The sequence below is a fragment of the Ornithorhynchus anatinus genome, chromosome X2, assembly GCF_004115215.2.
Source record: "Ornithorhynchus anatinus isolate Pmale09 chromosome X2, mOrnAna1.pri.v4, whole genome shotgun sequence".
Lineage (NCBI taxonomy): Eukaryota > Metazoa > Chordata > Mammalia > Monotremata > Ornithorhynchidae > Ornithorhynchus > Ornithorhynchus anatinus.
The window spans coordinates 28,445,885-28,517,973 of record NC_041750.1 but is presented as its reverse complement, the minus strand read 5'-3'; the positions used below and the strand labels follow the sequence as shown (position 1 = coordinate 28,517,973).

The 72,089-nt window shown below is 49.8% G+C and overlaps 1 long non-coding RNA gene across 1 annotated transcript; it reads left to right on the top strand.

The window, feature by feature from the left end:
- Positions 1 to 36,224: 36,224 nt before the first annotated feature.
- LOC114807462 lies at positions 36,225 to 39,120 on the top strand. The gene is made up of 3 exons (XR_003755520.2): positions 36,225 to 36,338; positions 37,305 to 37,507; positions 38,672 to 39,120. It is a non-coding gene; the product is annotated as an uncharacterized LOC114807462 (long non-coding RNA).
- The last annotated feature ends 32,969 nt before the right edge of the window (positions 39,121 to 72,089 follow it).

Here is a 72,089-nt window from a genome sequence, read left to right as displayed (position 1 = left end):
GGCCCCTGACAGAGGTCTCTTGAATCACGGAGGAACTTTGTGCTGGCCACCCTTGCGGATACCGTCTCAGACAAGGAAAGGTCCTAGGTGGTTTTACGAGTCCTCCGTTTCGTGTGACGGGCTCTCCGTTAAAATGAGACACCGGAAACAAGTGGAAAGTAGGTATAGATGCCCCGGGGTGGACCCTCTGCTCAGATGAGTAAGTTGAGGGCCAAGAGGCCAAGTGACTCTCCCAGGGCCCGCAGTAAATGCTTCTCGCCTGGACATCAGCAAAACTTGGGGTGCGGACAGTCATCACTATTTTTGAGCACCCCCTTATGTGCAGAGCACTGTACTGAATGTCTACCGGGTACAGACCATTGTATTTGGTTCCTGCTGTGAGCACAGCACTGTCTTGGGCAGAGCACCGTAGGGGGAATCTACTGTGAGTCAAGCACTGTACAGTTTGCTTGGTAGTGTAAAATAAAAGAAGATGACAAGCTCCCTGCCCTCCGTTACATCTGGTAACAATAGAAGTAAATAAACAGTGAACCAAAAAAAGTTGAATAAATGGAATGGAGAAAATTATATCCCCAAGAGATTATGGGGTGTCAGTGGAGATGACGTGACCAGGGAGGTGAGATCAGCCAGGGAAGACCTATTGGAGGAGGAGGCTGGGGGTGACGAACCCAGGGAGGTGGGGTCGGGCAAGAGAGGCCTCGTGGTGGAGGAGGTGGCGGGTTTTAGGAGGATATGCAGGTGAGAAGAGGCAGATGGATCTCCAGCCTCTTGCGCCCCTAGTTCTCCACCCCGGGCCCAAAACTGCGACCCGTGGAACGATGCTAGCCCTGGGCAGCCCAGGCGGGCCTGGGGAAAGAGAGCAGAGTTTGCATAAGCTGTGGAGAAGGAAGACAGCGGGTGCTTCCTCAGCAACCAGAAGACCATGAAAGCGAGCTTTCCCCCACTCCCGGCCCCGGATCTTAATAATAATTATAATAATAGGGGTATTTGTTAAGTCCTTGCTGTGTACCAGTAACTGTATAAGTGCTGGGGAGGATACAGCAAATTGGGTCGGACACAGTCCCTGTCCCACATGGGGTTCTCGGTCTCAATCCTTACTTTATAGATGAGGTAACGGGCAGAGAGAAGCGAAGTGACTTGCCTGAGGTCACACGGCAGACCAGTAGCAGAGCCGGGATTGAAACGCAGGTCCTTCAGACTCGCAGGACCGTGCTCTATCCACTAGGCCACACTGCTCCGGGGGTCCCGCCGCAACAGGTACAGGATCTGGTCTCAATTTGAGGTGCTGCCAGCTGACTCACCCTCGAAACAGGATATTCTCTAAACAAAAGAACTCTGTCAATCAACTGTGCCAGGGGTCCTGTAGGAAGAGACCAGTCCAGGTCCTCACTCACGGGGGCCCGGGGGGGGGGGGAGTGCTTAACTCTTTGTGGGCCAGGGCCGGCCCACCAGAAATGCCAGGGCTTCCGCCCCTCCTCCCTCAAGGCAAACAACAAGAGACGTCTGCTGGAACTTTCTGCCATCGATCATTCATGCAATCAGTAGTGTATACCAAGCACTCCCTGTGTGCTCCGCCTTGGCAGAGATCTCTGGAGTAGCAGACATGACCCCTGTCCTCAAGGAACTTATTTGTGCAGAGCACTGGGCTGAGCGCGTGGGAGAGGACAATAATGCAGGTAGACAGAATCCCCGCCCTTGAGAAGCTTCCAGTCTACTTGGTACACAGCACTGTACTAAGTGCCGGAAGAGTACGACAGAGTCAGTAGACGTGCCTGCCAGGAGCTTTCAGTCTATTACGGTCAGAGCACTGTACTATGTGTCTGGCACATAGTAAGCACTTAACAAACCCCATAATTACTAAGTGTGGCTCCTTCTCTTACCGGCTACTTCATGGTTTTCCTTCTGTCCCCGCTTCTGGTAAACAGTTTATTCCCATTAGATTTGAGCTCCTTCGGGATCTTGCTGGGTATTCAATTTCTGTTTTACTCCCCCAATTGATTGGTATAATACTCTGCCCAGAGTAGGCACCCGATCCAGGGCTCTGCCAAAAGGAAACTCCCTGTCTAGTACTCTGCCTTCAGTAGTGACCAAGGACAGTGCTCTGCCCACAGGAGGTGTCCAGTAATTACCAGGTTGATATCATCTCCGGCGGAATAAAAAGCAAAATCATGTGAAATGGAACTGCTAGAACTTGGCAAGCTTGACCCTGATCGAAGTCTGGACCCTGGAGGACACTCAGACAGACCCCTGCCCTAGAGAACACCACAGTCCTCTGGGAGAGCCACGAGCCACAAACCGATAAATAAGCCCTAGTTCAAAGAGCGTGAGAATAGATGTAATAATAAGCACAAATGGATAAATAAATCAATAACAAATAAATCAACAATATCAACAGCAGTCGTGAGCACGCGTAAACACACACATACAAACTCACACTTTCACGTGTGCGCGTGCTCTTTTTGTTCTTCCTTCCTTGTAACAAAACCAGGAAAGGGAAAACTCTAATAGGGCCAGGATTCACCTGTGCCCTTAAGAGGGGAATCGCAGTAGTAGCAAAGATACTTATTAAACGTCTACTGGGAGCAGTGCTCTGTACTGTGTGCCTCGGGGGGTATAGCAGAATCCAGAGATACTCTTCCTGCCTTCCCAGCCGTGAGCCAAGTGGTGGGATTTCACCTAGCTGCCCCATCTCAGAATGCGCTGCTGAGATCTAAAATTCAGAGCAGCCAATCTACCCCAGTTTTTAAATGCCTAGTTGCCCCGGGCAAAATGATTTTTTCAGTACCCATGAGGCTGGTGTAAGCCTCAGAGGGATTGACTCTGACAAACTGAGGACCCTGAGAGGTTTGTGAGGCTCATCCCTCAGTAGTGATAGTAATAATAATGGTATTGACTGTGCACTCACTGCAGGCAAAACACTGTGCCAAACACATGGGAAAAAATGAAAGAGCACAAAACATGACCCCTGTCCACAAGGAGCTTCCTCTCTAACGTGTTTCCAGCCTGGTGGACTTACTGTTCTCCAGAACCCCAGAACCCCACTCAGTCATTCCCCGGTGATACTTCTCCTGAGGCCCATTCACACTGGAGGTGTCTCTTTTTTATGATGTGCCCTTGATGTGCTAGAAGGAGCGCTTAGGAGAAGCAGTGTGGCCTAGTAGATAGAGCCCAGGCCAGGTACTCAGAAGGACCTGGGTTCCAATCCCAGCTTTGCCATTTCAGTCAGTCAGTCGTATTTATTGAGTGTGCAGATCACTGTACTAAGCACTTGGGAGGGTACACTGTAACAGATACATTCCCAGCCCACGATGAGCTTACAGTCTTGCTTGCCTTGGACAAATCACTGAACTTCTCTGGGCCTCAGTTACCTCATCTGTAAAATGGGGATTAAGACCGTGAATCCCCTGTGAGACAGGGACTGTGTCCAACCTGATTAGATTGTATCTACCCCAGCAGTTAGTACGGGGCCTGCCACGGAGTAAGTCCTTTGAAAATACCTTAAAGAAAAAAAGTGCTGGGAGGAAGCCGCGGTGCTTGCCGTAAAACGGAATGTGGCCGTGTCCTCTAATAATCCGGGCAGTTCCATGGCTGTCCCATAGGGCTGGCCCTGGCCACAGATCTGAAGCCACTCGGTTGCCACCGAAGACAGGTTCGTGTCCTTTGGAAGAGTGACGTCACCCTGAGGCGAAGGCAGCAAACCTTCATTCAGCGTACCCACATCTATATAAATGAAAGTCACCTTCAGCGAGTGGCATCTTTGAGAGTGGAGGACAGCCGGATCTATTCACCGGCCAGCTGAAGACCCAGAGACAAGCCCAAGGCCCGGTCCTGGCCTGCCTTCCCTATAGCACCCCTGGGCCCTGACAGACAGCCAAGTCGAGCTTCCGTATCCTGAAGCGGACCACGGACCGTCCAAGACAACGACCCTTTCTCTGTTTGACTTTTCGCCTCTTCCTCCATCATCTCCTTCAGCTGGCTGGACGGCCCCCAAAGTCCTCTGTCCATCTTTGGGCATCAGGACCATTTAAAAAGGCAGACACCTCCCACTGAGTCTCAGGGTATCGATGAAGGGGCCCGCATTCCCAGGCCTCCCAGCTTCCCTAGCTACGAAAGACCCAACGCTTAGGATGGGGTGCAGTGTGTATGTGAATGTGCAGCCGTGTTTGTTTGATGGTACTTGTTAAGCGCTTACTATGCGTCAAACGTGTTACTATGTGCTAGAGAAGCAGCGTGGCTCAGTGGTAAGAGCACGGGCTGGGGAATCAGAGATCAAGAGTGCTAATCCTGTTTCCTCCACTTGTCAGCTGAGTGACTTTGAGCAAGTCACTTAACTTCCCTGTGCCTCAGTTCCCTCCTCTGTAAAATGGGGATTAAGAGTGTGAGCCCCAAGTGGGACAACCTGATTACCTTGTATCCCCCCCCAGTACTTAGAACAGTGCTTGGCGTATAGTAAGTGCTTCACAAATACCATTATTATTATTATTATCATTACTATTAAACACTGTTGTAAGCACTGGAGTAAGTACAAGTCAATCAAGCCAGATACAGTCCCTGTCCCACATGGGGCTCACTGTCTTAAGTAGGAGGGAGAACAGGTTTTGAATCCTCATTTTACAGCTGAGGAAACCGAGGCACAGAGAAGGGAAGTGACTCGCCCAGGTTCGCACAGCAGGCAAAATACAGAACCAGGATTAGAACCCAGGCCCTCCGCCTCCGAGGTCCGCGCTCTTTGCACGAGGCCGTGCGCGTCAGGGGCAGCGTGGAAACAGGAGACCCCAGGACGCCTCGTTAAGAGCAGCCAGCGGCACATGGGAGCGTTTAGGAGACCGAGACCATAACGACCGGCCCGAAAGGAAAGAATGAACGTAATATTTAGGAAGTTTACTTCCACCCAAGTGAAAACAGGCCACTCTGCCTCAGCTTCTACCTGCTGCGGCCCAGCTGGCTTTCGTTAGGGGCCTCGGACCACACAGTCGAACCACGGGGGTGCACGGTGGCTCGACCCCAGAGCTGGCCCTCGGACCACCGACCCAACAGCTGAGGAGCGGGCTGGGCCCCGGGCAGGGGGACCAGCGGTGCCCGACGGAAAGAGCACGGGCCTGGGAGTCAGATGCCTTGGGTTCTAATCCTGGCTGCGCCGCTTGTCTGCCGTGTAAGCTTGGAGAAATCACTCCACTTGGTGCCTCTGTCAGCTCAGTTACTTAGCCTGTGAGTCTCATATGGGACAGGAACTCTGCTCCACCTGACTTGTACAGTGCTTGGCACGTATGCAGCGGTAGCCTAGGGGATAGAGCGCAGGCTCGGGAGTCACAAGGTCATGGGTTCCACCGTCGGCTCTGCCACCTGTCTGCCGTGTGACCCTGGGCAAGCCGCTTCACTTACTCTGGCGCCTCAGGCACCTCATCTGTAAAATGGGGATTGAGACTGTGAGCCCCGTATGGGACTGGGACTCTGTCCAACCCGATTTGCTTGTATCTACCCCAGTGCTTAGCACAGTGCCTGGTACATAGCAAGAGCTTAACAAATACCATTATCATTATTATCATTATTATTACATGAGCCTGGTTATGCATGGCCATAACCCCAGAGAGGGGGAGGGTCAAGATGGGAGGGGCTTGGGGGGGACTGTGGAGAGGAGTCCTTTTACAGATTTTATAATTTAGGTCCTGACCCTCGCTTTTCACTTCCTCTACTCAAGTCCTCATGGCCCTGAGGAAAGGTCCCAATTTGCCCAGCCTCACCTCAGGGACCATCCTGAAGCTGGGAGCTCCACCTTCTTCCCCTGGGGACAATCTATTTATTGAGTGCTTACTGGGTCCAGACCACTGTAATAATAAGCAGCGTGGCTCAGTGGAAAGAGGCCGGGCTTGGGAGTCAGAGGTCACGGGTTCTAATCCCGGCTCTGTCACTCGTCAGCTCTGTGACTGTGGGCGAGTCACTTCACTTCTCTGGGCCTCAGTTCCCTCATCTGGAAAATGGGGATTAACTGTGAGCCTCACGTGGGACAACCCGATTACCCTGCATCTCCCCCAGCGCTTAGAACAGTGCTCTGCATACAGTAAAACGCTTAACAAATACCAACATTATTATAATAATAATAATGGTATTTGTTAAGCACTTACTATGTACCAGACACTGTACTAAGTGTTGGAGTAGATATAAGGTAATTAGATTGGACCCAGCCCCTGTCCCACACGGGACTCACAGTCTAAGTGGGAGGGAAAACAGGCATTGAATTCCCATTTTACAGATGAGGAAACTGAGACTCAAAGAACTTACGTGACTCGCCTCATATCACACGGCAGGCAACAAGCCGAGCGGCGCTTAGAACCCAGGTCCTCTGACTCCCAGGCCTGTGCTGTTTCTATTCGGCCACATTGATCCTCAAGGACAAATTATAAGAGGGCCTGGGTTCTAATCCTTGGCTCCACCACTTATCTGCTGTATGACTCTGGGCAAGACGCTTCACTTCTCTGTGCCTCAGTTCCCTCATATACTGAATACAGCCGTAACGGGCACAGACATAAATTAGAAGCCCAGTGAAGAGCTGTTTACTGCTCTGTGATTCTAGTATGCTCACATCATGGGACACATCCCACGTCCTTTCCGAGAGCAGTCACAGCCTGCTCTACCGCCGTTCACGTGAGAGCTCCAGAGATCTTTAGCACGGGTCAATCTATTAATTTCATCCAGTCATACTTAGTGAGCACTTACCGTGGACAGACCGCTGTACTAAGCGGGTGGGAGAGTACAGTGTAACCGAGTCAGTACACACATCCCTTGCTCGCAACGCACTTTCGGTCTAGAGGGGGACTGCACAAAATGCAAATCTGAACAAATGGAATGAAGTGAGGCTCCCCAAGACTGCCGCTTCCCAGTTCAGCCAGAAGTAGAACTACGAAAATAGAACAAAATGTGTGTTTTGTCTTTGTTCCCTGGCACTTGCATACTACACAAAAACCCTTGGAGGAATTTCAAGTAGGATCAGTGGAAATCACTTGGTTTAAAATGCGCGAGGTGGTGCAGGCCTTTGGCCTACCAGGAAACAGAACGTTCTCACTCCGTTTTAGCAGCCATCATCATTTCAAGACCAGCAACTTTTCCATTAAGTGGCACCAGGCGGAGTTTGGAGGAGGCTTAGAGAGATAAGTTGGCTCCCTCTGAAAAGGTCAGGTGAGAAACTGCTTATTATGTACTAAACACTGGGGAAGAAGCAGATCCTCTGGACTGGGCAGAGAAATTGTCTACCAATCCGTTATATCGTACTGTCCCAGGTTCTTAGTACGGTGCTCTGCACATAGTAAGCACTCGATAAATACGATCGATTGATGACTGGGGAAGATTTCTCACTCGGTGTTTGAAAGGAAATGAAGTGAGGTTTCTGAGGGCCCACAGAGAAGGCAAGAAGGGCTTTGCCTCTCCCCTCAGGCGGCACCGACCAAGTGTAACCGGCGGTGACGTCGGAGGAGCCCAAAGAACTTCCAGCCGCATTCGGAGGCCCCTGGGGGATCTGAAACCTCACTGCTTCCTGTCTGCCCTCCCGTGAGGTGTGGCTCAGGGGATCTAACCTCCCTCTCTGCCGGGGGTGGACACAGGCCAGCTCAACGGGTGAAGCCAGGGTATTTGTGCGTGCACGCGCGTGCATGGGTGAGTGTACCACCGCGAGCCTGAGGGTAAACAGGGACGTTGTCAATGGGTGTGTGAAGAGCGTATGCAACAAAAAGTCAAGGCAAGTGCAGAAGTGTGTATTGTGTACCCCTGTGTGTGCCTAAGTCTGCAAGTGTGGACCAGGGCGTGTACATCACCAATTTCTACCCAGAGCAGAAATTGATCCTCTGCACTCAATGTCCCTGAGACTCGACCCCGCGCTATATTCCCTGTCCACCTTCCGGATGCCCGGCCCGGGTCAGCGTTGAGTTCTGCAGCTCCAGGTGCTGGCCCCGGCTCTTTTCTGATGTGGACGGAACACCAAGAGGAGGATGGCCAGGTGAGGGATGGAGATGACCAAAGAGGGACTTTTGTTTGCAAATCCCTTCCTCATCCCTCAGCCGCTCCCTCTAGGCTTTTCCTCAGTGGAAGAGAACAGCGCAACGCACTTCCCCCCGCCCCCGCCCCACACCCTGGAGAAAAATTGTCCTTCCTAGCAACACGTTTGCAACGACAACTGCCGGATATGGCTGATGAATCTGACCGTCCAAAGCTAAAGTGAATTAGCTGTAGCAGATGTTTTGGCCCTGGGAACCACCAGACCTTTCTCGCCGCTCATTTACCCGTCAAGGGGATAAAACTCTGCTCCCCCATTATGTGTTGTCATTGGAGCATTACACAACTTTATCAAACTTTTTATTCTGGAAACTGAATTAATTTTCTGCAAGGGGGTTTTTGTGTGGTTCTTTAATCACATTTACGGGCAAACATGTGTACTGTAAAGTTGAAGAGCTGATTACGGCTCAGAGAAAGGCCACTTTGAAAAGGGTACTGCCCTCCCCCCACCCCCCCGAGACCTCCATTCGAAGGGCCATGGGTTTTGTGAAGAGGAAAAAATTAATTACTATTTTAATAACGAAGCCAAGCCTGCTGAAAATCCTCTTAGAGAGGAGCAGGATGATGTCATGGCAAAGGCTGGGGAGGGAGAGGGAAGGATGGAAGGAGGGAGGGAAGAGGGGGGTGGGATTGACACACGTTCGGCCCCGGGCTTGAGGAACAGGACCCCGGGGCTGGGGATATGGGACGGAACTAGAGAGATCACCCCAGCTGCTGGATTGGGCAGAAGGAGGAGAGACACAGGGAACGGTGCCTATCGGACAAGTCTCACCCGTCACCTCAGAGGGTCCTCGGGGTGGAATGCCCAAATCTGGGGCTCTGGGAAATCTGCAGAGTTCCCGGCTTGGGCTACCTACTGGCTTTGGAGAAGTGCAGGGTGTCTTATTCCAATCGATGCATCGATGTTATTGATTGAGCACTTACTGTATGCAGAGCACTGAACTGAGCGCTTGGGAGAGCGTGTTGCAATCGAGTTGGCAGGCACGATCCCAGCTGGGGACCACCCCAAGGATACTCCTGGGATACTGGGGGCTTGGGGAGCGCGGCGTGGCCTGGGACAGCAGAGGTTTCTGGGAGCTGCGGTCAGCTCTTGCTCTAGTCGTTCACCCCTCCTCAGGCACAGCTTGTTTCAGATATTTCAGATTTTGCAGGGCCTACTGCAAAAAGCCCAGGGTTGGGACCGGGATGGCTCTGGCCTAGTCCGCTGTGTAATCTGGGGCAAGTTGCTTAATCTCTCTGGGCCTCGGTTTCCTCCTTCGTACGGCGAGGATGAGAACGCTGCTCTCCTTCCCTCTTAGGCTGTGAGCCCCGGGTGGGTCAGGAACCATGTCCAATCTGATTATCTGGTTCTACTCCAGAGCTTAAGACACGGTGAGTGTTCAGTATAATAATACGGTCACAATGTATATCCACTTATCTTCCTCATTAGATTTTAAGCTCCTTGAGTGCACGGGCTAGGGCTTTGACTTTACTTTTGTTTCCAAACTCCTGGTACAGCATTCTGCACACAAGACAGTGTTCTGCAGTATAGGGAGAACATCTGATATAATGTACTCTCCCAGGCATTATGTACAGTGCTCTGCACAGAGTAAGTGCTCAAAAAATACCGATGATGATGGAGTAGGTGCTCAATAAATATGATTGATTTAGAAAAACAGAAGGCAAGGGAGACAGAGGAAATATTTGGAGGATGCATGGTCCCAGACAGTGAGGAATGTAGTCGTGAGGGGTAGAAGGCTATTGAAGTGGACAGTGTGGCTCTTGGTGAGCAGTACGTTAGGGACAGAGGGTCCCTTTTGGTCATTCTCGTTCTAACTCCTGCGTTAGCATGCAAGCTCCCTGTGGGCAAAGAAAGCATCACTTCTTTAGTCCAAATCTCCCAAGCACTTATTACAGTACACTGCAACAAGTGGGTGCTCAATAAACGCTACTGTTGAATCTACTTCCCTTGGTTGGACTGCCACCTCTGAAAGCAGGACCCGTTCCTTAACTTTGTCGTCGTTTGGACTGGAACCTCTTTGTCGTTAGGCAACACATCTACTAGATCTGTTGTACTGCACTCTCCCAAGCTCTTAGTACGGTGCTTTGCACACAATAAGTACTCAGTAAAGACCGGCGATTGATCTATTGGTTGCCTATACATAGAGCAAAGGGACCTCTGCCCTGGAAAGATGGTGGCCTGGATCTCTGGGACCACTAATCAATCATATTTATTGAAGGCTGTGTGCACAGCACTGTTCTAAATGCTTGGGAGAGTACAACGTAACATTTCAGACCCATTCCCACAGCGAGCGTACAGACTAGAGCGCGAAGGCAACAGGCCTGTGCCTCAAGGAGCTAAAATACTGTGGAAAGGGAAAGGAGAAATTTGACAGAGGTGGAGAAACTGCATTGAGCTGCTTCTAACCTATATTTTTAAGATTACTATAGATCATGTAAAATGATGTGTCACACTGATGTGAGATTATGAATTCTGTGACAGCACAACTGCTTCGATATCAATATGTTTTTCAGGAATTGCAGAGAAAAGCAGGTGTATAAAAATAAAACTCGCATAAAATATAAATTGCCACTGTGCATGTTAATGTTATACCCTTAGGATACAATCGCGCCCGAATTTTCTATTTGCCAAAGTGTCTTGGAGTTACTTTTTCAGGATTTATTTATTTACTGAACATTTTTGTTCCCCGGGGACTTTAGTCATGGAGGGATTGAACGAATGAGCAAAAGGGGCAGAGTTCATATCCCTCTCCAAGAGGGAGAGAGCAGTGGGGGATGAGACAGGTTTTCTTTGTGCAGATCTGGTCACTCGACATCTCGGCGTGGTCAGAGAGATGGGAACGACCCACCCTGAAGTGAGATCCGTAGCACGGCGAGAGCCGACTGGTCCAATTAGTAACACGACAGAGACTGCAGTTTATGCTTTCAGTCGCGGTGGATAATCATAGCGAAGTAGAAGCTCCCGATGGGCAGGGAACTTGTCCTGGGCATCTCTCATAACCCCCAAGTGCTTAGTACAGGGCAGTAAAGCCCTTAGTAGGTGGTCGGTAAATACCATTTCTATTCTCCACTTCCCAGAGAGTTGGGGATGGAGAGAGAAGAATCAAGGATGTTTGATGGTCCGAGCTGGGTCACAGGGGGAGAGTCAGGGGTGGAGAGAGAAGTCAGGGATTTTGGATGGTCCATACTGGGTCACTGGGGGAGAGTCGGGGTGTTGGGTGGTCCATGCTGGACCACTGGGGGACAATTAGGGATAGAGAGGGACAGGTGGATGGTCTGTGTTCGGTCATCGGGGGAAAGTCGGGGAAGGAGAAGACAGAGTCGGGATGATGTCCACAGTCCTGTGATCTAGATTCTTGGACATGTCTAAGGGTAGTCAGGAAGCCAATTGCCCAAGATCACGGCAGGGAAGTAACACCTACGAGGGACAAATTAGTAATCCCCAGAACCAGCTTCTGGAAATCCTCTTCACCACATGTAACCTGGTTCTTTCCAAACTTTCCACATGATGGCATAGATCCTAAGGGACACCCTCAATTTCTTGGGAAGCGCACATGCTCACTCCCCCCTTACCTCCTCCCTCTCCCCCTCCCCTGGGCAAATGCAGGCACTGAACATGTAATTAGTTCCACCTGTCTCCTGAAAAATCGGTCGAGAGCCAACAGGCTTCGGTCTGGCCCCGGCTGAAGATCGGAGAGGGAGGGGAATGGAGAAGAAATGTCATTACAATTTTCTATGCATTGTTTTACATACTCTACTATTTGTGCTTTTCTTATTTGTAAATTATTTTGGGTCTGTCTCCCCTGCTAGACTATAAGCTCCTGGAGGGCAGAGCTTGTTTTTTTGGTGGATTTGTTTTTTTAAAAAATGGCATTTGTTAAGCGCTCACTATGCACCAAGCACTTTACTGAGAGCTGGGGGAGGTTCGAGCTAATCTGGTTGGATACAGTCCATGTCCCACATGGGGTTCACAGTCTTAATCCCCATTTTACAGATGAAGGAACTGAGGCCCAGTGAAGTAACCCCAAGGTCACAGAGCAGATAAGTGGTGGAGCTGAGACTAGAACCCAGGTCCTTCTGACCCCCAGGTCTGTACTATATCCACTAGGCCATGCTGCTTCTCAGGTTTCTCTGTTTATTCTATTGTACCCTCACAGGAGGTCAACACAGAGCTCTGTACATGGTAGATAAAGCTCCTTGAGGGCAGGGATAGTGTCTACTAACTCTGTTGTACTCTCCCAAAGCTCGGTACCACGCTTGCACATCACAAGGCACTCAATAAGTACCACTGATTGACTGAATGTTATCTGCAGATCCCATCCAGCCATAGAGTTCTTCACCACTCCTTTCTACTTTGCCTTCTCCACAACGGTGCACTGGGGCAAAGGCGAGGGCAAGGGTGGCCTCCGCACAGCCGCCGAACTCTGTGCCCAGAGGTAATCACTGCGAACCGTCACACCAGCAGACACATTTTGGTTGAAAATGGGGCTGTTAAAATGTCGGTTCGGTCATCACCCCGACGCTTACCTGGAAGAGACATGATTTAGTGGATAGAGCACGGGCCTTGGAGTCAAAAGGACTTAGGTTCTAATCCCGGCGCGGCCACTTGTCTGCTGTGTGATCTTGTGCAAGCCATTTCGTTCAGTAGTATTTATTGAGCACTTATTGCGTGCAGAGCACTGTACTAAGCTCTTGGAAAGTACAATATAGGACAGTACACTTTCCTGTGCCTCAGTTACCTCATCTGTAAAATGGGGATTAAGAGTGTGAGCCCCTTGTGGGACAGGGACTGCATCCAACCTGAAATAACTTATATTTACCCCAGTGCTTAGAACAGTGCTTGGCACATAGTAAGCATTTAACAAGAACCATAATTATAATCGTTATTTTAATTTGAAAACTGTCATTTGGAGGGGAGAGGTGGGAGCGAGAGGGGTTAAACCTGCCATCGCTGGAGGCTGGGGGTTGGAGGAAGTCAGAGGAGAGAGGAGGAAGGAAGCCAGGAATATTGAGGGAAAGGATGGAAGGGAGGGTGCACTGAACAAAGGAGGAAGGCCTTCCACTGGCACAGAATGCCCCACCTACGGGACGGGGGGGAATCGGGCCAGCCAGCCGGGACCCCCAGGCCGGGGGTGAAGGAGCTTGGCCCTGGGAATCGGGAGCCCCGGGTTCTAGTCCCAAATATACCTGCTGAATCAGTGCCCCCCAGAATGAAGGGTCTCGACTGAAGAACTGCCCCCCAACCCCAGAACGCTTATGTACGTATGTCTAAATTACATTACAGATTATTCATTTATTCAAATCTGTCTCCCCCTCTAGACTGTAAGCTCCTTTTTTATGGTATCTGTTAACTGCTTACTATGTGTCAAGTGTTATTCTAAGTGCTGGGGTAGATACAAGATAACCAGGTTGGACACTGTCCCGGTCCCGCAAGGGGCTCACTGTCTTAGCAGGAAGGAGAACGGGAGAACTGAGGCACAGAGACGTGAGGTGACTTGCCCAAAGTAGCAGAGCAAGCTTGACAGAACCGGGGTTAGAACCCAGGTCCTCTGACATGCAGGTCAGTGCTCTTTCCACTAGGCCATGCCGTTTCTTGTGGTCAGGGAATATGTCAGCTGATTTTGTTGATTCTCCCAACGCCGTAGTCCAGTGCTCTGCAAACAGTAAATGCTTAATAATAAATACCACTGATTGATCGGACAGGCCAAAGCAGGAATCCTGGAAACAGCTTGGTCTGGGAGGACAGTCAATCAATCGTATTTATTGAGCTCTTACTGTGTGCAGAGCACTGTACTACTTGGGAAAGTATGATATAATAATATACAGACATTCCCTGCCCACAATGAGCTGACAGTGTAGAAGGGAAGACAGACATTAATATAAATAAAGTTAGAGATATGTACAGAAGCGCTGTGGGACTGGAATGGGGACAAATGAAGGGAGGGTCTCCTCAGCCTCCCCCGCCCCCCACCCCAGTCCCTGGCAGGTCCCAAGGTCCGGGTGCCAGAGTAGCAATGGCTCAGGGCCACCTTCCCAGCTGCTGACTTGAGCACAGGTCCTGCCACCGATGGGTGGGCCCTAAACAAAGCCACCCCCCTCAACCCCTGGTTCATACCAAGAAGGTCCAGACTGGCGCTCACTGGGCCCCATCCCCAAGCCCACAGTCCGATCGTCATCCCAAATGTCAGTAGGACAACGCTGTTATAAAACCACAACCAGCGCCATCCTGGCTCAGACCCCAGAATCAGATTTCAGTCCAAGACTCTGCTCATGCAGGAAGCCTGGAGGAAACGTGTGCTGATTGCCGACCTGGACACCCGTTGCCATGGTTAGGGATGGACCACCCGACACCCTTGGTTCTCTCTGCCCATAACTCTCCCCACTGATGACTCAACATGGACCCCTTTCCCTCCCCTCTCCATCCCTGACTCTCCCCCAGTGACCCAGCACAGACCATCCAACACCCCGACTCTGCCCTCTCCCCTAAGCCTTCCCCACCCTGTCTGACCACAATAGATGCTAAGCATGAAAGCCCCAAAGGAGGAAAGGCAGTTTGGAACCAGAGATGAGCCTGGATCCGGGGAGTAGTCTGGAAGCCTTCCTCCGATCTGTATAATGTTGTTATCTGGAATGGTTGGTTTTGTCTGGACCCGTGGCTTTGTTTTCCACCAGCACCATCCCACGGGCCCTTTCTCCCAATTAGATTGAGACCCCAGCATGGAGCTGTGATTGTCTGACATGTTTGCCTCGCACCATCAACTCTCTCTTAACACGGCTTGCACTAAATTTTGTCTAAAGCTCAGTTAGGGAATTAGGTTTGTACACTGTAAACTCCCCCTCTAGATTATAAACTCTTCATGGGCGGGGATCATATCTATCAAATCTTTTGCACTGTACTCTTCCAAGCACTTAGTACTATGCTCTGCACACAGTAAGTGCTCAATAAACACCCTTATTTGATTATTTATCCTATTATGCCCACCGGTCAGAAGAATCAGTTGTGCACCTTATGGGGTGTCAGCTCAAGGGCATGTACCAGATCTTGACTTTTCTAACTTGGAGCTCACCAAGAACATAACCCCCTCTTTATAGGAGAAAAGAGAACTCCGTGGAATTACCCCAGCCTTTAGCCCAGAGTAACTGCTGAATAAACACCATTATCACGTCTACTACGTTAGCACTTTGCTGTCAGTACGCAGCACTCCGCACACAGTAGAAACTCAATAAGTGACTTACTGACCGCACATCTCATCTCCAAGAGGCCTTCCCTGATAAGCCTTCATTTCTTCTTCTCCCCCTCCCATCTGTGCCATCCTTTGGGATTTGCCCCCCCTTTATTCACCTCTCCCTCAGCCCCACAGCACTTATGTCCATATCCATAATTCATTTAAATGAATGCCTATCTCTCCCCCGAGACTGCAAGCTCACTGTGGGCAGGGAACATGTCTACCAAGTCTCTTATATTGTACTCTCCCAGGCATTTAGTACAGTGCTCTGCACACAATAAATGCTCCGTAAATTCAATTGATTGATTGATGGACAGAGTCACACAGATAGCTGCTCTCCCCTCCTTTGGGCCCCCTTGAGAGAGGCCAAGGTCAGAGTTCCAGTTCCGAAAGGACAAGGATAACCCATGATGACAAAAAATTTTGAGGCGGTCACACGTGTCATCTTGGATTTCCGCTCCCCTCACCGTTCATGGATGGGGTGACTCACCACCCTCTATTCAGATTTTTTGCTGTGTCAATAGGGTTTAATGGCATCATCTGAGAGAAATCTTCCCTACCTCCCCAATCCCACAGACATTTACTTGGATTTAGAAAGAGCTACGAGAAATTCGAAAATGAGAAACTGTGAATTATATCTGTGAGGAAGCCAAATGACTTAGTGAAAGAGAGGGGGAGAAACAGGGAGGGCTCTTGTTGGTTACACTGGAGCCCAGGGCCACTTTGATAGCATTGAGGGATTTCCCACAGTGAAACCTACTTGCTATTTCAGAGCCAACAGCCAAAGCCAGGATTAAAACACAGCCTGAATCACTTCAAAAAAACCCAGCGCACAAGTTCTGCCTTCTCCCTTACAAAGTTTCACTCAGAGGGTTTGGGTAAACAGCACGCTGTCTCTTTAACTGATTTTCTTTTCTTTTTTTTTTTTAGTTTAAAGATTACATTTAATATCTATTTCCCAGCAGTGTACAAACTGACATCATCTACTCATAAAAGCGGAATGCTTTGCTTTTTTAAGCTTCAAGCTGAATAACAAATTGCCACAGATGACAGCATGAAGAATAACAGAATGGAATCAAAAGAAAATTCATTGTCAACAGGAGCCCCCTGCTGAGGAATTTCAATTTCATATATCTAATTATCCCTGTCAGTTGGAAGAAGTGACAAAAAGCATTCTTTGTTCTCCCTTTCTGCCTCCTGCATCTCACTCTCAATTAATTCCGGCATACAAATATGACTAATTGTCTTTGCACTGCTCAAGAGCTCTGTATATAAATGTACATGAACTGAAAATGATTCGGGGGGTATTCAAGCATGGGTTTATGATATTTGAACACAATAGGCATGCATAATTCAGGTGACCATGTTAGCACCTTCACAACCCCCCATTTCAGAGATTAGCCAGGATTCTCTCTTCACATCCTTTTCCATCTCTGCTTTGTGACAAGAACTCACTTTGCAACTATTAAAAGAGGAAGCAGTCTATGACTGCAGTGTTCGGTGAAATGAACACGAACAAGATGATCAGCTTTTAAATAACATACAGGGGGAGGAGGGGCAGGCAGGAACAGGAAAGTGTTTGGTACTTGGAAAAGCACAACAAAATCATTCAACTAAAGTTAAAGTTTTTTCCTCTTTTCCTCTCTGACACTATCAATTCAGAAAGCTTTTCTACTGATGAAGCATCGGCCGGCCTGTCTCAGTAGAACACATACGGAAGGCTGGATTCACATTCGGCTCTGTCTTGACTGAAACTCCCGAGAACTTCTGCCCTTCTACAGTTTCCAGGGAACTAAAAAGAAAATGCATGTAGGCCGGCAACTGACAGTGAAAGGAGGAAATGTCACTGACAGAGATAGCTTCCCTTCATAGAGAAGCAGCGTGGTCTAGTGGATAAGCACAGATCTGGGAGTCAGAAAGATCTGGGTTCTAATCCCTACTCTGCCACTTGCCTGACGTGTGACTTTGGGCAAGACACTTAACTTCTCTGTGCCGCAGTTACCTCATCTGTAAAATGGGGATTCATTCTGTGAGTTCCATGTGGGACAGGGTCTGTGTCCAACCCAATTACCTTATATCTACCCCGGCACTTAGAACAGTGCCTGGCACACAGTAAGCACTTCACAAAAATCACAATTATTATTCTTCATGCTGAAAGCAAGCAGCCCTCTGCCTTCGCGCACAGTAGCTTTGGGAAACGAACTTTAGGCAAACATTTCCAAGACAAACTCTTCATTTTCCATTCTATCCGGGGGGGGGGGTGTGCGGCGGGGGGCGGGAGGCTGCCTCTGGGGGCCAGGCCCCAGCACCACCAGACTCTTAGGCTTAGGTACTTCAATGCCCCTGCCCAGATTTTCAGATCTCTTAAGACGAGCCTGTGCTTCCTAAACCCCAGTCCACGAAGAACCGAGGGCCTGCCTTCGTTCTAGCTGAATGCTCTCTTTAAAGTTGGGGAAATGAGACTTGCTCTCACAAGGAGACATTTTTGGGAGGCTGATCATATCGTCACGGTTACTAATAAAGTGCTTATATGACATTCCACAGAGCTCAAAGATGAGGACAAAGAGAGATGGTTTGGGAACGGTGAAAAGTGGAGGGGGCGGGAGAGTCCGTTTCCAGCAGCTGCTAAAGGGTTTCCAAGTGGGAGTTTAAAAGAGTGTCGTTGCTGGGGGTTTCTGGAGGTGTAGCGCGAGTTGAGGAGAGAGCGCTCGCCCGAACTGCCTTACAGGGCTGTTTACCTGTGAGAGCCCAGCCTCCATCACAGCTGACATTTTCTGCTCTCATGCAAAATTAGGTTAAATCCAGCCATGCAGAGCGGCACAAAACAATCCCTCCTCCCCCGGCCCCCCCAGGAAGGTCTGTTTTGACTTTGTTGCTCTTACCCATTTCCCTGTGTTTATTTCCGTGCACTCATTCACACAAGGGCTGGAGCCAGGAAATGCAGAGCAAGGCACTCTGGGCTAAACCCAAGGCGGAAGAAACACGGCTGCGGATTTGGAGAGGGGATTCAGGAGACTGGGAACCTGGTACTTCCCGTCCCCACGAATGGACACTCCACCTGCCCACCAGAGCAGGCTGGCCTAGTGGATAGAGCTTGGGCCTGGGAGTCAGAAGGAGCTGGGTTCTAATCCCAGCTCTTCCACTTGTCTGCTAAGCAACCTTGGGCAAGTCACTGAACTTTTTGTGACTCAGTTACCTCATCTGTAAAATGGGGTTTAAGACTTTGAGTCCCAAGTGGAACATGGACTGTGTCCGACCTGATTAGCTAGTATCTATCTCAGCGCTTAGGATAGTGCCTGGAACATAGCAAGTGCTTAACAGATATCATTTACACAGCGTGAAAGTTCTGGGGAAACAAATCTCTAAGGGGCTGGGAGGTCATGGAAACAAATCCTCAGAAGTGGCATGGAAGACGAGTTCCTAGGGAATGCCCCTGGCCTCCAGCGGGATAGATGGGGGGAAGTCTGTGAAGGTGGTGCAGGAGGAAGAGGCAGAAGCTTTGGTGGCTGTAATAACCCTGCACCTGGCTCATTCCCCACCTCCAGTGAGGGAGGAGGCTGACCCACACGAGCGGCAGTTCAAGAAAAAGAGAAGCAGTGTGGCCTGGTGAATACAGCATTGGCCTGGAAGTCAGAAGGACCTGGGTTCTAATCCCAGCTCCTCCACTTTCTCTCCCCTCTTACCAAGCCTTATTGAAGGCACATGTTGATTTGCTCCCTTTATTCCCCCCATTGCTCAGCCCCACAGCATTTATGTACATATCCATAATTTATTTATTTATGTTAATGTCCATCTCCCCCTTTAGACTGCAAGCTTGTTGTGGGCAGGGATTGGGTCTGTTATATTGTACTCTCCCAAGCACTTGGTACAGTGTTCTGCAAGTGGTAAGCACTCAATATAAGAGATTAAGGAGAATGGTCACCAGCAGTTGCTCCATGGTGAGGGAAAGTGAAGGGATTCTAGTGAACAGAATAATGACGTTTACTCAGCACTTACTGTGTACCAAGCCTTAGGATAAACAGATCAGAATGCAATCCTCATCCCACTCAGGGCCCACAGTCTAAGGAGGGGAGTAAAGCAGGTATCTTATCTCCATTTTCTAGATGAGGAAGCCAGCCCAGAGAAGGTAAGTGACTTGCCCAAGACTGCACAGCAGATACACACACACACACACCCCTACCAACACACTCTGAGCCCAGGGACAGGAAGGACCCCTCCAGGGTGCAGAGAGAAAGCAGAGTCCATCTGCCTCCACCAACACCACCCCCAGGCCCCAGTGACCAGACCAGAAGAGTCTTATAACTCCTTCCTTGACTGCCCCAAGCCTTGTCCTCTCTGGACACGGGGGCTCAAGGAGAACACATTTCTTGGAGTCCCTGGGGCAAAGAGTCTGGAATCCTGACTCAGCCCGACATTCTCTGGGATGAATGTCTATTTTAGATGCAGCCCTGGAGAGCATAGGCTTGTGAGTAGGCCAAAGGAGGACCCGGCTCACCAAGATTCAGGACTCAAGATTTCTTCTGAATTGTGATGGGGCTGGGAGAACGCTTGGGCGTACATGCCGGGGAAATAGAAATGATTCATATTGATGTCTGTCTCCCTCTCTAGACAGTAAATTATTATGGGCAGAGAACATATCTGCTAATTCCGTTGTCTTGCACTCTCCCAAGTTTAGTACAGTGTTCTGCATATAATAAGGGCTCAACAAATACCAATGATTGATTGGTGATGGTGTTAAAACTGGAATCATTACAAGGAAAACATTAGATAGCGTCTCAGCGTCTCCGTCCCACTGATGGGGATACACAGACCAACAGGAGGGAAGAAACAGTGGAAACTCAAACTACATGGAATTTCCAAACCAACAATGCAAGATAGCAATGTAAAACAGAGTAGCTCAACAAGGTCTCGGAGGGCAAGACCTCATCCCCTTCAGGGCTCCAGGCCAACTCAATTGTATACTGCAGAGACCACAGCTGGGGATGGGAAGTGTGCGGAGGTTGGGGGGTGGGGAAAGACGGAGACAGAGAGCTACAGAGGTGTGCTTGCAGAGGGAGACAGAGCAACAGGGGTAAACTGCCTCCCTTCAAAGATCTGGCCCAGCCCGAGGGAAATCTCTCCCTTTGGAATTGTTGCCCTTTGCAAGCACTTAATAATTGTGGTTTCTGTTTAGCATTTACAACGGGTCAGTCACCTTGCTAAATTTTGATGTAGCTAGTCAGGTCGAACAGTCCCTGCCCCACTTGGCATTCACAGCCCAGTGGGAAGGGAGAACAGGGATTTACTCCCCTATTTTACAGATGCAGACATTGAGGCTCCGAAGTTAAGTGACTTGCCCAAGGTTGCGCAGCAGGCAAGTGGCAGCCCTGAGATTAGAACCCCGGCCCATGCTCCTTCCATGGTTTCCCCCAAGTGTCCAAGACGGTCCTTATCTTCCCTTCCAAACCCTGTCCTCTCCCTGACTTTCCCATCACTGTGGGCTGCACAACCATCCTTCCCGTCTCACAAGCCTGCAAGCCTTGGTGTCATCTTTGACTCCGCTTTCTCATTCACCCCACACATACAATCCGTCTCCAAATCCTGCCCGTCTCACCTTCGCAACGGTGCCAAGATGTGCCCTTTTCTCTCTATCCAAATCGCTACTATATTAGTATAATCACTCACCCTATCCTGACTGGATTATTGCATCAGCCTCCTCTCTGACCTCCGAACCTCCTGCCTCTCCCCACTTCAGGCCAGACTTCACTCCGCTACCCAGATTATCTTTCTATAGAAACGTACAGGGCTTGTCACCCCCCCTCCTCAAAAATCTTCAGTGGTTGCCTATCAACCTCGATTTCGAACTAAAATTCCTCGCTATTGACTTCAAAGCTCTCCATCACCTTGCCCCTTCTTACCTCACCTCCTTTCTCTCCTTCTACATCCCACCCCACACACTCCGCTCCGCTGGTGCTAACCTTTTCACTGTGCCTTCATCTCACCTGTTTCGCCGCCAACCCCTGGTCCACATCCTACCTCTGGCCTGGAACGCCCTCCCTCCTCAAATGCGCCAAAGAATCACTCTTCCCCCCTTCAAAGCCCTGCGGAAGGTGCGCCTCCTGCAAGAGGCCGTCCCAGACTAAGCCCCCTCTTCTTCAGCTCCCCCTCCCTTCCACTTCACATTAACTTGCTCCCTTTGCTCTCCCCGCAACCCCACCGTATTTACATGCATATGTATATATCTATAATTCTATATATTGACGCCTATTGACTTGTTTTGATGTCTCTCTCCCCTTCTCTAGACTGTAAACCCATTGTGAGCAGGGATTGTCTCTCTTTATTGCTGTATTGTACTTTCCAAGAGCTTAGTACAGTGCTTTGCACACAGTAAGCGCTCGATAAATATGACTGAATGAATGAATAAATGAATGACTTCACTTCTTTGCCCCTCAGTTCCCTCATCAGCAAAATGGGGATTCAATAGCAGTTCTCAAACTTACACTGGGAGTCCCATGCGGGGCCTGATTATCTTGTATGTACCTCAGCGCTTAGTACAGTGCTTCAACACATAGTAAGCGCTTACCAAATACCACTATTATTATCATCCTCACTCCCTCTGGTGGAAGCGCTCTTCTGTTCTCAACCAAGTCAGTCAACTGATCGCCTTCGCCAGCCAGGATTCCTCAGCCTCGAGAGATCGGGGCAGACCCTCAGGGAGGACCATCAGGGCCCCTCCCGGGGCAGAAGAACAGACTGGACGAGTGGTGCGGCTAAGCCCAGGATTGCCGCTCGGGCCTTGGACAGCAGGCAGTTGCGGGGATAAAACTGCCACGAGAGAAGACACAAAGAGAAATATTGCTATTTCTCATTCTTCCCAGGAGCTGTTTGCTAGGTTGCCATGACACAGGCACTGAGATTTCATAATTTTCCCCTGCCTGCCATGTGCACCAGCAACAATGTGAAGTTAATCAGTCCAGACAGTCGGTTGAGTTTTTGTCCATGTGAGTGGAATAAAACTTTTCTCACCAGCTAAACCCACAAAGTATCTAAAAGCCATAAATAATCAGTAACTCCTAGGCCTTGCACCTGCTCACTTTATTTGATCAAAGACCGGGGATGCAGACGGGCTCTCCGCGCCGGCGCTCGACATTGTTCCCGGCGTCTGAGCGGACCGGTCTTGGGGCCGGAGGGACGGTCAGAGAGGGCCAGGAGGGACGCTCCGACCACAATCTGACCCGCTCTCTGGCCCGAAGGAGAGGCGGGGCTGGCAGAGAAGCCAAGGACTGGAAGGAGGAAATGGAAGTCCGAACTCTGCCCGAGAGCCGGATACTTCGGCGGATTGGGTTTGAGATGGACGTGGTACTGGCTAAGGGCAGAGCCCTCATCACTGCCGCCCTGGAAAAGGCATGCGCACGCACTCGAGCACATCTGTACACCCTGCACCCTGGCTCCGCCCAAAACGGCGCTTCTCCATCCACTCGCAAATCCTGGGTTTACAGGCCGAAGAAGCGTCTGGGAGACTGGATTCGCTGAGAAGAACCGACCGAGTCTGTGTGTGCCTGGGCCAGGCAGTTGGGACAGATCCTGGGACGGGCCCAAGTGGTGAGAAAATCCGCCCTCTGCACTGTGCTGACACTAAAGGAACAGAAAGGAGTGGATTCAGGGCGATCCCCTCTCCCAGTGGAAATCACCAAACCGTGACTCGGGCCCTGGCACTCCTCCACTCCAAGTGAGTGAATAGAGGATTCTCCATCACCACCCCACCCTGACTCATCTTGCTCCCTACTGAGCACCCACTGTGTACAGAGCACTGTACTAAATGATTGGCAGAGTATATTAAAATCAGAAGACGTTACCTGGGACTACAACCCAGGTCCTTTGACTGCCAGGGCCATGATCTCTACACTATGGCACACTGCCTTCCCAGAACAAAATTAGATGCATTCTCTTGTTTCTTCATTCAATCATGTTTATTGAGCACTTACTGTGTGCAAAGCACTGTACTAAACACTTGGGAAAGTACAATACAACAATAAAGAGTGATATTCCCTGACCACGATGAGCTTACAGTTGTTACCCTCATGGAATCCTTGTGAGGTAAGAAGGGGTGGGAATTATTGCCTCCATTTTCCAGATGAGGGAACTGAGGTCCAGAGAGTATGTGGCATTCTCTGATTAATTTCCACTTTCCCCAGTTTATATCCCAATTGCCAATTCAGTCCTTCTGCACTACCTCAGCACTGAAGTACACCTCTCCTGCCATTATCTACCTCTGTCATTTCAGCACTGACTCCTATTTTTTCTTCTCCTTTCCATTTGTCATTGATTTTACTACAGTCAATCAAATTTACTGAGCACTTAAGGTGTGCAGAGCACTGTACTAAGTATGAATATGATTGAATGAATTCTTGGAGGAGTACAATTTAACAGATTTGGCAGACGTGTTCCCTACCCACAATGAGCTTACAGTCCAGAGGGGGAGACAGACTAATAAAAATTATGGATATGTACCTAAGTGCTGTGGGGCAGAGGGAGAGGTGAATAAAGGGAGCAAGGGCTACGCAGAAGGGAGTGGGAGAAGAGGAAATGAGGACTGAATCAGACAAGACCTCTCAGAAATGTGCCTTCGATAAGGATCCCTAACCGTCTGCCTCCCGCGGTAGAGTGTTAGCCTTTGAGGGTAAGGATTGCCTCTGCCAAGTGCTTGATACAGTGCTCTGCAGACAGTAGATGGTAAGTTCTCGGAGGACAGGAATCACGGTTACTCTCTTGGCCAATGGCAGAGCTGGGAACAGAACTCCTGATTCCCCTTTCTCTAACGGCCACCCTGACGTCCCAAGCTTCAAGTGAGTTCATGAGTCCCCCGGCCTTCGTGTTTGGATGAGAAGATTTCCACCTTCAGGATTTTAAGGACCAAAATCACAGAGCCCCGAGTGGCCTCCTCACTGCAGGAGAAAACTGTCTGTATTTACTGATTGCTTACCGAGTATAAGGGCTGTACTGGGCACCTAGAAGCATACAGGGGAAGAAGATGACCCAGTCCCTCCCTCCAAGGGGCTTACGATCTGAATTGCGGCAGTCAGGCAGGACCGAATCCAATCAAAGCAAAGGGAACAAGTGGGAAAACCTAAACTGAACTGGTAACAACTTGTCTGCAAAAAAATAACCAATAAGCGACTAAACAAAAGGAATGCATAAACCAATATTCCCAAGTACGCTGAAGGTGGCTGAGGGGGAGGCGGAGTTTAATCCAGGAAGACCTCCTGGAGGAAGTGGCTGAGGGAATGACACAACCAGGGAGATGGGAGTTAGCTAGGGAAAGCCTCCCGGAGGGGGTGGCTTTTCAGGAGGGGAGGGATGTGATCTGGTGGATGTAAGGGGGAGGGATTTCCAGGCAGCAGCCTGTCTACAGACTAAGATCAAGGATCAGGAGACTCAGCCCCGAATTCTACCCCACCTGGGGACTGAGGTTGGATTCCCGGAGGGGGCACGCTCAATTTGGAGAGGGCAGCGGGGGAGTCAGCAAGTCTTCCCGTTGAGGGGGAGTGGGGGGAGTCTCTATCCTTCCAGACCCCATCATCTCCCAGCCCATTTCATTAACAGGCTCTCAGTCCCACAGGCCAAAGGCAGAACCCCATTCATTCATGTACCAGCGATTCCCTGTCAGATGTTAAATAGTTTGCCAAGAGAATAGATATGCTTTACATTTTATGCATAACCAGTTCCGAGACCGGGGCTATAAAAGTTTTCTATTAACATGTAAGCACTAAGAGAAGTTTTTTTTTTTAAACTTGATAAATATACATAACTCTTTTACAATGGGGCTCTTGTGGTGCTAATGGGGAGTTATATTTCCAGGATTATATCTTTATTCAGTTGCAAATGATTTTTGAGGGGAGGGGGGCGGCCGGGGGGGGCTAATGCTTTGCTTCACTCGATGAATATAATAGTATCATTTGAATGCAGCCGGACACCTGGTGGAGGGGGGGACTCTAAGGAGCTGCAGGCTGACCTGGTACCCCTGCCAACTTTGGCTTTTCCCAAGCCTCCCCTCTCCGCCCCGTTCAGCATCTGATTTCATTCTCCCTGAGCAAAACGCTAGACACTTGTAACTTTATTCTCCCTGGGCAAACACTTGTTCTCTCGTGAAGGAGGGAGGGGGCAGGAAGAAATCTTAGAGAGAGAGAGAGAAAAAAAAATTCATCTTATCAATCTCGTCTTCTTCAGAGTCTGGTAATTTGACGGCTGGCTAGAGTTTCAGGAAAAACCTTCCAATTAAATACTGTAAAAAGATAAAATAACAGTGGACTTGCTCCTGCCCAATAGCTGTATTGAAGCCCTCTTTTGTTGATTTATTGTACATTAGCCACTGAGTCGTGCATGGAACATTACGTTTCAGAAAGCGCTATTTGTATGCGGTCTGCATACACTCTAAAAACAATTGGGTCCTGTATTGCATTTTGCAAATTTATACCAGGATGTTGGTTTAGAGTGTTTCCCTGAAAAGTTTTTCAAGTAAGTGTCTGCTTTCATAGGCAGAAGTGATTGAGGCACACACAAACAAACCTTTGTTTCAAAACTCACAGATGTATGGCTGGAGCTGAGCTTTGTTTCCCGCTTTAAGAAGTATTTTCAGATTTTTGTTTTGAGCACAACACAGGATTGTAAACCCCCCCTCCCAACCCCCTGAAAAAAAAAGAAAAAAAAATCAGCTTGTGGATGAATGTCTCGTATAATCTCAGGCTTTCCCAGATTTTCCCAGGATGAAATTTTCTCCTTCAAACTGTGTGTGAGCATGTGAATTCCGGCCACCAAGAAAGGATGTTCTGCTGCCTATTTAGGAAACTTCGTTTCAAAGCTATATGGTGGTTTCCAGCCCCCCACAGAACGAGTTCAGTCTTGCTCTCCTTTCACCCGCAGGGACCAAGAGGTGATCCTTGAGCTGTGGCAAGATCGGAGTTGAGCAGGAATGCTTCCGACTCCGTCCCGGACCCTGCCGTCCTAGGCCTCTCCGTGTGTGTCGGAAGAGACTCCGAGGACCAGTGGTCTTGCCCAGGGCTACCCTCCGATCCAAGAAGCCTGGCATCCTCGAGGATCTTCCTTTCACATCCTTTAGATGTTCTACCTCTAGCTCCCGTCATTTACCGATGATTCGAATCGCTTCTGTCTATTCCGTTAGATTGGAAGCCCCAAGAGGGCAGGGACGGCATGCCTTTCGCTTTTGGCTTTCGCCGCTGAGAGCTTGGCATGATGGACGCAGATGGCGCCCAATAAATACCGCTGATGATGAGGGGTCTCCTCCACTTGGAGACAGCACTGAGAGCAAAGAAGAGGTCTGAAGACCATTAATCCTAGAGAGCTGAAGTGTTTGAGCTTTGCGCTAGGCGTCTCACCTGTCCTGCCCAATAGAGGTTTCCAGTTAAATGAGGGAGACTTAAAAGAAGGAACAGAGAATGAACCTTGGCAGTGGGACCCGTTCTCTCCCTGTGGAATTGACACGGGTTCAGGTCCTCTCACAGGGAAATTGCCAAGGGCTAAAACATTTAGCTCAGTTCATTCTCAAGTGAGGATGTGAGAAGTGGTGATGATGATTATTAATAATAATATTAATAAGAGAAGACTTGGGTTCTAATCCCGGCTCTGCCGCTTGGCTGCTGCGTGACCTTGGGCAAGTAACTTGAATTATCTGGGCCTCAGTTACCTCATCTGCAAAATGAGGATAAAATATCTGTTCTCCCCACCTCTTAGACTGTGAACTCCATGTGGTGCCAGGACTACGTCAATCAGGTTGCACTGTATCTACAGTCCTTGGCAGGTACTAAATGCTTAAAAAATACTGGTATTACTAGCCAGTGTCTTTCTAGACTGGCTACTTACTGAGGAACATCACCGACCAAACGTTCCCGGAATCACAATGTAGCTTCAGATCACACACAAAATCTACCCCCTATTACCGAAGCTCTGATGTGCCAACTTCTAAATATTTAGGTACATTCACCTCATCCCCCAGCACTTCTGTCCACATTCGTACGTTGGGTTGCTTCCCCTGTCTGTAATACATTCTAATGTCTGTCTCTCAAACTAGAATGTAGGCTCCTCAAGGGCAAGGATTGTCTCTACTTACTCTATTGTACTCTCCCATCCACTGTCCCAAGCGCTTAGTACAGTGCGCCACACACAATAAACTTTTAATACCCCTGATTGATTGGGCGGGAGGGGAATAAGAGACAGCAGAATACCCAAACAGCTGCTATATGGCGAGCCGAAATTAGGAAACTGAAAGCAGAGAGGGCAGAAGAAAGCCCTCAAGGATATGGTAAAGCAAAGCCTCGGACCTACCGCATCCCAGCTGAATGCCCGGAGACAATGGAAGCTGACAGACCAGCCTGGCGCATTGTGGTCTGGAGTGGAGCGGTTCTTCTTGAGCGGGAACCCCGAGAGGATCATGGGACAAAGAGGTAAGAGGGAAAATAGTGCCAGACGCTGCAGAAAGTAAACATGACAACACAGCAGGGGGGCCAATCTGTGTTTGTGTATGTGTGTGCGGGGCGGGGGGGGGGGTTCGCGTGGCCGGTGTGGCCCAGACCGTGGCACCAACACGGGTCTTTTCATCTCCACCGATGCGGTTCAGGGCAGCCACGTCAGTGGCGACCTCTTCGAGTACAAGGACAGATGGACATTCACCGGGCGCTTTCGACGGTGTTTGGTGCTCGCCTCTTCCCCTTCGAAAATGACATACTCGGTCCCTTTCTCAAACAAGAAAAACCATTCAGGCGTCTTGGAGCTCATTGGGATTAGGCTAATTTGGGCTCTCAGTCACCGCACTCGGCTTTCATTATTTAAAGACCGTGACTAAATTGTACTGTACTAAATTATACTGTAGCTTGAAAATAAGCAACTGCTTTGTTATTTCAACACCAGCTTCATCGTCATAAGCTAAATAGCGCTCGTTTTAGAGGAGAAGTTTCAAACACGTTTCTGAAGTGTTAACCGGAACAAGATCGCAAACCTGTAGCCGAAAAATCTCGGGCTCGTAGTCCCGTATCTCTCCCGTCCTCCAGTAACAACTTCCAAAGGTCAAACGAGCGGAGGGAGGGGGGCAATTGCTCTAAAGACTCAACAGGGTGAGCTCTGGGGGTCGGGAAAGGCGAGATGAAGTCTCCAGGAGGAAGCACCATAGTTCTCCGCTCTGAAAGAATGGCTTCCAGGACAGTCTCAAGGGGGGATCGTTCAAGCTGGCCTCCAACAGGCGGTCCAGAAGCAGAGATCCTGTGGGAGGCAGTGGGGCTTAGTTGGAAAAAGCGTGGACTTGGGCATTAGAGGACCTGGGTTCTTATCCCCAATTCACCACTTGCCTACTGTGTGACCTTGGACAAGTCAACTAACTTTTTATTATGGTATTTCTCAAGTGCTCACTATGTGCCATGCACTGTTCTAAGCACTGGGATAGAAACAAAATAACTGGTTGGACACAGACGCTGTCCCCCATGGGGCTCACAATCTTAACCCCCATTTAAGGGATTGTCGATCATGAATTGGTCATGCCTACTGACCCCTCCTCATAGTGATGCCCTCTTCCCACCCTAGGACAGACAACTTCCTTTCCAGATGTGTCTAAGAGAGCCCAGGATGTGTGTGTGTGTGAGAGTGCGTGCGTGTGTGCACGCACCCATAACGCATCATGTATTCAAGGGAGAGCCTTTAGACTGGGAATAAAGTCAACTCTCGAACGTATTCTGATGTTGGATTCATTTCTTTCTCCGCACACTCTCTCATTCATTATGCATAAGTACTTTGCTAGGTGCTATAGCTGGGAGCGCTGAGAAACTCAGCCTCTTAATTCTACTTTCTGTACTATTCCGCCTCATACTTAAATCTCAAACTCGCATCTCTCCCCCAGACTAGTAATTCAATCAAATGGTTATCTCTCCAGCCTATCATTATCATCTCATACTAAGTTTCAGTTATCACAATATTATCCAGCAAGCTAATTTGTCAAACATGATCCTCTCACAATCACGCAGCCTCCCAGGAACGCCGGCCCAGGGACGCCCACAGAACTGGAGGAGCCGCCGTGCCAAGCTGCCACGGGGCGAGGAGCCCCCGGATGGAGAGGCGGTTCCCGGTCAGCAGAAGCCTGGACAGATCATTCTCCCCTTTCTACCTCACCTCACTCATCTCCCACTATGACCCTGACAGCACACTTGGCTCCTCCAAAGCCAACCTGCTCTCTGTACCTTAATCTCCTCTATCCCGCCACCAGCTCGATCAACTGTATTTACTGAGCAGTTACTGTGTGCACGGCAGCGTGGCGCAGTGGAAAGAGCCCGGGCTTCGGAGTCAGAGGTCATGGGTTCGACGCCCGGCTCTGCCACTTGTCAGCTGTGTGACTGTGGGCGAGTCACTTCACTTCTCTGTGCCTCAGTTACCTGGTCTGTAAAATGGGGATTAAGACTGTGAGCCTCACGCGGGACAACCTGATTACCCTGTATCTACCCCAGCGCTTAGAACAGTGCTCTGCACATAGTAAGCGCTTAACAAATACCAACATTATTATTATTCCAATATAGCCAAATTGGTAGATACGTTCCCTATCCACAAGGAGCTTCTAGTCTAGAGGGGGAGATGGACACTGATATGAATAAATACCGGATGTGGACGTAAGTGCTTTGGGGCTGAGGGAGGGGTGCAATAAAGCGTGCAGATCCAAGTGACAAGGGCAGTGCAGTGAGAGAAGAGAAAATGAGGGCCTCGTCGGGAAGGCTTCTTGGAGGAGACGTGCCTTCATTAAGGCTTTGAAGATAGGGAGAGTGACTTTGCTCCGTGTCCTTCCTCTGGCCTGGAACTCCCTCCTCCATCTTGTATGACAGTCCACCACCCTCCCCATCTTCAAAGCCCAACTAAAATCATGAATAAAATAAAAGAAAATAAAATCCCTCCAAGAGGCCGTCCCTAAATAAACCCTCAATTCCCTAATTCTTCCCTCTCCCTTCTGCATCAGCTCTTTTTTAATGGTATTTGTTAGGCGTTTATTTTGTGTCAAGCACTGTTCTAAGCACTTTAAGACTCACCCTCCGCCTGCACTTACAGGCTTACCTTTATTTAAATGCCTGTCTCCCCACCTAGACCTTAAGCTCCTTGAGAGGAGGAATCGATCAAGTCTAAATGGGAATTAAGACTGTGAGCCCCAAGTGGGACGACCTGATCACCTTGTATCACCCCCCCCCCCCCCGTACTTACAACAATGTTTCGCACATAGTAATCGCTTAACAAATGCTACCATTATTATTACCAACTTTATTGTACTGTACTCTTCCAAGTGCTTAGTGCAGTGCTCTGAGCAGAGTAAGGTCTCAATAAATATCACTGATTTGTCTTCTCATGCTTCCCTATTGGCTTCAAAGTTCTCCAGCACCTTGCCCCTTCTTACCTCACCTCCCTTCTGTCCTACATCCCAGCACACACACTCCCACACTCTGCCTCCTTCTAGCCTGTCGTCGACCCCTGGCCCATGTCCTATCTCTGGCCTGGATTGCCCTCCCTCCTCAAATCCGCCAAACTAGCACACTTCCCCACTTCAAAGCCCTACTAAAAGCTCACCTCCTCCAGGAGGCCTTTCCAGATTAAGCCCTCCTTTTCCTCTGCTCCCCCTCCCCTCCCCATCACCCCGACTGGCTCCCTTTTCTCTCCCCCCTCCCCTCTCCACAGCACTTGTGTATATATGTATATATTTAAAATTATAATTATATTTATTTTTATTAATGATGTGTAGATATTTACAATTCTATTTCTTTATAGTGATGCTACTGAAGCCTGTTTACTTGTTTTGATGTCTGTCTCTTCACTTCTAGACCGTGAGCCCGTTGTGCATAGGGATTGTCTCTGTTGCTGAATTGTACTTCCTAAGTGCTTAGTGCAGTGCTATGATTGTCTCTGTTGCTGAATTGTACTTCTCAAGTGCTTAGTACAGTGCTCTGCACACAGTAAGCGCTCAATAAATACGAGTGAATGAATGAATGAATGAATGAATGAATGAAAGTGGGACAGGGACTGTGTCTAACTTGATTATCTTGGTATCTACCCCAAGGCCTAATACAGTGCTTGACACCTAATTAGCACTTAACAAGTATCACAATTATTATTACCAGCTGAGTTCTGACCCTCTTAGGCATCTGCTAATGGCACCGAGGGGTCTGAAATCAGGTGGGGAATTAATTCTCTTCAATGAATTCCCAACACCCCAAGGCACATCAACTTAACAGTCCCCTTTAGCACTTTTTTTTTTTAAAGGCATTTGTTACGTGTTTACTATGGAACAGGCACTGTTCTAGGCACTGGGGTAGTTACAAGGTAATCGGGTTGGACACAGTCCCTGTCCCATGTGGGGCTCATAGCCTTAATCCCCATTTTACAGATGAGGTAACTGAGGCACAGAGGAAGTGAAGTGACTGGCCCAAGGTCACACAGCAGAAAAGTGATGGAACTGGGAGTAGAACCCAGGTCCTCTGACTCCCAGGCCTGTGCTCTATCATTTTTATTACCCTATTTATTTTGTTAATGAGATGTACATCACCTTGATTCTTGATTAGTCTGTAAGCCCGTCAAACGGCAGGGACCGTCTCTATCTGTTGCCGACTTGTTCATCCCAAGCGCTTAGTACAGTGCTCTGCACATAGTGAGCGCTCAATAAATACTATTGAATGAATGAATGATTCTATTTATCGCTATTGTTTTCGTCTGTCTGTCTCCCCCGATTAGACTGTAAGGCCGTCAATGGGCAGGGACTGTCTCTATCTGTTGCCGATTTGTCCATTCCAAGCGCTTAGTACAGTGCTCTGCACACAGTAAGCGCTCAGTAAATACTATTGAATGAATTAGGCCACGTTATGGGCCGCTCCTCTGGTGTTGGAGGGTGAGAGGGGAGGTGGCCACCCCACGGGTCTTCCCTGGGCTCCTTGTCTGTCCAAAGGTCTCTGTGCAGAACGGAGAGGCTTCCATCAGGGCTGAGAGCATTGCAACACAATAGCACGAGGAGGCAGTGTGGCCTGGTGGAAAGAGTCAGGGCCAACTTGGGGGCAGAGCCCTGTACTGAATACCCAACTTGAGAGGAGCCTATATTGAATGAACTGTGCTAAAAGCCCATTGGGGGCAGGAACCTGCTGGGCACCAAATGGGGGTAGAGTGCTGTGCTGGACTCTCGTTAGGGACAGGGTGCTGTACTGGACATCAGCTGGGAGCAGGGCACTGTGCTAGACACCAGCGATACAGGCAGGGCACTGTACTAGACATCAGCTGTGGGAAGGATGCTGAGAGGGAAACCAGCTTCTGGACACCCGTAGTGGCAGGTACTGTGCTGGACACCAGCTGTGGGAGGGGGCCTGGTTTGGACTCCAATACGAAGTAGGGAAGAGAAACAGCATGGCACAGTGGATAGAGCATGGGTCAGGGAGTCAGAAGGTTGTGGGTTCTAATCCCCGGTCCACCACCTGTCTGCTGTCTGACCTCGGACAAGTCATCTCACTCTCTGTCCCTCAGTTACCTCATATGTAAATTGAGGAATGAAACTGTGTTACATTTGGGACAGTGACTGTGTTCGACCTAATTTGCTTGTATCCACCCAGCGGTTAGTACGGTGCCTGTCACACAGTAAGTGCTTAACAAATACTACAGTTACTCAATTGTTACTAGGGAACCGGAGCAAGAGCACGCCATGTGGGCGGACGATTGGGAGGAGATGAGTTATGATCCGTCACCTGATTTACAGCACCAGGAGTCATCTCGGCCCTTCTTCCCTTCAGACCAGCCCTGCTGATGTGGCCTAAGGTGAAGCGGTGGCAAGGGAGGGCACCTGGGGGGCCCCGGGTGTGTGTACCACTACTCTCTGCTCGTCCTCCCTTCCCTCTAGGCGAGCAGGACGGGCACCTCTTGCACGGTGTCCACTCAGCTTAATCCAGGCTCTAGGGAGGTACATCAATATGTTGACCTATTGGCATTGCAGTTATCGAATGACAGTACGATAAGGGCCAGCCGTAGCCGAGAGCGGGTCTTGCCCGGCATCAGCGGGGTGTCAGCTCTGCCCGGCGGTGGGGGGGCCGGTCTGGGATATTAAAAGCTTAGGGCGGACATAATGGGATCATAGTCTCCTAGAGAACCCCTAGAACAATGCATATTTTCTCACTCAAATCCCTAAGAACTCCCCGCGGCAAAGCCAGGAGGCCTCTAGGGGATTCAGATTACCGGGCAGGGCCGGGTTTTGTGGTCATGACCTCTCGACCTTCCAGGCCATCCTTTGACCCAGGCGGGCTCTCACTGGGGGTGGGGAGGTGGCGGTTCTTCAGGAAGAGCATCCTTAGGAGGCGGGGTCTCCCCGGACGCTGCGTTCAGAGACTCGCACGTTCCCATTCCCGAGACCGTGGCAGCCTCCAGACGGTCCGCAGATCCGGCGAACTCTCTGGTCCCTTCACCCCGCTGCCGTTGTAGACCCGGACGTTGTCCAGTCAGGTCCAGGACAGAGTAGCGGTCCCAGCGGTATTACTAGTAGTAGTTTTCGTAGCATTTAATGAGCATCCACTTGGTGCACTTCACTGCACTGAGTGCTTGGAAAGTCCAGGATAGAGAAGTGTTGTGATCTCTACCCACAAGGGCCTTCCTTTCTAAAAGGGGAATTAAACATAAAAATGAGGGCGGGGATCCCATCTACTAACTCTATTGTCTTCTCTCCCTTTTTATTGTTGAATTGTACTTTCCCAAATGCTTATCACAGTGCTCAGCACACAGTAAGCGCTTACTAAATACGATTGAGCGAATGAATGAATGAATGAAAGTGTTTAGTAGTGCCCTGTACACAGTAGACTGGGTCTCTTGGATTCTCCAAACAGCTTAGCCCAGAGCTCTGCACATAGCGGGACTGAAAGGTCTCTGAGGTCAGGGATCAGGTCTGTTAACTCTATCGTACCCGCTGAAGCGCTCAGTACAGTGATCTGTACGCAGTGGGCTGTGAGCACCGTTAAGGGCAGGGATCATACCTAATTCTTCTGTACTTTCCCAAGTGCTTAATCCAGTGCTCAGCACGGACTAAGTGCTCAATAAATGTCATTGATTGATTGATATTTATAACACAGTTGATCAAGAAAAATGATTGAGCAGACATCAATATAGTTGTATTGTACTCTATCAAGAGCTTAGTACAGTGCTCTGCACACAGTAAGCACTCAATAAATATGATTGAATGAATGAACATCTCAAGCATCCAGCAGGACCTCCTGCCCATTGGCCTCTCAGCTTGCTCGCTCCACTCTCGCCAAGCTCTCCAAGCTCTCCCTCTTCGGATTCTTTGCTCACACCCTTCCCCTGGCCAGAAATTCCCTCTCTTCCTCTATCTCTCCCTCCCTCCCTTCGTCCCTCCCTCCCGAATCCACCAGAACACAGTCATCCCATCTTCAAAGCCCTCCTCAAATCCCACCCCTCTCAGGAGCCTTCCCTGCAGGGACTCCCAACTGCCCACTTCAGGTCTCTGGGAGTGCTCATGGAGCACGGGCTTTGGAGTCAGAGGTCACAGGTTCGAATCCAGGCTCGGCCACTTGTCAGCTGTGTGACTTTGGGCAAGTCACTTAACTTCTCGCTGCCTCAGTTACCTCATCTGTAAAATGGGGATTAAGACTGGGAGCCCCACGCGGGACAACCTGATTCCCCTGTGTCTACCCCAGCGCTTATTATTACGTTATTCATTACTGCCACTGTATATAAGCGGAATGGTCAGGCCTGGGACTGTGAGGCGGAAAAACTACAGAAGGGGGTGGGACCAGGGGCTGAGACAGAAGGAGTCCTCTTTCCCGGAACTGGGACGGCCACTCCCGCAACTCAACTCCGTTGACCGGGGTGTACCATTTGTGTCCATCCTGCGCGTTAGACGGGTAACCCAAGTGTCCAGGATGGCATCCCATGCAACATTCTGTAGGCGTTTGCCAAATCCATCCCAACTTCGAGAGTGTCACCGAGGGACCCTTCCCCTCTTCCCCACCAAGTCCTCGTGAACACGGACACCGCTTCTGAGCCACAGATCTCTGGCAGAAGCAGCAGGTGAGGGAGGCTGGATGTGACTATAGAAACGGCAGGCAGAGAGGCATCAGGGGCTGCGTCCGTACCGGCCAGGGGACAGACCTCCTGGACATGGTATGTACGGTCGCCCCAGCTGTAACCAGCAAGTCTGGACCTGAGGAGTCAGGACACAGAGAAGGGGTATCGCCACGGGGAAAAAAGGGAAGAGGGCCAAACCGTCCTCTCCACCTGCATCTGGAAAATTCTGCTAAATTGGGGAGGATTATTGGGAAAACGGTGTAATGAAACATGATGGTTTTTCCCGGGCAGGCCGAGGAAATTTGAAAAAAAACTGGCTGCATGGCTGATGTATAGGATATGAGCTTAATAAATATTACCTGAAATTGATTATACTATGAATCCACCGGGCAAACAGGAGAATAACTGTTAATGCATTATTAGCTACTGGCAAAATACTATATTTCAGATTTTACGGGCCAGATTATCCATGCGGCCACCCTGGCTGAGAATGTGATGTCCCACCTCCCGTGAGAGTTAAATTGCTAAGCTGAGGACGGCCAGCTCGGATGCACCAAGCCAAGCGTGGGGTGGTTGATCATGGATGATTCCAGGTATTTCAGGTTTCTGGGCAGCGTCAGGCCTGGAGCCGCAGTTAGCGACCAAAATGGGTGGGGTGAGAAGAGCAGTCAATCTGTCAGTCAGCCAATCATATTTATTGAGTGCTTACTGTATGAGGAGCAGTGTCCTAAGTGCTTGGGATAGTACATTACAACAATAAACAGAAACATTCCCTGCCCTCTGTGAGCTTACAATGAGCTGAGGTTCAGAATAGTTAAGGGACTGGGCTGAGGTCACAAAGTGGGTCCAGGGGCAGAGCTGGACTAGAACTCAGATCTCTTGATTCTCAGTCCTGTCCTCTTTCCACTGGTCCCCACTGGACCCGAAGGGCAGAATACACTTGGAAATGGAGTGACGAGACATGGCGTGGATCCTATTGGCTGGAGTCGACCTGATTGATAGCTGCAGCTCAGGGTAATAACCCTCACTCCTCTGATAGGGATTTACAATTTGAATCAGTCAATTTAATAAATCAGTCAATTTATTGAGCACTCATTCTGAATTTGGGAGAGTACAACATAGTTGAGAGACCTGATTCCCGCTCTCATAACCTCTCCTCCCCACTGTTCCCCAAACTCCCAACAACTGCTTCAGCGGGAAATGGAGAAGGGGCAATTTCTCTTCCTTGTGCTGTGATTTTTTTTATGTTGTTTGCTAAGCACTTACTATGTGTCAAGCACTGTTCTAAGTGCTGGGGTAGATACAAATTTATGAGGTTGAACAGACTCCCCGTCCTTCATGGGTCTGATGATCTAAGTAGGAGGGAATAGAAACAATGTGGCTCAGTGGAAAGAGCCCGGGCTTGGGAGTCAGAGCTCATGGGTTCTAATCCCAGCTCTGCCGCTTGTCAGCTGTGTGACTTTGGACAAGTCACTTCACTTTTCTGTGCCTCAGTTACCTCGTCTGTAAAATAGGAATTGAGACTGTGAGCCCCATGTGAGACAACCTGATCACCTTGTATCCCTCCCCCCGGTGCTTAGGACAGTACTTTGCACATAGTAAACGCTTAACAAATACCATTATTATAACTATTTAATCTCCATTTTACCCTTGAGGAAACTGAAGCACGGGGCAGTTAAACGACTTGCCCAAGGTCACACAGCAAGCCACTGGGGGAGCCGGGATTAGAACCCAGGTCCTCCGAGTCCCAAGCCCTTGCTCTCCCTCTAGGCCATGCTGCTTCCTGTGATAGCTCTGCGCAGACATGGGTCGTTTCTAATGTTAACAAAGTTAGGAACAACCCACTCTCTCTGTGAACAACCCACTCTCTCTGTGACCCTACCCCCCCATCCTGCTCCGGAGTGAACCATGCTGTCCTATTGCAGGGAGGTTCCATCCTCAGGCCTTTCTCGCTTTCATCTGTAATTAATTCCGTCCCAGGCTGCGCAGATAACCTGCTTCTGGTGGTGCTGCTTTGGCTTGCGGTTATCTGCATGGAGGCACCCGTCTGCCCCACCCTCGTGGGGGCCGGGAGGGACATCTTCAATCTCCCGCACCTTCCAGACCCTTCCGGAGCTCCTGGCACTGCTGCTGGACCACGCACTGCTGGACCACGGGACCCGGCGAGACCACAAGGAAGCGGGGTAAGAAAGCAACCCCAGAATGTGAGTCACCCTGCCCGCCCAGGGCTGCGTGGAAACAGCATGGCCTAGTGGATAGAGCATGGGCCTGGGAGTCAGAAGGACCTGGGTTCAAATGCCGGCTCTGCCACTTGTCTGTTGTATGACCTTGAACAAATCTCTTCCCTGGGCCCCCATTACCTCATCTGTAAAATGAGAATCAAGACTGTGAGCTCCATGTGGGACCGGTATTGTATATAACCTGATTAACTTCTATCTACCCCAGGGCTTAGAGCAGTGCTTGACACAGGGTAGGCACTTTACAAATACCAACATCATCATCTGGGTCCGGGACCCGGGCTGCCAGATACGTCCCCATATTTGGGAGCTGATGGCAGGGGGTCTGGTTGCGTGGGGCGAGTAGATGCAGGGATTATCAGTGGTCAGAGTGTCCTGCCCAGAGCAGCCCTGGGGAGGGAAGACTTGTTCTGGGAAGGGGCGGGAGCTCATTCAAACTGCAAACACTAAACTTCTTCTGAAATGTTCTGTTGGATATTGACTATGCAGTGTCCAAGATGGGAGACGAGAGAAAATAATAATAATTACGGTACTTGTCAAGTGCTTACTATGTGCCAAGCACTGTTCTGAGCACTGAGGTAGATACAAGTTAATCAAGTAGGATACAGTCCCTGTCCCTCATAGGGTTCACAACCTTAATTCCCATTTTACAGGTGAGGGAACTGAGGCACAGAGAAGTTGAGTGATTTGCCCAGGGTCACACAGCAGACATGTGTCAGTCAGGATTAGAACCCATGACTTTCTGACTTCCTAGCCCATACTCTGTCCACTAAGCCACGTTGCTTCAAGGCTGGGCATTTGAGGTGGAGGAGTTGGGGGTGACGCTGGGTAATTGTGGGATGGAGAGGGGAGAGTCAGGATTGATTATAATAATTGTAGTAATTGTCAAGTGACTTGGGGAAGTCACTTAACTTCTCTGCGCCTTAGTTACCTCATCTGTAAGATGGGGATTGTGAGGCCCAAGTGGACTGTTTTCAACCTGATGATTTTGTATCTACCCCTAGTTTAGTGACTGACACGTAGTAAATGCTTAACAAATACCACTGAAAAAAATAGATACTGTCAACATTTCACTTCTTCACTTCCTCATCTACGATCTCCGACCTTCAGTTCACCATCCTAGGCCTTCTTGAAACCCTCCCGCTCGGATCCGGGAACGTGGAGAGAGAACCAGGCCGCCCCACTCTCTCCGCTGCCTGCCTTGGCCCCGGAAGGTGGAAGCTCACCTGGGGGCCGGGAGGTGGGGGGGGCCCTTAGGTGTTCCCACCCCCAGGGCCCTCATCTGAAGCCTGGGATTTTCCTCACGCACACACGCACCTTCTGAGATAATGCAATTTCATTTGTAAAAATGCAGCTTCGCCCAGAAATTGTCAGTGATATGATAGAGCTAATTAAGACACGCATGGTGTTAACAGTTTCATTAGAGGAGATAATATTGCCCAAGAAAAATAAGAAATCATTATGATGGATGTCTCAACATTACATTACATGTTAATGAAGTGTAAATGATCTAATTATTTTTGAAAGAATCCAGATTCGATTAAACTGTCGGAATTGAATTGGAAAGGATAGCCTATTGTACTTTTTATGTACAGACAAGTTAGCGTTAATTAGGCACAATCTACAGGAACAAACGAGGCCCGGCCCTCAGTGAACAATCAGGATCCATTGCTCAAGGCGGGCGTCATAACGGCATATATTAGGGGGAAAATGTAAGTCAATTAAATACTGTGCTGGAGCACTGGGAGGAAGAGGGAGCAGAATAGTTTTCCCTTCCCTTTAGGTCGCAGCCACATGCTCCATAAACACCAAGCTTGAGGAAAAAATGTGGGAATCCTTTTCCACCCGGGTCCCGGAGTAACCTCCTCTACTGGACGGGGTGCTGACTGTGTGCAGAGCATTGTACAAGGTGCCAGCTGAGGTTAGAATGCCCTTATTAAGGGTTTGGGGATAGATAATAGAAGAAGGTATGGGGCTTGCAATCTAATAGGAGGGATCGTCTCTGTTGCCTAATCGTACTTTCTAAGCACTTAGTACAGTGCTCTGCACACAGTAAGTGCTCAGTAAATACGACTGAATGAAGGAATGAATAATAGGCGTGGCAAGCAGACACTAGATGCCAAACATACGGTACTGGGATCACTATCGGTCAGTCAGTCGATTGTATTTATTGAGCGCTTACTGTGTGCGGAGCACTAAAGAATGAACAGCGAGCCAACAGCTATTCACGTGCATGCCATGGTGGCTGATGTGGTCATCCACCGGGAAGACCTCCTGGAGAAGGTGGCAGAGAGGTGACTTGACCAGGGAGGTGAGGTCAGTCTGGCAGAAGGAGGAGGGGCCGGGGCAGGATACTGAGGCAGCAGCTGTCAATCAAGGGGATTCTCGGAAGAATTGCAGACGTAAAAATATTTCCAAGCAGTGGAAAGGGAATAATCAGTTGAATGTTAGATTGAATATCCACACAGGCCGAGGAGGGGCATAAGTAAATACTTGCACGGGGCCTCGAGGTGGCCGATGGGGGCAGGTGGCTGAGGTGGGGTCAGCCGGGGAAAGTTTCCAGGAGAAGGCAGGGTGTTAGATGTAATTTGAAGGAGGTGAGCTGCCAGAGGGAGGCCTCGGGCCACAGTCTCCTCTCCTCCATCTCAGGCCCCTCGTGGACTAGCCGGTGCCTTGATGGTCCCCGGGACGACGGGACCGTCAGAGGACGGATGCTCGAACCTCTCTGCTGTCCGCGATCCTCCAGTGGCTGACTGGGCCAGAGAGAAGGACCGGGCCCCCACCCTCCTGAAAACCCCTTCCGCAGGGGAAAAGACCCCGATTTCTGGAGCAGCCCCAACCGTTCCTTTTCCGCATTCAGCCTCGAGCTTTGGGATAATTATTAATAATTAGAAATAAGAGCAGAAAACCCACAATGTAATTTCCAGCTAACAAGCGCTCCCGCTCCGTCTTACACTGGAGCCCAGCTCACAGGAGTTGGAACAAGGGAGCCCTACCGGCTCTTTGTTTTAATTTCTGGCAGCTGGGAGAGTCAAGTCAGAGAAGGATTGTGCCCAGGGAGGCAGGCTGTACCAAGGAAGGTTGTGGGGGAGCGGGGGAACAGAGCGGAACACAATAGCAGCAGCCCAGCAGAGTGTCAGGAAGATATTTGGGTTTGGACGAGTCGGGGAAATAGAAATCGGGCGTTTCTAAAAGCTCGTCCTCGGGGGAGTCCATTGCCTCTCAAACCCTGAGACCCAAGGGGCCCTGGTCTCTTTGTCTCTTTGATGCCCCAGCTACCAATGGTGCCGGGAGGGGGCAAGCAGGAGGCACCACTTGCTGTCTCTTTGGCCCTTCTCAAAAACCATCTCCCGGCCCTCCACTCTACCACCTGCAACCCGTGATCACACCAGTCCCCAGCCTGGAGCCAACCCCTCCTCCCCACCTCAGTTTTAGCAAACCATCCTCCTTCCCCGGGCCCCCCAGAAAAGTCATCTCCACCCTCGCCTTCATCGCCCCAACACTAGCACACTTGGGCTTCTGGGGGATGGGCCCCAGTGGCCCAGGAGGAAGGCCTAGCACCCTTCCCTCTGACCGCACTTCTCACACCTAGCTGCTGTCCCTCACACAGATGCCTGTGGCTCACCCTGGTTAGGAAAGGGAAACGGACATTTTCGCTGATAAAGGGTGCCACCACAAGGGTATCTGGGACCTTCTGGACCAGATCCTGGTAAATTATTGCTAGAATACAGCCCAGTGCATGGATTCAAATGGAACTGTAAACTAGACCGAAGAAAATCCTCTTCCCTTGATTCACCTTCCCAGCTCATTTCCAGAAGACAGTACCCTACACACATACACACCGACACCCCCCCCCCCCCCCCACACACACAAACACACACCCCACCCCCACGCGGCTGGGCATCCTATAGCAACTTCTTTGACCATCCTTTCTTCCATGATTGTCCACCTGCTGACCACCCTCCTCTCCACCCTCTGGTCAACCCTGGTGCTCCTTTGTGGGCTGGGAATATTTGGCTTTGTTGAGTTTTTGACTTGCTTCTTCTCCTTCTCCTCCTTTTCCTTCTTATTAATAATTATAATAATAGTATTTAAGTGCTTACTATTTTCTTAATAACGGCTTTTGTAAAGTGCTTGGTCTGTGTCAAACACTGTACTAGACACTGGGATAGATACAAATAATCAAGTCTTACATGGAGCTCACAGCCTAAATAGAAGGGAGAACAGGAATTAAATCCTCATTTTGCAGATGAGGGAACCGAGGCACAGAGAAGTTAAGCGACTGTCCCAAGGTCACACAGCAGGTAAGCAGCAAATCTGGGATTAGAACCCGGTTCCTCTGATTCCTAGGTCTGTGCTCTTTCCAATAGACCACACTGCTTCATTTTCCTTCTTTTGAAGAGTGTGCAGTGTATCTAGACTTTGAGTTCTATGTGGGGTGGTTATTGTGTCCACCCTGATCACCTCGTATCTACCCCAATGCTTAGTACATTGCTTGGCACATAATAAGCACTTTACAAATGCCCAGTTATGATCGTCAGAGATCTTGGGTTCGAATCCCGGCTCTGCCACTTGGCAACTGTGTGACTGTGGGCAAGTCACTTCACTTCTCGGTGCCCCAGTTCCCTCATCTGTAAAATGGGGGTTAAGACTGTGAGCCTCATGTGGGACAACCTGATTACCCTGTATCTCCCCCGGTTCTCTGCACATAGTAAGTGCTTAACAAATACCAACATTATTATTATTGTTAGTGTTGCTGCAAGGAGAGGCTAAAGGAGAGGTAGCCAACCTTGGATCACAATATCAGGCCCTCTGTCAGCAACCCAAAATAACAGTCCCTCAAAATCAAAGCTACTAATTAAGACCCATAACACCAATTCATTAAAATGGCTGTACTATCTCCCAACAAGGAACGTTAAAAGTTAATGTTTCAGAATACCTTTCCTTTCCCGTTTTGTGGATTTATTTTGCTTTTTAGCTTTGCCTTGGAAATTTGTAGGTAGTAATTCATTTCTAATGACTGTGGTCTTCTGCCCCCCCACACAATTTGTGATGAAAGAGAAGATCTGGCGGGTGTTCTGGGGAGCTACTGTTGGCCCTTTCTCCATCAGGGAGGGTGAGGAGCAGCAGCAGCAAATCTGGCCGAGGTCGTAGCCGAGGATGAGGCTGGAGCTGGAGCTGACTGGGAATGAGGTCGAGGCTGAATGGGATTCTGACTGAGGCTGTGACTGTGACTGTTTTGGACTCCAAACAGCAAGAAGCCTGAAACTCTGCTCTGTTACCCACATTACCTATTATTCTCAGTATATTTTCCACTGTCCTTGTCTCTTGTATTTTTCTTATGTTTTCATGGTTTCATCTCTCCTTACCTATCAGGCACCAGCCTCCTCTCTACCTTATTCTTAAAGAACCATGTCTAATTCCCCTCCATGGGTTTTTCCCCAGCACCTACCGTAGTGATTTCCTCAAAGTACTAATCACTCCTGACGCTTGGTGAGTCGGGCAGTGGAATGCTTCAAATGTCCATTCTAGGTGTGTTTTCCAGGGTGTAGGATGGTCCCCCTCGAGGGAAGGGGGAAGTTTGGGGGAGAGGTTTCCATGCAAATTTGATTCTGTTCTTTTCCTTTCTGGGGTATTGGACCTAATTCCATCCCTGGCCAAGCAAACCTGGATTTTTAAGCGTGACTCCTCATTTTTGTTTAATTGAAGTGATGCATCTGAGTGAATCTGTTTGCTGAAACAAATTCTGTGCAGAAAAAAACCCTTCCAAAGATGCATCTCCAGCTGTCCCCACCCCGGACAGATGTTCTCATAAACCCAGAGCTGCGGGCCACACACTTCCCCCCTCCTCTTCTTTTCCTTCTCCACAGCTCAATTAAGCAACATGTTTCCGTCTCCCCCCGCTCCTTTATAGCTTGCTCTCCCGTGGACCATTCCTTAGCGCTTCCATCTCGTACCTCGGCCTCCTTGGCACGATGGGGAAGCACATAGGTTTTTCCAGGGAAAATTCACCCGTGAGCATGTGTGTGCGCGTTGGTGTGGATGGATGGCATCTGGGTATCCGAGCAGCTGCTGTGTGGGCTGCTGAGGGAAGCATTCACAAGCCAAGGGTGGAATAAACAACAGACAGGCACAGTGATGGACCACCTCAGCCCCCGAGGCGGGGCAGCGGCCCTTTGGGAGACGGCCGAAGGAGATGGACGGCCCGGCGGATGGCTATCCGGAGACGGGAAGCTCTCAGGCAGCAGGGGCTTTGGGAAGACGGGGAGACCAAAGGCACATGGAGAATCAATGACAGACACTGCAAGGAAGAAGTCAAGTGACCTAATGGAAAGAGCCCAGGCCCGGCAATCAGAGGACCTGGGTTCTAATCCCAGCTCTGCCACTTGTCTGCCGCGTGACCTTCGGCGAGTCATTTCACTTCTCTAGGCCTCAGTTCCCTCCTCTGTAAAGTGGGGTTTAAAACTGAACTCCATTTGGACATGGACTGTGTCCACCCTTCATTCATTCAAACGTATTTACTGAGCACTCACTGTATGCAGAGCACTGTATTAAGCACTTGGGAGAGTACAATATAACAATAAACAGACACATTCCCTGCCCACAATGAGCTTTCAGTCTAGAGGGGGAGTTTACAACTTCTATCTGCCCCCAGTGCTTACATCAGTGCCTGACATACAGTAAGTGCTTAACAGATACCACTGAAAAAGAAAAAGGGCAGTGGTGGGGGGAGTAAATTCAGAGAATAGTAGAATGAGTAGACACAATCCCTGCCCTCGGGGAGCTTCCAGTCCTTGGGCGAGAGACTGGGCTGCTCCTCCCCAGCTGACTGCTCTGCAGTTGCCACCGGGGTTACCGCCCACTGACTCTTCCCAAGGCGCTCTGGACTGGACCTCTGAGCGAGCCGGCACGGCATCACCCCAACATCTCAACACAGCCAGCGCCCTGACGGTCCTGAAGGAGGGGCCAAGAGTCTGCATCCTCGGGTCCCCACTCAGTCTCCTGAAGCAGGAGCAAGGAAGGGGAGCACGGGAAAGACAGCGGCCCTCAACCGTCGGGCTGGGCTCCACCTCTCGCCGGGACCGCGGGGCCGCCCGGTCCTCCGAAAGATTCCTGGCTCCAACCAGAGGCCCGGAAGCCGGAGCGTTGGCCGGGCGGCCCAGCGCAGGCAGCCAGGAGGAGCCCGCCGGAGCACTTACCTGGAACTAACGAGGATTCATTGGCCAGGCCCTGCCAGGGGCTCGGAAGGGGAACTGGCCGCCTCCCCTACCTTGGGCCGCGGGCTTCCCGGCCTGTTTACACACACTGCTGAATCCTCAGCATTGATTCCATGTTTGATGTGAAAAGAAATTAAAGCTCTGGTCTCATTAGATAACCAGTTATGGTTAAAGATCACAGGGAGACTGTCTTCTCTTTTGTATGACACTGAATGGCCACAGCAGGCAGCCTCTTGTGCACAATTGATTTCAAGCCGAGTTTTGTCTGAAAGATGCTTCTAGATTATAGCAAGAAAGCATTCTATAATCCTCCTGCCAATGCAGTTATGTTTAACAGACATTCAACTCTTATCACTGATTGATAACACTTAACTCAAAACATATTTAAGCTTTAGGAATGTCAATATTTGGCCGCTTGGCGAAGGTGACCCTTGGTCTACTTGTTTGCTAAGTGAGCGGGGAGGTTTGCAGGAAAATTTGTAAGAGGTGGATCTGTGGGCTGGCCGCTATGGATTTGCTATCTTAGCCTGAAGTGCTTGCCGCTGATTATGTGATTAAATCAATAATCATTTCTGTTTGGATCCCGTGCCTCTCGATTCATCTTCCTTTCTGGGGGAGAGGAGCGGGGCCAGGACTCGGGCGCCGGCAGCGGGGCAGGTGGTTCCCTGCTCGTGTCGGGAAGGAAAACGTCATGGTGGCTGAGGCGGCGGCTGTGGCTACGGTGGCGACGACTCCACGGGTAAATAAGCAAGTGGGACGAGCAGGGCCCTCGTTCTGGAGGGACAACGAGACAACAAGGCAGGTGCAAGCCGGGGCCTTCCGTTCTGGCCCGGTGGCGGCGGTGATGATGAATCAGCCGGTGGCGTTTCTCCTGGCTTAACCGGAGGACCTGCAGGCTGACCGACGCGCCTTCGCCCATATTAAACAGTTCTTCTTTCCTGGATATTTCCACTTCAACTAGTCCTGAGCTCTCAAACGCGGTGTAGAGTGGCTCGAGCCAACCTAGTGTCTTTACAGAATTATAATAATTATTATTATAGTGGTATAATAATGTAACACAGCCAATCACTGTGTTAGGCAATGAGGTAGATACAAGACCATCGGTCCCTGATCCAATTGGGGCTTCCAGTGTGAGGGGTAGGGAGAAAAGGATCGTAAACTCCTCCGACATGCTGTAAGCTCCTTGAGGGTGGCAATTCATGTCCGTCGAATCTATTGTACTCTCCAAAACACTTAGTACCATTCTGTACCCAGTAAAGCGTTCAGTAAATACCACTGATGGATAACATGTATTTTATCCACACTTTATGCGTGCTCTGCTCCTGCAGACATGACATCTCTCAGGTTACAGGCCATCTTGGCTCAGTGGCAAAAACATGGACTTGGTAGTCAGAGGTCGTGAGTTCTAATCCCGGCTCCCCATTTGTCAGCTGTGTGACTTTGGGCTCGTCACTTCACTTCTCTGTGCCTCAGTTCTCTCATCTGGAAAATGGGGATTAAGACTGTGAGCCCCACACGGGACAACGCGATTACTTTATATCTACCCCCAGCACTTAGAACAGTGCTTGGCACATAGTAAGCGCTTAACAAATACCATCATTATTATTATCTCTCCGGCAGAGGTCAGGAGACTACGTAGAATAATTCATGCCTTATTCCAAGCATCCCCAGAGGTATCTTTAAGCCTCTGGGGGTTAAGAGGGGCTCTCAGTAGCCCAGTCTCCGGTCCTCTCCTTCTCCCAACCCCCAGGGCCCAGGGGAGCACAACCCTAGCCCCTAGATCTTCCAGTACGTGAGCTCTCGGCAGGAAAATCTGAGACAATCCAACCTCCCTACAAATATCCCCATCGGCCCAGCCCCATCTTTCAAAAGATAGAACATCTGGTCAGTCACCTCACCCGCACGGGCGGACAGAAGAGGGCCCAGTCCGGAAGCCGCTGGAAACCGAATGTGGTGTCAACAGTTCTAGGGCCGTGCTCGGCTAATGTTCTAACGCTGGGAATGAGGCGCGCTGTGAGGGACCACCACTGTGCTAATCAGTTCTTTTAAACAACAAATTGCTCGTGGCGATGTTAAATATTACTTTAAAAAAATCCAGCAAAGCTGCTGTCGGGGTTTTGTACATCAATTTGTTTGTCAAAGGAAAGTTTCCTAAGGTGACTGCTCTTTCGCACTGAGCCAAAGGCACTGTTTATTAAGTGTATTCAATTGTCGCTGTAATTACTATTTATCTATTGGGAATTGAGCTAAGAAAAAGTATCGCTTTGCTGAGGAGTTGGGGGGAGGTCTTTACCGGATTCCAGACCGAAGCAGGCTGTTGCGGGTTCGAGATTCCCGAGGGCTGAGGGGTGGGCGGCTGTGCAGAGAAACACGGGCCACTGCCCTAGGCCTTGCTAAGCTGGCTCCTGGTGAGACTGAGTGCTGTGAGAGGTGTCCCAAGGTGGTTGGCAGCGCCAACCATCCCACTGGTCAACACCCTGAGGACCGCCCGGCCACACAAGGGGGTAAGAAGCCACTTCGCCACGGAAAAAATATCTTTCCAGAGCTCCGTGTCATATTCTCAGATGTTGACAGAGACGCTGGGCTCTCTCTGACCATTCTGCCTCTCCACAGAGCCTCTGCTGCCAGGATCCCAGTGAAATTCAGTGTTCCAGGCCTTGAGAGCGGGCTATGAATGCACGCACACCACACAGACACACACATTACACACCACACACATGCAACAAACATGAATATACACACACATGCACCCATACGTATATGTGGACATATACGCAGACACACACATCCATACACACACACACACACACACACACACACAAAATACACACCAACACTCCTACATGAAAACACCCTCACTGGGCTAACTCAGAATCTCTCTCTGCCCTTTATTTAGAGTAACTTGAACCTGGGCAGGGACAGGTATGTCAAATCACTTCCAACATGAATCATGAGGCAATAATGGCTTTCAGCACAGCCCTGCTCCCTTTAATGGAAAATTAAAGAGTGGGGGAGGGAGACAGAGAGGAAGGAGGGGGAGGGGGTCAAGGCAGGGATAGGAGTGGACCATCCCATGCCAGTGGGAGGGCCGCTGGTTTAGTGCCTGGAAGTGAGATGGATTTATACCCCGGGCCAATTGATGGCAAGATGGAAGAGGTCGTGTTTTATTGAAGTTTTCCTTCCATCATTTCCCATAAGCAGGTCGGTATCTTTATGCAATCTTCGGTCTGACCTCAGCCAACCAGAGAAGTCACGAACCACGCCACCCCGTTGCGCTCTGTTTACAGACCTCCCTTTTATAGAGCTCTCTGACTGCCTCAGCAATTGTTCAGAAGGGGTACCGCGAGAGAAAACAGACCATTTGAATTCTTGCATGCACCCACAGTGATGAGTGAGGCTCATAGTGGGTACTGGGACCCCCTGAAACACCTGCACCTTGGCAGCAACTGGGTTTTCCCGAAAGCCCAAGGCAGTGGATCCTGGCTCAGCAGGGGAAGGGTTAAGGGTCCTATCCCCTGGGGGAGGGGAAGGGAGGAGAGGGAGGGGTCAGTCTCTGCATATGATAGAGAAGTCTGCCCTCCACGAGGGCATCCTTCTGGTAGAGCAGTAGGCTTTCCCAAGGGCCCCGGGAAGCTCAGCCCAGCAGTCATTTGGGAAGCTCAGCCCGTCGGTGTCATTTGGTGTCACGGGAGGTTAAACTGAGGCAGAGAGGGTGAGAGAGGAAGACAGCGACTGAGAGACAGAGGCACAAAGAAGGGGAGGGAGGGAGAAAGGAGGAGGAAGTGAGAGAGAGGAAGAGAGAGAGAGAGGGAGGGGGAGAAGGAGGGAAGGATGAAGGCAGGAAGGCAGAAAGGAAGAGGAAGTGAAAAAGAAAGAGAGGGAGGGAGAGAGGAAGAGGAAGTGAGAGAAAGAGAAAGGTGGGGGTGCTCCTGCACAGAGGATTATTTATTGCTATTTTGTAAATGAAGAGTCTGCAGAATCCAGGGGCCTGGGGATACGTTCTGCCGTGAAAATCATTAGGATCTTCTCCGATAAGCATCCTCTCTTTCTGCACCTCCCAGGGCTAGTAGCGATTCTCGGGTCAGCTGACCGTGGCCCAGACTCTTGAGGGTTTCGATAGGCAGAGGAGCATAAGCCATATTGTCCCGTGTTGCTGCCTGGCTCCACTTCGATGTGGGTGACTGTGAAGGAGAGGGAGCCTGTAGCAACCTCTCGTGCCCGACAGGCCTGAGGTCGAGGTCGGGGATGGCTCCGGGAGCCGGTTGTCACACGTGGAAGTCCTGGGTCACGGCTTGGCTGAGGACAGCTGAAGGTCCGGTCCCCTTGGCCAAGCTCTGTGGCATCGTCAGGGTGGTGGGCGAGGAGAGACTAGGGGGGATTTCTGTGGGGACTAGGGCCACCGCATAGATCTCGGACTGCATTGGAGTGGGGGTGTGAGTGCAGTTCCCCCCGAGTCATGCTGGGTAAATCAAGGGAGAACAGAGGTGAAGAAAGTAATCGATAGGCATTGAGAGGTTTCAGAGAAATTCATGGCTAGCCCGACCTCTGGGAGACTATCAGTCAGAGGGTGGGGGTAGTGAGGATTCAGGCACCAGGCTAAACTGAAGGTCTACAGAGTGGCCGTGTTGTCCAACCTTCTCTACAGCTTTGAGACCTGGACCCACCCGGTTCTTTGAGCAGTTCCCCCGACGTCACTTTGGGGACAGAGGTGCTATCAAATGGCATAGCAAGATGGTGGAAAATGAAGTTCTGGGGTTTAGGCTCCCAGCGCTGAAGCTCTATGCACCTTAACACAGTTACACTGGGTGGGTTGTGTGAGGAAAATGAGTGACAACAGGAAACTCAAACAGCAGCTGAATATGGAGAGCTGAGATTGGGAAACTGAAAGCAGGACTCGGTTTAAGGACGCCGATAAAACGAAGCTTCAGATGACAACACATCCTAGCTGAAAACCAGGAGGCAGCTGCTGAGGACAGACCAGCCTGGTGCACTGTCATCGAGGAAGGAGTAGTTCACTTTGAGCAAAGGCTACAGGAACGTGAGACAAGTAGGCTAGAGAAAACATCTCCGGACACTGCACGCGTAAAACGTGTCAACACAAGGGGCAGCCTTTTTGTGTCCACAGTGTGGTTGGGGCTGTGGGTTCCTCAATGACCTTTTCGGCCACTTACACAATTATAGGTGAATTTCACCATCAGTGGTGTCTTCTTTGAGAACCAAGGACAAATGTATCTTTGCCAAGGGCTGGTGACCTTTTTAAGTACGTTCAGCAGCCGTGTGCATATTTGTTATCGCTTATATTTATCTAATTTTCTACTTTCGTCTTTATTAGTTTGTATCTCTGCTCTCACACTTTTATCTCATGTGTACTTGACAGTTTATGTCTCCTGGCCTCCTCAATTCGAGTGCAAACTTTTCCGGGACAGGAAGTGTGATCGTTTACTTCCGTAGTGTGTTTCCAAGTGCCCGGCAGAGTGCCTTGCCCACAGTGTTTACTGTGGTACTTTTTAAGCGCATACTATGTGCCAAGCACTGTACTAAGCTTTGGGGTAGATATAATATCATCAGGTCCTTCATGGGGCTCACACTGTAAGTAGGAGGGAGCACAGGTGAGGGAACTGAGGCCCAGAGAAGTTAAGTGATTTGTCCGAGGTCACACAGCAGGCAAGTGGTAGAGGCGGGGTTAGAACCCAAGTCCTCGGACTCCCTGGCCCGAGATCTATCCACTAACATGCTGCTTCTCTGGTAGTGCTTACTATAGTGCTCTGCACACATAGCAGGCACTCAGTACGGTGCTCTAGCACACAGCAGGACAGGGCCTCACACGCTGCAGGCATTCAGTACAGCAGTCTGTACACAATAGCCCCTCGGTAAACCCTATTCACTTGAACAATCACCCTTAAGCAGCAGGAAGGAAAACACAGGCGTTTCTCGTTCAACGGGTCGGGACCGGCCTTGTTTTATAGAAATTCATGCTAGCTCCACTCCATAAATTTTTCACAACGATCATTAAATACCTTTTGATTTTATTCTCTTCCCCTCGCTTTTCCCATCTCTTTGGTTGCTGGCAGGGCTTATTCATTGCACTTGAAGCGTAGCTGGGCTGGGAGAGCCACTGCTGACTGTTTCAGGATCTGCCTTGCCTCCTTGGTGTTTAAACTGTCTCTGACTGTGCCCCTGCCTGGGTTACCCCAGCTCTCTACTTAGTTGGGGAGGGGGACGTGCGACTTATACTGTTACCTCAGCGGTGGCTTGCATTTCCGTAATTGCACCAGAAACAGATGAACCTGCTGGCAGTACAGCCCTGACAACTCCTGGCACTTGGTGGTCCATGCTGGGTCACTGGGAGAGAGTCAGGGACGGAGAGGGGAGAGTCAGAAGTGTTGGACGGTCTGTGCTGAGCCACTGGAGAGAGAATATGGGATGGAGAGAGGAGAATCAAGAATGTTGAATGGTTCATCTTTGGTCAGTGGAGATCCAAGGATGGAGAGGGGAGAGTTGGGGGTGTTGGGTGGTCCAGCCCTGACCGTAAGGGTGAGTGTCCAGGAGGGCAACCAGCACCCAATTGCCTGAAGCATCCTGACTCTGGCTGAGGCTGAGATCTGGGATGGGCAGACCATGACTGACAGAGGGGTGTCACTCACGGAGAAATACTGGCCTTAGAAACAAGGCCAAAAACACTTCCACCATACAACCCATGTGACTGGAATTATTCCTCCGTTTGCACAACATTTGACCCACGGACACAGAGTGTCCGTCTGGCAGGTGAGCCCTGAGCCCTGCCTGGACTGGCCACCCAACCCCTCCCCCAACCCCTCCAAACAATAGCAATTGGCAAGAAAGGGGAGACATTCCAGTTCTAAAGCCACGTCTTCCCCATTGGATTGGAGCGAGTAAACAGTGTTTGTTTTACAAATCCTGTAATTACCATGTGTACTTATGCACTGAGCCATAGCCAGGCTCAGAAACTGGAGCCTCGTGCTGTCAGAGACTCCAGCTCTGTTTCTGCTGGGCTCCGGGAGCAGAGGGTCCTGGGGGCAGCGGGAGATCCCCTTTCCCACTGGACCCAGAGGGTTGGAGCCCCCACTCAGGTGTGGTCAGCCCAGATAATGAGGTTGTAGGGGTCTCTGGTCTAGGGGACAGACCGAGGGCTAGCCACGAAGCAGGTTCTTCAAAGCCCTTCCCAAATCCCAGCTCCTCCAGGAAGCCTTGTTCTTGCACTCCCAGGACCCGGATCATAACCGCCCAACAGACACACTTCATTCATTCATTCAATAGTATTTATTGAGCGCTTACTATTTGCAGAGCACTGCACTAAGCGCTTGGAATGTACAGTTCGGCAACACTTGGTTTTGGGACTTTATGCCAACCCTCAGCACTTGGATAGAAGCAGCTTGGCCTAGTGGAAAGATCACAGGCCTGGGAGCTGGAGGAACTGGTTCTAATCCCGACTTTGCTCCGTGTCTGCTGTGTGACCTTGGGCAAGTCACTTAAACTTCTCCATGCTTCAGTTTCCTCATCTACCAAGTGGGGATAAAATCCTACTCCCTCCTATTTAGACTGGGAACCTCATGTGGGATAATAATAATAATAATAATTGCTGTATTTGTTAAGTACTTACTATGTGCTAATTGTCCTACTAATTGGAATAGATACAAAAAATCGGGTTGGACACAGTCCCCGTCCCACGGAGAGCTCCCAGTCTTAATCCCCCATTTTACACATGAGGTGAGTGACTTGCCCAAGGTCATACAGCAGACAAGTGGAGGAGCTGGGGATAGGGACTGTGTCTGACCTGATTATTTTCTATCCTCAGCACTTAGCACAGTGCTCCACACATAGTAGGCACTTAATAAGTAGCGATTAAGTTTGCCGTCCGATACTCAGGAATGAGAGGCAGTGTGGGCTAATCAAAATAGTAGGGGACTTCGAGTCAGGAGGTATCATCATCATCATCATTATCTTCAATGGTATTTCTTGAGCACTTAATGTGTGCAGAGCACTGTACTAAGCACTTGGGAGAGTACAATACAACAGAGTTGGTAGACCTTAGTTCTAGTCCCATTGCTGACCCTGGTCTGCTGCGTGACCTTGGTCAAGTCAGTTAACCTCTCTGGGCCTCAGTTTCCTCAGTTGAACTGGGGACTCTCCTTCCCTCTTTGACTTTGAGCCTTGTGTGGGACAGGGACTGATTCTGAGCTGATTTTCTTGAACTTGTTCCAGGGCGCAGTACAGTGCTGAGTCCTAATAAATTCTCTAAAAATTAAATAAAATTAAGTAAACAGACTGATTGAGAGAACACAGCCTCCTTGGGCTGGGAATTAGTTCCATTTCCATCCCCTCCCAGCATCCACCCGCCCTTGCCCCCTCCCCATGTCCCTCTTCTCCGGTCTAGCTCTTGAAGGTGGCAGAGGCCTGTCCCAGCAATGTAGAGGGTGTGCCTCTCTGAAAACCTAAACACTCCTCAAGTGCCTCTCACTACTCTTCAGCTCAAGCCTTAAATGATCCACTTTTATCAAGCTTTGTGGTGTTTAATCAGTCCCACCTGATTGGGCCAAATGTTAGAGGAAGAAATAAGTCAGAAAACAATTCCCTGGGCAGGGCAGGTGCCAGAGAGATCCCTGGGCAGCCCGGGACTCTCCTCAGGGCACAGGCCTTTAGAGCACAGAAACCTCACACCCCTTCACACATCCTGGAGTATGAAAGGACCCCTTTCTCTTGGGGTCAGAACGGATCCCTTCCCCATGAACCGATTCTGGGGTCACAGTAGGTCCAAACTCAGCTATCCAAAGCCTGCTTACCTCTCAGCTGCATCTTCGGCAAATTGGAGGGAAAGTGGAGAGTCTATTCGGGTGAGGCTAACACCGATGCCCAGCGGTTGAGGCAAGAAGGGTGGCTGGAATCCTTGGGTTGGGAAAAGGGCAGCTTTCTTTTTTTTTATGGCATTGGTTAAGCACTTACTATGTGTCGGGTGCTGTACTAAGTGCCGGGGTAGTCACAAACTAATCAGGTTGGACCCACTCCATGTCTCTCATGGGGCTCACTATATTAATCTCCATTTTACAGATGGGGTAACTGAGGCCCAGAGAAGTGAAGTGACTTGCCCATGATCACACTGCAGTCAAGTGGCGGAGGCGGGATTGGAACCCGGGTCCTTCTGACTCCCAGGCCCGTGCTCTATCCACTAGACTATACTGGTTTTCCTTTCTAACACCTAACCCCTCCAGCTCCCGGAGGGAAGAGCCAAGAACAGTGCTTTGCACCCAGTAATAATAATAATAGTAGAAGTATTTGTTAAGGGCTTATTGTGTGCCAAGCACAAGCATTCGCTATTCCAATTACTAGGACAGGGGAGGCAGCTGATTGAAGCCAGAGCTCAGCTCTGTCGGACTGGACGTATCTGCTGCGTGCAGACCTCAACTGCCTTCAAGGGCAAAGTGGGGACAGAAGGGGTCCGGAAAGGGAGGGCGTCACCATTTGGGGCATTTCTTCGGCCACTGGGCTTCTGGACTGTGGACACGTTTTCCTCAGCGATATCACTTAATGGACACTGTTAGGGCGTGCTGGATGCTTGAACAGATTAACAAGGCCGTGACCGTAGCATCCCCAAGATTTGTCCACCCCCAGTCGAAAGGGTGAAAGGCTCTCGGCTATCCTCTTCCCATCATGCTCTAGGGTGGGGGAGAAACCAAGGCAGTGTATCCTTCCGAACTTCTTCCTCACCCACTTCGCCCCTCCCTGTCTCGCCACCCCCGATCCTTGAAACATCACGATCTACCCCACCCTTCCCATAATTCTTCCAGGCCTCCAATAATCCCGTATCTGGTGACTCCCACAAAATGGGCTATTCCCTCCTTTCTCCCTGCATATAATAATGATGATGATTCTTCAAACTATTATGTCATTTATTCAACATTTACATGGCAGTGTTTGTTAAAGCTTCAGATATTTTGCAAAAAGCTGAGGTGGATACACGGTAATCGGATTGAACACAGTCCCAGACCGCCCAGGGCTCACAGTTTGAGAGGGAGGGAGAAGAGGTCATTTATCCCCATTTTAAAATGAGGGAACTGAGGTCCAGAGGAGTTGAGAAACCTCCGAGGTTATACAGCAGACCAGCGTCAGAGCTGAGACTAGAACCCGGGTCTCCTGACTACCAGCCCTGTGCACTTTCCACTAGACCACACAGCCCAGTGAAGATCATGGGTTCTAAACCAGGCTCTGCCCTTGCATGCTGGATAACCTTGGGCAAGTCACTTCTCTTCTCTGTGCCTCACTTACTTCATCTGTCAATGGGGATTGAGACTGTGAGCCCCACATGGGACAAGGACTGTGTTCGACTCAATTTGCTTGTATCCTCCCGAGCACTCAGTACAGTGCCTGGAACGTAGTAAACGCTTAACGAATACCATCATCATCATCGTCTTCACCATCATCATCAATAAATGGGTAAAGTTGACCACTGATATTTATCGGGGGCTTTGAGATCATCAGGGGAATCGTGAACCAGATGAATCTGGCATAGATTATCACTAAATTGAATCCCCAAGGCAGTAGACAGGACTGCATTTTCCATCTTAATAGAAGCAGTGTGGCTCAGTGGAAAGAGCCCGGGCTTGGGAGTCAGAGGTCATGGGTTCGAATCACGGCCCTGCCACGTGTCGGCTGTGTGACCATGGGCAAGTCACTTCACTTCTCTGGGCCTCAGTGACCTCATCTGTAAAATGGGGATGAAGACTGTGAGCCCCACCTGATTCCCCCGTGTCTACCCCAGCGCTTAGAACGATGCCCTGCGCGTAGTAAGCGCTTAACAAATACCAACATTATCATCTTGAGAAAAATGAAAGGTTTGATTTAATTCTCATCCGTTCAGTTTTTCAAATCAGTTTCTCCAGGGACGGAACTGTCCATGGTCCTCGGACACTACCGCTCTTCTGGTAGCCATAGCAACCAAGACTGACGGAGCACTTTAGTGTGGGCAGCACGCTGGACCGGGCATCTTCTGTTTACGGAGCACTGTACTGAACGCCTACTCTTTACAGAACAATGTATTAATCACGTAATGTGTACGGATCACTCTATTGGGAAATTACTGTGTGCGGAGTGCTGTACTAGGCACCTGTTTTATGCAGAGCACTGTAGCGGATCTTTTGTGTGTTCTGAGCCCTCTGTTGACTGCCTACTGTGTGCTGACTACCGTTCCGGTTGTTTACTGTTTATAGAGCAAGGCCCCGGGTGCTGTAATCAACACTCGTGAACACTCAAAACAAGTAGAAGCCACAGTTCCTGACCTTGAAAGAATTTCCGGGATAAGAGAAGAGGCAGGTCGAAAGATATTGGATTCGTAGAATGGGTTCGAGAGGGAAACCAGAGCTATTATGCTGCTATAAGGTTACTATGCAAGGTGGAAACAATAGTAAGCAGAAAACGACTTGGGGTATGAACGAATAAGTGGAATGAAAAAGGCAAATTCTATCTAGCTGCTAAAGGTGGATGAAAGGAAGACCTGAAGTGGGAAGTGGCATTTGGCCTTGGAAGTCCTCCTGGGGGAGGTGTCTGAGGGGCGAAGTTAGCCAGGAAGACCTCCTGGAGGGGGTGGCTCTTTAGGAGCCTTTGATGGCAGGGGTGGAGGGGAGAGGATCACGGTCTGGTGGACTGAGTACCCTGAAGTGCTCGGAATAGGTACTCAGTAACTACCATTCGTACTGTACTGAATCCACCAGACTGAGATCTACCAGGCGCCTCCTTTTCCCTGCTGTTTCGCAACAATCCCCGAGTGGTCGCCTGGCCACGCTGGTCCTTCAAAGACTGGAATTTCCCCTCACTTGCTCTGCCTTCTGCCGCCGGGCAGGAGCGGCCCAGCCGGTCGATCTGTTTGCAAATGGCATATTCAGCTGCATGGATGGAGAAGACAAGTACAAAGCTTTATCCCTCTGTGCTAATGGGATGCTTTATGTAGGAAATTATGCTATAATAAAGGGTGCTCTGTGCTCAATAAACCCGCTGATTTAAAGTTTAGACAGAAATACTTGGTTTCCTGGCCAACACCAGCTGCTGCCAGAGGGCAGTAAAACATTTATATATGAAGGAACACAAATCAGCATCACCTAATCTTGGAAAATTATTCATCAAAATGAATTTGTTTTTTCTTCTGAAAGAATGAAGAGTTGAGTCATGTAAAACCTGTGGGCTCTTTAACTTTTCCCAACACTGAAGCACTGAGCAAACATGAGTAGCTTCTCTTTCCCTAAGGAACTTGTGGAAATCACTCAGCACGTAGAGTGTCATTTCACTGAACTCACCCAAACTCATCAGAACGTATCGGGTCAGCCCCACGATCTGTACTCGGGACTCAGTGGCCCAAGGATGTTTGGTTCTTTCTGGACACGCCTCCTCATGGTTAGTGATGGGCCACCCCACACCGCTGACTCTCCCTTCTCCATCTCTGATTCCCTTCCAGTGACCAAACACGTACCCCCGCCAGATGCTTCCAGAAAAACACCATGGATTACCATCTTGGGTTTTGCAACACCCCTAACTTTTCCCTTTATGTCCTTGACATTTCACTTTACTAGCCCATTATTCTCCAGGGGACAAGCCAGTTGCCAATATCGTTCCCTCTTGGAATCAGGACAGGCTCTGGCCCCAACTTCCTGGCCCCTGGGTTTATATCCTCTCTTCAGCTCCCGGCTCTTTGCCTAATCCCTCCCCTCGGAATTGACCACGTTCCACCCGATGTTATAGCACGGCTGACACGCTCCGGGAAATCGCCCGTCCTCCTGTAGGGGTCTAGAAGAGAGAGCCGTTGACCTGTTGGAGAAACTTCTGGAAACTTCCCATCCCAGCCATCCTCCCCAAATTGTTCCTGAAGTGACCCCTTACCACCAGCAGGCTGCAGCTTCCTGTGCAAAGGCAAAGCAAAATGCAGGAGGTCGACAATAAATAAATGAATGAGCTGTTATTGGCACATCAACCATTAAAAGGAAAGTCAGTTCCACTAACGCACGTGCCTGCTTAAAGCATTCAGGTCTTGCCAGGGACAAAAAGAAGTCTTCAGGCCTGTGATGTGATACTGTGGGTGGAGAAAGAGACGAGCCTGAAATATTTATATTAATCCACTGTATAATATGAAACTTAATTAACGAGCATCTTCTCCAATTACGAACATTCTCATCCTGCTCCTTAATTCGAAGTCTCCGTCAATATTTTATGAGCTGTGGAGCCCCCTCCCCACTCCTCCGCAACAGAAGGAGTGCCCCTGGACACCCACATCGAGGGGGTGGTGTGCGGGCTGTGCGTTTTGTGATCTGTTTGTGTCTGGGAAGATTCAAGCCCCAGATGAAGGCAGTCAAATGCTCTACAGACACCACCCCCCTCCCCGCCCACCCCACTTTGCTTTTGCACAGCATGAATTATGTAAGGTCAATCTCCGTCCGGAGATTATCAAAATTCAGGAATGGTACTCTGCCTCCCCACAAGCCAACTCTGATATGGAACTGGAAAAGAGTGCTTGTTCAACCAGCCCCTGCTGATTCAAGAAAGATTGGTTGCAGAAACACCAATGAGCATCCCAACTCATTTTCCCAGTGGTTGAAGTTCCAGCCACATTACGGGCAAGAAAAGACAGCCCCTCGTTGTGTTGCCATGCTTAACGTTGGCAGCTCCCGCGCTGTTTTCTCTTTTGCCTCTCGTCTCTTTTTCCTTACAAAGCTTTCGCTCAAAGAGAACGGCACCCTTCCCTGATGGCAGTGCACCATGCTGGTCTGTCCTCAGCAGTTGTCTCCCAGTTTTCAGCTGGGATATAGCATAATCTGAGGCTTCACGTTTTCATATTCTTAAAATGTCTTCTCTGCCTCCTGGCTTTCGGTTTCCAAATGTCAGCTCTCTACATTCAGCCTCTGTCTGGGTCTCTGCTGTCGCCCTTTCTCCTCCTGTGTCCCACCTAGCATCGATGTGTTAAGGTGAGCACAGCTTCGATGCTGGAAGACTGATAATGTTCTAGAACTTGTCAGACATTCCTGATCTTGTCTTTTGACGTGGAGTCTGGACAGAAATGACAAAGGGGGAACTGCTCAAGGATGTCCCAAGCACCAACTCACCCCCAGACAAGCGGACACATAAATATACACTCACACAGACACACCTGCACACACACACACACACACACACTTTCAAACAAACAAGCACCCACAGCCCCTTCCCACACACAAACGCACACACACACGCTCCACAAACGCTGCACAGTGGTTACTTGGGATTCTTCCTGGCCTGGATCTCGATCCAAAAAGGAATCCCCAGAGGGAGAATCTCTGCCAACCATTCCCTGCAAACATGAGCGATTTTCCAGGAACTGCCAGCACAGCTTGTCTCTGCTGCTGTGTCTTAGAAAAGACGCCCACCGGAAGCAAAGTGTCAGCAGGGAACACTCAAATGAGCCATTTCGAGGAAGGAGTAGAGTCTTGTCGGTTGTGACAAACCAGACCAGCTGGGTCCCAGCTCTTGGCTGGCATTGGCCCCATAGTGGCCCGGACTGAAAATTGGCCTGGAAGAGCAGAGTTCAGCGGCTAGGACAGCAGACGGGAATGCTCTTTCCTGCTGGCAGGGAGAAGGTTGTACCTTGTTGTTCAGGAGTTTTAGGGACCACCCTGTTTTGGGGGGGGGCTTTTTTGTTTGTTTTTAATAGCATTTATTAAGCACTTACTATGTGTCAAGCATTGTACTAAGTGCTACGGTAGATACAAGCTAATCAGGCTGGACACTATCCATGCGTCACGTGGGACTCCCATGTGGGGGTCACATTCTCAAATCCCATTTTACAGATGAGGTAACTGAGGCAAAGAGAAGTGAAGTGACTTGCCCAAGGTCACAGCAGACAAGTGGTGGAGGCGGGATTAGAACCCATGACTTCCTGACTCCCAGGCCCTTGCTCCATGCTACTTCATCATCATCATCATCATTATCATTAGTATTCACTGAGCCTCTACCTACTCTGTGCAGAGTGTACTGAGTGCCAACCCCGCCCTGGGTCCCTACTGGAAGCAGAATGCTGTACCATAGCTCAGTGTACAGCGTAGCATACTGGGCACCTACCATGTGCAAAGCATTGTACTGGTCCATCCTCGGGGAGCTAAAGATAGATCTTCCATCAGAATGGGAGAGTCAGGCAAGAGTAGATTGTATTTATACTGTGGAACAAAAGAAAAATATGGGTATAACTGATAAAACAGAATGTATAAATAATATGAATCGATAAGTGAATGAGCAAAATGAATAAATACATTTTCTACAGATATTATGAATGCGGAGGGGCCGGGAGAAATGTCAAGACCAGGAGGGTGGGTCATCCAAGGAGGCCTTTTAAGGAGGTGGTTGAGGGATGACGCGACCAGGTTGGCGGGGGTCAGGCCCGGAGGGCTTCCTGGAGGGGAAGGCTGTTCGGGGAGCTTTGAAGATGAGTTGGCTGAGTTTGGCCTATATATTCCAGTGGGGAATAGCACTCTGAGTCTGGGGTACATAAGGTTGAGGCAGGGGATGCGGAGGGTGCGATGTTTCCGATGCTTTATCTGTGTTCCAGCTGTCATCAACCCACAGCACACAGCGGGTTGCAAAATAAAGGGAATCCATGGATAGATTCCATAGAGAGATGGACTGCAGAAATTGATCACGATGAGAGAGCAGCATCTGAGGCGATGCATTTCTCCCTGGCCACCCTTTCGACATTATTCTCCGATAATGGAAAATATCGGATTTCCCCACATCCATGAGGAAGATTTCTAATGCGGAAAACAGGACAATAAAGAATTCCAGGTGCTTTCGTAGGAATAAAAATAGAAGTAGCAGTAATAATGTCAGTAAGGTAGTTATTGAGCACCCGCTTGGTGCCGAGCACCGGATTAGGCGCTTGGGAAGTACAGAGTAATAAAATGACATGTTCCCTGACCATAAGGAGCTTACACTGTAATGGGATAGACATGCATAAAAATGTATTTCAACTGGAGTGGCCAAAGGAACTTATCGAATGTGCGGCCGAAGAAGCATGCATACCTAGTTTCCAATTTCCAATCCCCTGGACAGGTATTTCGTTTCCATCGGTCAATCGGTCATATTTATTGGTGTTTACTATGTGCAGAGAACTGTTCTTAGCTCTTGTGAGAATACAGTATAATGGAGTTGTTAGACTCATTCCCTGCGCACAAGGAGATTACAGTCTAGATGGGGAGGCGGACATCACGCTAAATAAATTGCAGATATGTACATAAATTCTGTGGGGTGGATAAACGGTGGAAATCTAAGTGCCAAGGAGGTTACAGATGAGGACACTGAGGCCCAGTGTAGTGACTTGCCCAAGTAGCAGAGCTGGGATTAGAACCCAGATTCCCTTACTCCCAGCCCCTTGTTCTTTTCACTAGGCCACGCTGAGTCAGGCAAGTCACTGGGCTCTCTGGGCCTCCATTTCCTCATCTTTAAATGGGAAGAATAATCGCTACCTCCCAGGGATGGCGTGAGTGTGAAATAAGATGAGCCATGTGACAAGGACTTTGAAAAATAAGAACACGGTGCAGATCTGAGGCATCATCCTCCCCTTCTATACAGGGACAGTGGGAGCATTAATGAGCGAAGACAGATTTGAGAGGCTTGGACAAAAGCTCCTGAAAATTCTTTTCCATTCCATTATCTTGCTGTGAAAAATTTTTAGTTGAGACCAAGAGAAGAAAAGTCAATTACTGAATAATAATCCTCTTGATTCTGCAAGGCAATTTGATTTTCCCAAGTGTTTTCCCATTACTTGTCCCATTTTTCCTAACAACATCCCTGGCAGGTGAAGACAAAGTAACGGATCCCCGTTTTACAGATGGCGAAACTGAGATCCGGAGAGGCCACGTATCAATCAACCCATCGACTGGATTTATTGAGCACTTACTGTGTGTAGAGCATCTGCAGTGAAGCAGTGTGACTTAGTGGAAAGAGTATGGGCCTGGGAGTCAGAGGACCTGGGTTCTAATCCTAGGATCAAATTGCTTGGTCCTCAGCCCAAACCTCTATAGGGGAAGCAGAATGGCGTAATAGAGCACAAGCTTGAGTGTAAGAAAACACTGCACGTACCAGAATATTCTCCCACCGGGAAGCCGCCTATCCGCTTCCTCTAGCCCTATCGGTACTGTCCCCCAGGGGCCCCAAATTCCCAGTGGCCGGAGTTCGGGACTATCGGTGGAGCCTGATCCTCCGGCCCTCCAGGGACGGTGACTCTCCCCCAGTGCCGGTGAGTCCGAGCTGGGCGGGAGACCAGGCGGCTGCTGGTAGATGACCTTCATTCCCCGCCCCAGGCCACCCAGCTGGTCACGGACGCTAGGCGAGAGTCCAGCGGCTCATTGAGGAAAGCAGGTCTCGTGGTGGCAGCGTGGCCCAGGCACCAGGTGCTCTTAAAGGAACATCTCTACTGGATGGTACTCTCCCAACCTCCTAGCCCAGTGCTCTGCTCACAGTAAGCCCTCAATAAATATGATTGATCGATTTAGTGGCTCGGCTTGCCCGCAGTGGACAGTGCTCTTTAACCCCTTGGCACCCGAACAAGCACAAACCTCCATGACCTTTACCTGTTTTATTCCCTCATATCTCCTGTAACTACTAAATTGATCAATCTTACTGTATTTATTGAGCGCTTACTCCTTACAGAGCACTGTACTAAGTAGCTGAGACAGCATAATACAATAGAGTTGGTAGACATTACCTCTGCCTTCAAGGAGCTAACAGTGTAGAGGTCTAAAATCCCTAAATGTCCCCACCGGGCACCATTTTTTTTTTAAAAAAAAATGATCTTTTTTAAGCACTTACTATATTCCAGGCACTGGAGTGGATACAAGTTTTTCAGGTTGGACACAGTCCCTGTCCCACATGGGCCTCACAGTCTAAATCCCCATTTTACAGATGAGATAACTGAGGCACAGAGAAGCTAAGTGACTTGCTCAAGGTCATAGAGCAGGCAAGTGAAAGCGTCAGAACTAGAACCTAGATCTTTCTGACTGCCAGGCTTGTGCTTGATCCACCAGAGCACACTGCTTCTCACTGAGAAACATTGAGAAGTTGCCCTGCTTCAGGGCCACACAATTAAATGGGGTTGCTTTTAGATGAGTCTCCCAGCGGCACTGCACAGGTGGGGATGGTGTTGGGGTGAACCCTTCTCCGGTGCTGGACACTGGGAGACGGCGGGCGGGCCTGACCTGCTTGATCTCGTTTGGGTCGAACTTCTCCCCCAGATCTTTCCCGACCGCCCAGGAGCAGCTCGTGGTCACTTACACCGGCTGCGAGGGTCACTTCCGCCACTTCCCCAGACCACCGGACGCTCGCTAAGTGATACGACTTATTATTTATTTATTGTCCTTCATTCAGAGGGTCCCCAAACGCTCAGCTGGGAGAGGGGAGGCGAGCAGGGAAGATGAACATCGTGGCTATCAGCGACGACTGTCAGATGGATTTTTTAGAAAGGGGAGAGGATAGGGGGCGATCGGCTCACCCGGCCCCTCCTCCCCCACAGCTTTGTCCAGCTCCTGCTGCCATCCCAACCCACCTATGATGAGCCTGCCTGGCCCAGGAAGCCTCCGTGGGAACCTGGGGTATCTCCCAAGCCCATTCCGGCCAGCGCCAGGAATCCCCGGGCCGGCCCAAAGCGGGGTCTGAGTCTAGATCGTTTCATCAAGCAATCCGGGGGCGTCCGACACTTCCAAACCCCCTTCGACACCACCGCTTCCCCCCTCCCCTCTCCGCGGCCTGTTCCTTGTACTCCGAGACGGATCAGATTCATTTTACTGCAGTCGAAAATCATGCAAATATAGTTGAGAAAGAGCCACTTAAATCTTTATAGCTCTTGCACACAACACAAACAACACCTCCAGTGCGCCCGCTGCTAAGTGTTTTTAGTGTTATTCCACCGTACAGTACATCACAATGTTAATTTTCCACGTTACTTTATTCCTGCTCGAGACCGTATATTACAGCAGAGGAAACAAACTGCCTGTAATTACAGCGCCCGTCAGGACAAATGAAGTAAACACGCGTTCTGAACGCTTGGGGCGGCGGGGTAGAAACAGAGGACGTCCACGGAGGTCAGCGTGAGAGTTCTGTTCCAGGAGACCATCAGATGGAGGCAAAATGACACTCCCACACGGCTTCGGAGCTTGGCCAAAAACGCTTCGAATCCACACCCCGCCACTGGCCGGTTCGGATTCCTGCTTTCACTTTGGTTTCCTGGGGATCCGTCCTAAGCTGAAGGTGGAAAATCAGAAAGAGAAACGCAGTGAGTATTTATTGAGTGCATCCTGTAGGCAGAGCACACTGGACATGGGGTTTTCTGTTTGCAGAGTGCTGTACTAAATGTACTGATAATAACTGTGGCATTTGCTATATGCCAAGTACTGTTCTAAGCGCTGGGGCAGATACAAAGTAATCAGGTTGGGCATAGTCCCTGACCCACATGGGGCTCACAGTCCTAATCCCCATTTTACAGATGAGGGAACTGAGGCACGGGGAAGTGAATGATTCGCCCAAGGTCACCCAGCAGACATCGATCACTCAATTATATTTAGTGAGTACTTTCTATGTGTAGAGCACTGTACTAAGCACTTGGGAGAGGTCAATACAACAGAATTAGCGGGCACATTCCCTGCCCATAACGAGCTTACAGTCCAGAAATGGAGACAGACATTAATGCGAATAAATAAGTAATGTATAATACACAATTTAAAGATATTTACGTGAGTGATGTGGGGTTGGGAGTGGAAAGAGACTTGTGGTGGAGCTGGATTCAAATCCATATGCTCTGACTCCCAGACCTGTGCTCTTTCCACTAGGCCATTCTGCTTCCCGACTACTACTAATAATATTAAGTTCCTATTATGGGCCAAGCACTGTACTAAACCCTGGGTTAGGTACAGGATAATCAGATGAGGTACGGTCCCTGTCCTGTGAGGGGAGGTCACAGTCAGGAGGGTGAACAGGTATTCGTCTTATCCCCATCTTCAAGATGAGTAAGTGGAAGTGCTGAGAGGTTACTTGCCCTAGGTCACAGAGCAGGCAAGGGGTGGAGCTAGGAGGGCAACTCCGATCTCCCGATCCTCCTCCTGTGCTTTCCTCCTATTAGACCACATTACTCCTTCTACCTACTGTGCACAGAACCTGTGGATTCCTGCTGAGCAAGGCAGGTGGAGAAAGCGGTAGGGATTTCTCCAGCAGCTGAATCGGTGCCTTTCCGGGTCACGATCCCCAGGGGTCATGTTTCCCCACAGGTCACGTTCTCGGGGGTCACATTCCCCACCGGTCACATTCCCGTGTGGAGGAGAGTAGCTGACGCACCATCCATTCAGAAGCGACTTGAACTTTATCAAAATAGTGAGGAATACTACCCCTCCAATTCTTTTCCCCCCTTTCCTATTTCCTCACTGTCTCTGCCTCTCTGTCTCTCTGTCTCTCTCACTTGCCTCTCCCCGATCAGTGTCACTGTCCTCTGCAGACAACAGGGTAGAGCTTAGCCTTCCCCAGTCGACAATAGCAAATCCATCAATCGGTTAATCCAAAACTGAATTCGGAGACCATCTACAGGGAGCCGAATGCTATACCGAGTACCTCCTGTGTGAAGAAGACCCTACGGGGTATATGCTGTATTTAGAGACTAATACTGAGCATCTACCAGGTATAGAGCACTGTGCTGAACACCTACCGTGTGCACAGTCCTGAGTGCCTATGGTGTGCAGAGCACTGTATCAAGAACATATGGAATGTAGAGAACTGTTTCAAGAACATACTGTGTGTAGAGCACTGCCCTGAGGGCTGAATATCGGCAGACAGCCGTATCAGGAGCCGACAATATGCGTTGTGCATTTCTGAGGACTTGCGGTGTGCAGAATACTGTACTGGGCACCTACTGTGCGCGGAGTACTGTACTGGGGACTTGTGTACAGAGCACTGTACTGGGCACCTTTGATGAATCCAGCGCTGAACTGGGCAAGGGTACAGAGCACCGATCTGATAGTTTAGCAGAGCACACCACCTTGAGCCTATAACCCCCAGATGAGCCATTTTCCATCTTTTCCAGCACCTCCCATCTCGGAGAGCAGGAAGGGTCCACCATCCAAGGATCCCAGGTCCCAGGGGGCTTGTGGAAGCTTAGAGAGCGGACTTGATCAGTCGCGACACCAGGACATCGGCTCGGCGGAGGAGGGGCGAACCGTCCTCCGCGAGAGAGTCGCCTGTCGGCGAGGGGGTCTGGCTCCAGCCATAACGGCCCTGATTTACGGAGGGTGGTCCGCGTTACCTTATTAATTAGAAGATCCATTACGGGGATTGCAAAACATTGCTCTGACTGTGAGCTATCACTGCCCAAGGACCTCTAAAAGACAAAGAATTCCATTTTGCAAAATCTAGTTAACATATCAAAGAGCAGTAAATGTGCAAATTGCTGTCATAAGGAGTCCTTTATTGCTCTTCCTTTTCATGATGTCACCCCCCCCCTTCCCCCACCCACTCTCTTCTAGCCCCTTTGACAAGGTTATTCAAAGGAAACAAGAGGAAACTCTTACCCCCTCGACACAGACACTTCAAAGAGGACTTGGGGGACCGGCCCCTTCACCCGCAAATACTTATAACCTGTTGTTGTGATGGATGGTACTGTCCCTCAGGTTTAATAAATAGAAGCAGAAGCCGGATTCGCTCTGTGGCCAGCTGCTTTGCTAATGAGCTAACAGCTCGGGGTGGCCCGGGCACGGCTCAGGAAAAAATGATTTGATATCTGATTTTTTTCTCCCCCTCTTGACCCTAAGCTCGTCACGGACAGGGGACGTGTCTGCTGATTCTGTTGTACTGTACTCGCCCAAACGCTTAATACAGTGATCTGCACGTAGAAAGTGCTCCGTAAATACCACCGATTGACTGGTGGATTGAATGCTTCTGAAACCTCTGCTGGGTTTCTGCCACTCGACTTCCCAACCTGGAATAGCCCTTTCCTGTCGAATTCCAGGCAGGAGGTAGTGAAAGAAGTAGGGTGGTCTGATGGGTAGCGCACGGGCTTGGGAGTCGGAAGATTTGGATTCTTAATCCCAGCCCTGCCACTTTTCTGCTGTGTGACCTTGGGCAAGTGGTTTCACTTCTCTGTGCCTCAGTTCCCTCATCTTCGTTCATTCATTCGATCGTATTTACCGAGTGCTTACTGTGTGCAGAGCACTGTAGTAAGCGCTTGGAAAGTACAATTTGGCAACAGAGACAATCCCTACCCAGCAAAGGGCTCACAGTCTAGAAGGGGGGAGACAGACAATAAAACAAAACAAAACAAGTAGACGGGCGTCGATAGCATCAATATAAATAGATCGAATTATAGTTATGTACACATCATTAATAAAATAAATAGAATAATAAATGTGTGCATTTATACACAAGTGCTGTGGGGCGGGGATGGGGGAAGAGCAGAGGGAGGGAGTCGGGGCAGTGGGGAGGGGAGGAGGAGCAGAGGAAAAGGGGGCTCAGTCTGGGAAGGCCTCCTGGAGAAGGTGAGCTTTCAGTAGGACTCTGAAGGGGGGAAGTGTGCTGGTTTCATCTGCAAAATGAGGATTCAATACTCATTCTCCTTCCTACTTAGACTTGAGCTCCATGAGGGACCTGGTGATCTTGTCTCCACCCCAGTGCCGAGTACAGGGCTTGGCACATAGTGAGCACTTAACAAATGCCACAATTCTTATTCATTATTAGGGTCTGACTAGGGTCAGATACAAGCCAAGCAGATCAGACACAGTCCCTACCCCACCACCCAGGACTGCCTGTACAAGAGGGATGGGGAATAGGGATTTTACCCTCACTTTGCAGTCGAGGAAATTGGGACACCAAGAGACGAAGTGAATTACCCTTCTCACTTAGGACAATGCTTTGCATGCAGTAAGCCCTCAGTATACATTATTATTATTATTACCCAAAGTTCCTCAGGGGTCAAGAAGTGGATCTAGGTCTAGAACCTGGGTCTCCTAACTCCCAGCCCCGTGCTGTTTCCATCAGGCCACCGTCTGGTGGGAGAGGTCTCTATCCCTGAGGTCAGGCTGGCCAGTTGGATGGATGGCCCTCCCCCACAATCCCAACCATCTGGATGGAGTTTTCAGGCCCAGTAGCCTAATACGCTGTCTCACCCAACTTCTACTGCTCCGAAACCACTGACAACACAGGTCCTGGGGAGTGGGTTGATAATAATAATAGCAGTGATAATAATAATTGTGATATTTGTTAAGCTCTTACTACGTGCCAGCATTAAGCGCTGGGGTAAGTGCAAGATAATCAGTTTGGACACAGTCCCTGTCCCACATAGGGCTCACAGTCTTAATTCCCATTTTACAGATGAGGGAACTGAGGCACGGAGAAGTTAAGTGACTTGCTCAAGGTCACACAGCAGACAAGTGAAAGAGCTGAGTTTACAACCCAGTTCCTTCTGACTCCCAGGCCTAGGCTCTGGCCACAAAAGTGTAGGAAGTTGTCTTTCTATGTGTAGCCAGGTGAACCCCGTGTCTCTTGCTTTCTGTAAGCCACTCCCCGAAGCCCAGATCCGGAGGGGACGGTGGTGGTGGTGGTGATGATAAGAACAGCGATGACATAGATGATGGTTGGTGGTCATGAAGATGATGACGGTGGTGGTGGTGGTGAAGGCGATGGTGATAGTGATGATGCTGATAATAATGGTGAAAATGATAATGACGGTGGTGACACTTCTAGAAATTCCCCTTCGGTGCAGTAGGGAAATATTTGCAGCCACTCCCGTTGTGCTGACATCACACCAAGCATGCAACGTAGAGTGATGACGGAAGCCCACCCAGACCCCCAAACCTAGAGCCTCGGGGTACCCCCGACACACCGCCAACCCCTCAACTCCAGAGCCCTTCTGCTCCCCACCCCGGATTCCCTCTCAAGCAAGCACTGCTTCCAACTCAAGAACCGGGTGACTTGGGTCCTTCAAACTCTCAACCTGACTGCCATCTCTGGCCACCTGCCCTGGCAGTGTGCCCTGAAACAGCAAACCCACTCTCTTATCTCCTAAAGCCAGCCCGGTTCCACCTCCCAAAAGGGTGGTAAAATAGAGAGGGCATCCAAGATCTCAGAGTCATCAATGAGTGGTATTGAATGAGCACCTACACAGGAAGCTAAGCACTTGGGAGAGTAAAATACACCATCCTTGCCCTCCAGGAGCTTCCAGTCTACCGTGGACTGAGTTCTTCTCAGAGTACAATAGAGTTAGGAAACACCATCCCTGTCCTCAAGCAACTTACGGACTAGATGGACACATCCTTAAAGGGTCCCAGAGCCATTTGAATATCACCCCAAATAAACTCAGATGTTTTTCTGTGTTCCTGTTTGCCAGCCCATTCCAGGTAATGCCTAGAGCGGCATGAGCCTGTATATCCCAGACTGACAAGCGAGAGAAGCTGCATGGACTAGAGAAAAGAACACTTGTCCTGGGAATCAGTGGACATGAGTTCTAATTCCGGCTCTGCCGCTTGTCTTCTGTGCCTCAGTTCCCTCATCTGAAAAATGAGGATTAAATCCTACTCCCTACTGTGAACCCCATGTGGGACAGAGAGTATGTCTAACCTGATTAGCTTGTATCTACCCAGCATTTAGTACAGTTTAACAAGTACCATCATTTATTTATTTATTTAAGAGCATAGAGGCCACCCGCTCTATCTCCATTCCTAGCTGCTTGGCATTCAGAGTCCAAAAAGAAATATTTTCATTTTTTCCCCCTGAGGAAATTTGTTAATTTGGCGTAACTAAACGCCCATTAATTTCCTGGTGGGAAACAGAAGGCGGAGGCGGCCTCAGTGTACACGCTTGGCGTCCAAGCGCGCGAGGGGAGATGGATCCCGCGAGCATGGAGATGGCCTGGGGTTGGGGGCAGGGTCCTGGAGAGGGGGACAGGCATAGGAGCCGGCCACATTAAGCGTGTCCTCTAAGGAGGCAGAGTGGCCCACGGTGGTCGCAAGTGAGCTGTGACGGAAGTCCTGGAAACCCCTGAAGGCAGGGGCGGAGGTCATTTACTGAACTACTTCCTGGACAGTCAATCAGTCCATCACTCATATTTATTGAGCACTTACCGTGTGCAGGGCACTACGCTAAGCACTTGAGAGAGTACGATATAACAGAGTTGGGAGTTGCAGTCTCTGTCCATAATGAGATTACAGTTGTCCCCTCAAGAGTGGCCTTTCCCCCCAGACTCATTGTCCGATCAGGTCTACCCAGGGTGAACTTGAGGGGGCTCCTCGGTGGTCTCCTCAACTCCTCCCTCTTTCTCAACCCTTTTATTTAGTCAGACCCCAAATCCCGTCTGCTCTTTCTTCATATCTCTAGAAAACACCCCTTCCACCTCCATTCAAACTGGCACCACGCTGGTACTTGTCATCTTCCGCCTCGACTACTGCACCAGCCTCCTCACTGACTTCCTGGCTTCCGGCCTCTCCCACCTGCAGTCCATACTACATTCTGCTGCCAGGATGCTTCTTCTAAACCATCATTCTGTTTGTTTCATTTGTTTTATGATATTTGTTAAGCACTTACTATGAACTAGAGACTGTACTAAGCTCTGGGTAGATACCCGGCAATCAGATTAGACAGAGTCCATGTCTCACATAGGGCTCACAGTCTTAATCTCTTTTTTACAGATGAGATAACTGAGGCACAAAGAAGTGAAGTGACTTCTCAAGGTTACCCAGGATGCATGGCAGAGCTAGGATTAGAACCCAGGTCCCGGGCCAGTGTTCTTTTCACTAGGCCACACTGCTTCTCGTAAACCTCCAAAGGTCACCCATTCCTCTCCTTATCGAGCAGAAGCTCCTGATCATCAGCTTTAAGCACTCAATCAGCTTTGTCTCTCCTCCTCCGTTGCTGTCTTCAATGAGAAGGTTCAGCTTTCTATCCTGTGGACCTTTTCTGGGAAAGCCAAAAAGGGATAGGGGGCGGTTAAGGAGAAAAACCGATGTGAAGATGAAACAGAGACTCTGTCAGTTAGATCAGCTCTTTATTGAGACCAAAATTTGATTAAAATGAGAGAAAAATACTTACCTCACAACTAATCAAGTCAGAGGACCGAAGAGCAGCGAGTGAAGAAGGAGAAAATAGGTCTGAAGATCACTGCTCAGGTCAGAGCAGTAGTTGCAACCAAGTTTGCTAAATTCCCTCTGTGGGCAAAGCGCTGCACTAAGCTCTAGGAAAGTATTTCACTGGTGAGAATTAGACTTGGTCCCTGACATTCAAGGGGCTTAACATCTAAGATATCAAGTGGTGAGAGGGAACCGGATAAAGACACATAAGGAGAGGTGAAACAATAAAAACAAAAATATGAGAAGCAGCACGGCCTAGTGGAAAGAGCCCAGGCCTGAAAGTCAGAGGACCTGGGTTCTAGTCCCAGCTCTGCTACTTGTCTGCTGTGTGACTCTGGGGCAAGATGTTTCCCTTCTCTGTGCCTCAGTTACCTCATCTGTAAAATGGGGATTAAGACTGAGAGTCCCACTTGGGACAACCTGATTACCTTGTATCTACCTCAGTGCTTAGAACAGTGCTTGGCACACGGTAAGCGCTAACAAATACCATCATCATCATCCTATCTACCCCGGCACTTAGTATAGTGCCTGGAACATAATTAAGGGTTTAACAGATGCAATTAAAAACAAAACCAAAAAATATCAAAGACAAGGATAGAAATGAAAAACAAGAACAAAAAGAGCAGTAGAGCATCATGGTTAGGGAAGCAGAGTTCAGGGCTCCTTGTGGTTCAGAGTTCAACAGTCACAACCACAGCCAAGGTAACAGCCGCAGATGCCACTGTGGTGTGGGCCCTCACCGCAGCGCTGGCGCCAGGCAGGCCGGAAGCGTGGCCCCAGGATGACGTGGAGGGGGAGCCAGGATTGTTCCCAGTGAAGACGTTCGGTCCTCCATCCCACTCCCACCGTAGAACTGGCTCCGTTTTCATCTTGGCAAGACATTTCAGTTTTCATTTCAGCATCCACGGCCGCAGGTGCGCTTTTGGCAAGGTCCCGTCAGCAGCTGTAAACAGGAGGTTTCACCACAACAATACGGGCTCATGAGCAGAGCAGACGTTAGAGCAGACTTCCCTGTTGTCCCTACTGTACCAGCCATACTCATGATGGCAGCAGCTTGAGAAGCAGCATGGCCCAGTGGACAGAGCCCGGGCCCGGGAGATAGAAGGCCATGGGTTCTAATCCCGGCTCTGCCACTTGTCTGCTGTGGGAGCTTGGGCAAGTCCCTTCACTTCTCTGTACAACCTCATCTGTCAAATG